Source organism: Henckelia pumila, chromosome 1 (assembly GCF_033568475.1).
Source record: "Henckelia pumila isolate YLH828 chromosome 1, ASM3356847v2, whole genome shotgun sequence".
NCBI classification, from domain to species: Eukaryota; Viridiplantae; Streptophyta; class Magnoliopsida; order Lamiales; family Gesneriaceae; genus Henckelia; species Henckelia pumila.
Window position 1 is genome coordinate 91,311,886 of NC_133120.1, and position 63,884 is coordinate 91,375,769.

At 34.8% G+C, this 63,884-nt stretch overlaps 9 protein-coding genes across 17 annotated transcripts; 5 read left to right on the forward strand and 4 right to left on the reverse strand.

The window, feature by feature from the left end:
* Nucleotides 1–8,295: 8,295 nt before the first annotated feature.
* LOC140876187 (uncharacterized) lies at nucleotides 8,296–9,793 on the reverse strand. Its single transcript, XM_073280075.1, has 4 exons — nucleotides 9,722–9,793; nucleotides 9,486–9,627; nucleotides 8,744–9,419; nucleotides 8,296–8,625 (listed from the first exon to the last, which is right to left on the reverse strand). The coding sequence occupies exons 2-4, from the start codon at nucleotides 9,585–9,587 to the stop codon at nucleotides 8,570–8,572; spliced, it is 834 nt and encodes a 277-aa protein (XP_073136176.1). The 5' UTR covers nucleotides 9,588–9,627; nucleotides 9,722–9,793; the 3' UTR covers nucleotides 8,296–8,569.
* A 527-nt stretch (nucleotides 9,794–10,320) lies between these two features.
* LOC140876107 (uncharacterized) lies at nucleotides 10,321–15,317 on the forward strand. The gene is made up of 2 exons (XM_073279977.1): nucleotides 10,321–10,649; nucleotides 12,471–15,317. The coding sequence occupies exon 2, from the start codon at nucleotides 12,492–12,494 to the stop codon at nucleotides 15,144–15,146; it is 2,655 nt and encodes an 884-aa protein (XP_073136078.1). The 5' UTR covers nucleotides 10,321–10,649; nucleotides 12,471–12,491; the 3' UTR covers nucleotides 15,147–15,317.
* A 1,035-nt stretch (nucleotides 15,318–16,352) lies between these two features.
* Nucleotides 16,353–21,971, forward strand: LOC140876115 (uncharacterized). 3 transcript variants are annotated; one of them, XM_073279986.1, is made up of 13 exons: nucleotides 16,353–16,555; nucleotides 16,658–16,776; nucleotides 16,849–16,908; nucleotides 17,961–17,990; nucleotides 18,096–18,232; nucleotides 19,037–19,216; nucleotides 19,306–19,369; nucleotides 19,493–19,600; nucleotides 19,898–20,051; nucleotides 20,792–20,881; nucleotides 21,250–21,305; nucleotides 21,456–21,513; nucleotides 21,592–21,971. In XM_073279986.1, the coding sequence occupies exons 1-13, from the start codon at nucleotides 16,474–16,476 to the stop codon at nucleotides 21,753–21,755; spliced, it is 1,302 nt and encodes a 433-aa protein (XP_073136087.1). In that variant the 5' UTR covers nucleotides 16,353–16,473; the 3' UTR covers nucleotides 21,756–21,971. The 3 variants fall into 3 exon arrangements, with proteins under 3 accessions (XP_073136087.1, XP_073136097.1, XP_073136104.1); XM_073279996.1 differs by lacking the exon at nucleotides 16,849–16,908 and having other exon boundaries at nucleotides 21,592–21,969; XM_073280003.1 differs by lacking the exon at nucleotides 16,353–16,555 and having other exon boundaries at nucleotides 16,660–16,776; nucleotides 16,849–16,912.
* Nucleotides 21,972–22,173: 202 nt separating this feature from the next.
* LOC140876133 (mitochondrial pyruvate carrier 1) lies at nucleotides 22,174–24,946 on the reverse strand. Its single transcript, XM_073280011.1, has 5 exons — nucleotides 24,799–24,946; nucleotides 23,645–23,761; nucleotides 23,505–23,559; nucleotides 23,298–23,433; nucleotides 22,174–22,461 (listed from the first exon to the last, which is right to left on the reverse strand). Exons 2-5 carry the CDS (start codon nucleotides 23,735–23,737, stop codon nucleotides 22,422–22,424), a joined length of 324 nt encoding a protein of 107 aa, XP_073136112.1. The 5' UTR covers nucleotides 23,738–23,761; nucleotides 24,799–24,946; the 3' UTR covers nucleotides 22,174–22,421.
* An 859-nt stretch (nucleotides 24,947–25,805) lies between these two features.
* Nucleotides 25,806–28,002, reverse strand: LOC140876022 (O-fucosyltransferase 37). Its single transcript, XM_073279864.1, has 6 exons — nucleotides 27,374–28,002; nucleotides 27,043–27,211; nucleotides 26,881–26,970; nucleotides 26,493–26,776; nucleotides 26,158–26,416; nucleotides 25,806–26,021 (listed from the first exon to the last, which is right to left on the reverse strand). Exons 1-6 carry the CDS (start codon nucleotides 28,000–28,002, stop codon nucleotides 25,806–25,808), a joined length of 1,647 nt encoding a protein of 548 aa, XP_073135965.1.
* A 581-nt stretch (nucleotides 28,003–28,583) lies between these two features.
* LOC140875408 (uncharacterized) lies at nucleotides 28,584–32,148 on the forward strand. Of its 4 annotated transcripts, none has more exons than XR_012148440.1 (6): nucleotides 28,584–28,845; nucleotides 29,295–29,465; nucleotides 29,594–29,683; nucleotides 29,755–29,874; nucleotides 29,955–30,034; nucleotides 31,964–32,148. XR_012148440.1 is itself a non-coding variant. In XM_073279084.1 (6 exons), the coding sequence occupies exons 1-5, from the start codon at nucleotides 28,663–28,665 to the stop codon at nucleotides 30,028–30,030; spliced, it is 627 nt and encodes a 208-aa protein (XP_073135185.1). In that variant the 5' UTR covers nucleotides 28,584–28,662; the 3' UTR covers nucleotides 30,031–30,034; nucleotides 31,964–32,148. The 4 variants fall into 4 exon arrangements, 2 of the variants coding, with proteins under 2 accessions (XP_073135185.1, XP_073135184.1); XR_012148439.1 differs by lacking the exon at nucleotides 31,964–32,148 and adding an exon at nucleotides 31,339–31,915; XM_073279084.1 differs by having other exon boundaries at nucleotides 29,968–30,034.
* A 5,277-nt stretch (nucleotides 32,149–37,425) lies between these two features.
* LOC140874720 (cytochrome P450 94B3-like) lies at nucleotides 37,426–39,147 on the forward strand. Its single transcript, XM_073278080.1, has one exon. The coding sequence runs from the start codon at nucleotides 37,490–37,492 to the stop codon at nucleotides 39,020–39,022; it is 1,533 nt and encodes a 510-aa protein (XP_073134181.1). The 5' UTR covers nucleotides 37,426–37,489; the 3' UTR covers nucleotides 39,023–39,147.
* Nucleotides 39,148–44,028: 4,881 nt separating this feature from the next.
* On the forward strand, nucleotides 44,029–45,752 carry LOC140875634 (agamous-like MADS-box protein AGL11). Of its 4 annotated transcripts, XM_073279366.1 has the most exons (8): nucleotides 44,029–44,319; nucleotides 44,459–44,537; nucleotides 44,640–44,701; nucleotides 44,838–44,937; nucleotides 45,032–45,073; nucleotides 45,187–45,228; nucleotides 45,355–45,431; nucleotides 45,521–45,752. In XM_073279366.1, exons 1-7 carry the CDS (start codon nucleotides 44,138–44,140, stop codon nucleotides 45,418–45,420), a joined length of 573 nt encoding a protein of 190 aa, XP_073135467.1. In that variant the 5' UTR covers nucleotides 44,029–44,137; the 3' UTR covers nucleotides 45,421–45,431; nucleotides 45,521–45,752. The 4 variants fall into 4 exon arrangements, with proteins under 4 accessions (XP_073135467.1, XP_073135468.1, XP_073135469.1 ...); XM_073279367.1 differs by lacking the exon at nucleotides 45,187–45,228; XM_073279368.1 differs by lacking the exon at nucleotides 45,187–45,228 and having other exon boundaries at nucleotides 45,364–45,431.
* Nucleotides 45,753–48,117: 2,365 nt separating this feature from the next.
* LOC140874561 (probable UDP-arabinopyranose mutase 1) lies at nucleotides 48,118–50,703 on the reverse strand. The gene is made up of 4 exons (XM_073277862.1): nucleotides 50,229–50,703; nucleotides 49,472–49,722; nucleotides 49,217–49,385; nucleotides 48,118–48,716 (listed from the first exon to the last, which is right to left on the reverse strand). The coding sequence occupies exons 1-4, from the start codon at nucleotides 50,550–50,552 to the stop codon at nucleotides 48,354–48,356; spliced, it is 1,107 nt and encodes a 368-aa protein (XP_073133963.1). The 5' UTR covers nucleotides 50,553–50,703; the 3' UTR covers nucleotides 48,118–48,353.
* Between the last annotated feature and the right edge of the window lie 13,181 nt (nucleotides 50,704–63,884).

Genomic DNA, 63,884 nt, shown 5'->3' on the forward strand with positions numbered 1-63,884 from the left:
TAAAATTTGCATATGTCCTGAATATATATTTAATTATTTTTATGCATTTAAGTTATTTTAATATTTATATGTTAGTAAGAAAATTAAATTAAATATATATGAAGGACACACATTTTTATTTAAGTACATGCATTCATGAAATAATATTTTATGCATGATTAAATGTTTAAGTTGAGCAATAAAATATTTTATGTTGGAAGTTGAAGTAGTGTGACAATTTAAGGGGGATTCGTCCCCATATGATTGAAGGGCAGTTTACTGCCAATTTAAGAGGTGATTCGTCACCGGCCACGTACGTAGGTTTCCACGCTGATCAGTATTTAATGTATGATTTAAGGTTACACTGCGGATACAACCATGCTATATTAGAAAATGAATTGCTCAATAATGTTATGTATTATGTTATTTATGTTTATTTAAGTAAGTTATGTTATGTAATTTTTAAGCATGCTCATTCATGTATATGTATGTATTAGTATTAAATTGAATTAAATTATTTTAAACCCTTGTTATGTTAGCATGTTGGGCCTCTAGGCTCACTACACTGGTATGGTGCAGGTGAGTACGTTGAGGATGATATTGTCCCCACCGGAGGCGAGGATGTATGAGCAGACATGCAGTGGCCCCGTGACCGTGATAGATTCTGAGTTACCATGCATGTTGTTTTGAATATTTAGTGTGATACATTTTTATTATTTTCAGTGGTTGAGGGTCTAGAATATTTATTTAATATTTTCAGTGCATGCAAACTTTTTATTCACTTATGCAGTATATTTTTAATTAAATGTTTGACTCAGATATCTATTATATTTTTAGGAATGCATTTTTATTTAAGCATTTAATTTTTTATTCATTTTAAATATTTTTATTCTGTGCATATATGTATGGGCATATATGTACATATTTTATTTAGTAAGTATATAAAAAAAAAAAAAAAATTTCTTTCCGCATATTTATTTATTATAGAGTTAGGGTCGTTTCATTTTTAGTCGGGACACTGAGTTGCATATTTTGGCTCGCTCGATCCGCAACATCTTGCGGATCGAGCGAGAGCACTTTTTCCTTAATAAACACGCCGACTCCCTTCCCCTTTCTTTCTTTCTTTCCTTCTTATTCTCTCTTTTCTCTCTTGTGTCTCCCTAAAACCCCACCTTTAATTTTTAGCTTATTTTCCTCCTTAATTTCATATTTCCATCTTTTAATTCGCAGGCAAATCTCTCGGAAGTTCCACCACAACTCTTCGGACGCCATTCTCTCCGATCATCTTCTCCGGCCTCTCTTACCTCGGACCTCACGTCCACCGCCGGTCACCATCCTCAATTTTTTTGTCGTCGTGGGTTATTTTCGTCGAGCTTTTCTCCTTAGGCATCTCCCAGACGTAGTTCTTCATTGTTGATCTTGTGCTCTTCAAGGGGTTGCCGGACTATTCTTCGCACGCAAGGTGTTCGACGAATTGCACCTACCACTTTTACTCTCATCTCCCTCCTATTCATGGGTCCCAAACGCACCCGATACCAAGGCGAATCCTCTTCTCAGGCTGCTGATCGGATTTATGCCGAGTTCGTCGGCCACTTTGTCAATGACGTCGCTCGTCATCGGTATTTCGACGCCAAGGTAAGTCGTTCACCCATTCCTGAACGTGGTTTTGAAGAACACTTGGCTTATCCAGATATTGTCCATATTATTCATGAGCGTGGGTGGACGAAATTCTGCGAGGATCCTCCGCCAGCTGTAGTGCCGCTTGTCCGCGAATTCTATGAAAATGCAGCTGAACGAACAGATAGCAAGGCATTTGTTTGGGGAAAACTAATCTCTTTTCTGCCCCATGAGCTGAATGCTTTATTGGAAATACCGGAGGTGGACAACTCGCTCTACCAAAGCTTGCAAAACGGCCCGCATTTGGATGAACTACTTGAACAACTAGCGTACCCCGGTGCTACATGGCTCAATCCAGCTTCTATTTTGAACTTCAAGGAGCGGTTCTTGCGTGTGATTCCTGCAACACGGTATGCTTTTGTGATTCGGCGTCTGATGCCGATCTTGCATTCCAGCGACGTCAGTCTCGAACGCGCCATCATTCTTTATGCGCTGGAAATAGGAACACCCATTAATGTGGGGCGGGTTCTTCATAGCGAGATCCAAAAGTCCATCCATAATGTCACCGTGTGTCTCTATTTCCCCATGATCATCTCCTGTTTATGCTTACGCGCCGGCATTTCAGTTCGGAATGATGAAGAGTGGTTGTCACCTCAGTGACCACTCGACTCCGCTTTCATCGAAGCAAAGAGGACGCACCGTGTCAAGCATTTTATGCAGGATGGTCACTTTCAACCACCACCGCAAGCCCAGCCAAGGCCACCTCATCCTCCTCGGCGATCTCAAGCTGATGCCATCCGCGAACTCACGGCTTTCGCCCAACATCAGAATGCATACAATACAGTGGCGGTGCATAATTCGCAGGCTTTGGATTCTTTGTTGCGCAATCTGACAATCCACCATGGTCTTGATCCAAATTTTGTGCCAGCCGCTCTGCCATATCCACCACCTTTCCCATTCCAATACGCCGCCCCTTTCCTTCCTCCGGAGGCTGAAGAGGAAGATGTCGCAGACCTGTGAACCAGGGGAGTCCCATTTTGTGTTCTTGCATTTCATTCTGTTTCGTTGTTTGGTTGTGTTTTTCTTTTGTTTTTGCATTGAGGAAAATGTGTTGTTTAAGTGTGGGGGGTTGCATTACATGCATTTTGTTTTGTTGTTACATTTTCTTGTGTTGTTTATGCATCGTATTGTTGTTATTTTCGTTTGTGTTATCCAACTGCATGAGTTGAGGATGAAATCATTAGCCTATGATGAGGTAGTTGAAAAATTATGAATTTTTGAAAAAATTTACTCTTGATTGGATATGAGAAACCGTAGGTTGTTTGTTGAATATTCTTAAGCACGCATGTTTGACCAGTGAAGTGTAGCGATGTATTAGATATCATGGATGTCTGTTGGACCATTGCATGACAATAGGTGTTTGTGAAACTTGATAGTGTTTGAATCTTGATGATTTTTTTTTATATGGCATAAACGATCTTGGGCGCACCTAGAAAAAAAAAGAATAAATTTTACAATTCCATCCGGGCCTGAAAAGGATTGAAATCCTAATCCTAAAAGATCAAATTCAAGGCTAAGTATGCGGATAAAATGGGGTTGATGCTCCATCCGGGCTATAGACGAGGGGATTAAAATTCTAATCCTGTCTTAGTTGTAGCTAAGTATGCGGGTAATTATTGGGGCTATTGCAATACCGGGTGTAAAATCCGGAGGTGCGTAATTATTCTCACGAAAGTTGTGTTGTGTTAAAGGATTGTTGGGAGGAGAGTTCTTGATGGTGTAGCTTACACTGAATTGTTATAGGTCGGCGAGAATTTTCAATGACGAATATTTAATAAGATTAATTATTTTAGAGAATCGATGATTGAATGAATGATATCAAGGGTGTAGTCGACCGATACCAAGTCTCGTCTCTTATTGAATTTCTCCAGTCTTTTATTGAAATTTTGCATGCTAGTGAATTTTGATTGTTTAAAGTTTTTAGTAGTTAATCCAAACTTGAAAACCCCCATTTATTTTATTTAGAACACATTGAATTTACCTTTCCTCGTGGGAACGATCCCTACTCACACTACTACATTTTCAGTGATTATCTGCTTGAGTTGGGTAATTTGGGCGTGACACGATAAGCGCTACCACCGCCCACAACAACCATACGATGAATGTTAGGATTCAAACCCTGAAGGAAATGATCAAACTTCGCCATAGAACTATCAGCAATATGAGGACAAAAGGGTAGCAGATCAAAGAACTTCTGCTGGTACTCCTCAATCGTCATCGTCCCCTGTCGCAAACTCAACAACTCACTGGCTTTCGCCTGACGAAGAGCTGGAGGAAAATAAAATCTCTGATAAGCAGTACGGAACTCCACCCAAGTAGCTGCACCTCTGGCTGCTATGAACGGTGCGGAAGTAGATCTCCACCACTTCCTCGCTCTGCCCTCAAGCATAAAGGCAAGGATCTCCATCCTATCCTCAGCCGTGCAACGGAACTCTTGGAAGCATTGCTCCATCCTCTCCATCCAATCCTCCGCCTCTTCAGCTGTCTCACCACCCGTCAAAGGCTTCGAGCTAACTTCTTTGAATCTACGCATGCTTACTCGCCTGCGCTCCTCGGGCTATCCCCGACGTCTACAATCATCTGGATCGCCCCAATGACCGCCGTCTATGCTACCGTGACTCTCGTCGTAATCTGCCATCTGTTACATAATAACAGATAATTACTTAATCCGCTTTACGATATTCCCAGTGCAATGCGTCGCTCTGATACCAAAAATATAGTGACCCAACCCAGATCCACTACCTAATCAGAGTTATAGTAAAAGCGCACGCAATAAAAGCTTAAAGCGTAAAGAGCGGATAATTAAAATACAACAAATCCAATCGGCAGAATACAATCGACGCTATCACAAGTGTATAAGTACTGTTATACAACCAAATCGAAGGTTCAGGGTAAATAAATCCCTACCCTCTACAACCTTGGACTCTCCAAAGCTCAATCCTGCTGGAAGCCGCCTGAACCGTCCAGCCTCAAACCTGCCCCATCACAAGGTACACAATACCCAAACACAGGGGCGTGAGCTAGAACGCTCAATACGAAGCAATGATATAAATACAAATATGCGCACACAGATGATTTAAAACTCAAGTGAAAACACTTTCTCATGGCGCCGGGAATATACAGTACCGGCTAGAGAGCTACTCCGCGGGGTACTCGTATATTCCATATCAGGGCTGAGCCAACCCCATCCTGACCCGAATCCAAAACATGATACAAGTCTCATATGAAAACTGTCATACCTGACTCGAGTCCAAAATAAGATCATTGTTCCCTATGAAGACTGTCAATGACTCACATCTCTCCGGATGCAGTCACACGTAAAATCATGTATGTGCTAAGACGGTAAAAACATGCTAAAACATGATAAAACATATAGCACATACTCATGCAACATATAAGCAAATATATCATGCCGGCTATCTCGGTCAGTACTTACGTACCTCTAACACTGCTGGTCAAACCTAGCTCCGCTGACCTAGACTCCAAGCCTACTAGTCCAGTCTACTGCTACTACAATGCAAATATCCATGCATCAATAATAAAGCTCTAAAAGCCTTAACTAAGCTATTGCATACTCCTAAATATTTTAGGATGTCAAAGCTATACCTGCGTCCATCGTTAGCCCTTTGCTGACGATAGCCTCAAAACTAGGCCGTAGCTCCGCGACGACGTCTAGATCACTAAGCCACTTCCGGATTCCCCGTAGGATGCCTAGATCTCCCTAGATCTGAGTTAGAAGGCTTAGGAATCAGAGAGAAGAGAGGAAATTGGTGCGAGAAAATGAATTCTCGGACCCTCTATTTATAGGCAACGTTCGGAGCCTCCGAACCCGGTTCGGACTGTCCGAACTCGATCGGAACCTCCGATCGCACCTTCGGAGCGTCCGATTGCTCAATATTACGTCAGCCATGATGTCACCTTGCTGACATAAGCAATGACGTGTGCCCTGGTCCAGATTGGAACGTCCGATCTTACCGACGGAGCTTCCGATCCACTTCGGAGCCTCCGATCCTGAGTTCGGATCCTCCGAACCCGTTCGAAGCCTCCTGACTTGGTTTGGAGCTTCCGATCCATCCGAACCCTTGGGACCTTTCCGGCTATTTTCGAGTGTTCTGAATCTATTTCTGAAGTCCATTACCCCAACAGGAACTTACTTAATCATGTTTTACTTAATCTAAACATGATCACGTGATTAATTACTCATTAATCACAAATTAAAAATGCGGGTTACTACAATATCCAACAAAGAGGCACTGGAATGGAATTAAACATATATTTTGTTATCTACGAGGAACGACAGATTTGGGACTTTTGTACTCAAAATACATCAATCAAAGTATCATTGGTTATGCCGATGTTGGATATTTATCTGATCCACATAAAGCACGTTCCCAAACCGGATATGTATTTACTCATGGAGGCACCGCAATTTCTTGGCATTCACAGAAACAAACACTCGTAACAACTTCATCAAATCACGCTGAGATTATTGCACTACATGAAGCAAGCCGTGAATGTGTTTGGCTAAAATCAATGACACAACATATCTAAACTTCTTGTGGATTATCAGTAGACAAGAAGCCTGTGACGTTGTATGAAGATAATGCTACATGTATTGCTCAAATGAAAGAAGGATACATCAAAAGTAACAGAACAAAACATATACCCCCAAAGTTCTTTGTCTACACTCAAGAGCTTGAGAAGAATAAAGATATTGATATCTGTTATATTCAATCAAGTGAGAACTCATCAGATCTCTTCACAAAGGCACTTCCCACGGCGATATTTAGAAAGCATATATACAACATTGGGATGCGCAATCTGCGGAATATGTGAAGAATCACTCATGTTAACATGAGGGGGAGTTTACGTGGCTGCACTCTTTTTTCCTTACTATGATTTTTATCCCACTGAGTTTTTCCTAGTAAGGTTTTTAACGAGGCAGTATAAAACACGTAATAAAGACAGTCATCATATCACGATCATCATCAGAAGGGGGAATGTTGAAAAATATATTATTATTATTAATATTATGTTGAATATTGAATGTTGAATGTTGAATATTGAGTTGTAAAATGTGGAAAATTAGTGTGTGATGATATAGATGATGATGTATTTATTTTGGACTAATCTCAAATGTGGATCTATAAATAGGTCTTCATTTGTGATGAAAAATACAATTGAGTTGAGAGAAAAATATTATAAATTGTAGAGTTTGATATATTTTGAGTTTTGGAGTTTTTAATTTTTACCATAAATTTTTACTTTTTCACAACATATTTGATGTTATTTAATGTAGAACAAGATTTGTTTTTATATAAAGAGAGATATTATAGGGTAATCATGTCTAATAATATATTATTTAAATAAAATTGAATGTTATTAATAATTTTTGGAGTGTAAATAACATTTTCCTAATTTTATCTATATTATATTGTAAGAAATGAAGATCTCAAAGTAATCACTTTTCGTATATCTACACAAGTAACGAAAATAACCATATCAAATAACAAAATACCAAATTATTATTCAATAAAAAATATCATCAGAACTTTAGTAAATTCATAATTTATCTAAATCTAACGTATACTTTATCTTATTTCAAAATCATTTAAATTTCTTTGGAAAAAAAATCATTTAAATTTTATAAAAAATTTATCTTTCTATCTACATTATTGAGTTTTTTTGGGTATTATTTCTAATAAAAAAATACATGAGAAAATCATTAATTAATTTGAAAGTAACAAAGTTATCAGATATATAAATTAAAAAAAATGTATAAAAATATAAAGCTTAACGCGTTGAACATATATAAAACTAGTACTCAAGGATTTGTTGGCATGATATATATAATTAAATATTTGATAGATTATATGATAAATATGTAATTTAATATATAAAATATGCAATCAAACATTATTTGATGTGATTTATTTATCACATTTCAATCATCCCAACAAAAAGCTTCCAAAGAGAAAAAAAAAACATCCCAACAAAATATAATATACTAGCGATCCACATGCGTACTAAAACTATAAATAATTTGTCAGATTTAGGATTATATTATTATTAATAATTATAAATCACACATTATTTGTACAATTTAACTACATTTACATCTTATCTATATCTATCATGTTTCAATAAAAATAATTCCTTATTTGTATCTATACTTTTGAATTTTAAATTAAGTAATCCTATCACTCATGGCATAAAAAGACATTTTTAAATTAAATAATAATATCACTCATGAAATATTTTATTTTTATTATCCAGATTGACTGGTTCGATCCAAGTATCTGCAGGGTAATCCAACCGCCCATTATTTTTTGTAAGCTAGATGTACTTGTAACGACCCACGTCCTTCCACCGCATAGGCTCGGACCACGTGGTTCGACGGGCATCGGACTCATGACCTCCCTACTTCTGGCAGTGGGTTTTTGCCCTCCCCAATGATTGCACCTTGCACCTTCAAGCTTAAGTACAAGTTCTTATCATCCCTGATACCATTGAGCTAGTGGAAGGATGGATCTCCTTGCATGAACTCATGAAAAAGGTATGATTGAACAATCCGGATTAGGGAAGCTTTTTAAAAAGAATTTACTAGTTAAGGGATTTGGCTAAAATAGTTTTTCTCCTAAAAACATTTAAAAGTAGCAACTTTTTACGGAACAACAAATAGCACAAGCGCAAATTGAGCAATACTGAATACAATTCTTCAAAGACTACAGCACATAACTGCATCGAGCATTTACATTTTTACTCGATAATAATCAAGATTCACTACTTCAAACATATAATCAAAGTTGAGGAACCCCATAATCTTGGTATTTCTCCGAGTTTCTGCCTTCTTTCCCACATCTACCAAGATTTCAAAGGCACGAATTTCCTCTGGAAACATATTCCGGCTCGATCAAGGAAATGTCCTTGTATCACCTTTTGTTCGCATTTGTGCGTTTTGCGCTGCAACTTCAGCATAAAAATGTGCCAGAATGTTTTAGTGATATCATTAAGTTGATGTTCAACATACTGGAATGCTTCACATGGAAATTAATTGGCAAGTAAAATGAAGATTCAGCTGTGGTACCTTGAAGTAATGATTTGCTACCTTCACCTCTCTGGAAGCCAGAGACCACCTTTGGCATCTCATCTCCAAGGTTTTCAAATGCTTTGGAAGTGCCCACATTCGAAAGATCGCCCCGATGACAATTTTCTGCATATGATATGGGAACATCTACCAGAACTTCATCTGGTGTAATTGTAGGAACAACACATGATTTCTCTGCTCCAGCTTTTTGTATAACTTGGGATTCATTTTTCTTCATGAGAATACTTGAACTCTTCTCATCTTTTCGAGCAGCATCTTTTTCACTAGAATCTTTCGGCCTTTTGCCATTGCCGAACCTATTTTTGAGTTTCGAATTCCGAACTTCATCAAACTTCTGAATTGGCTCGTCTCCTGTAGTTACTTTGTCAAAATTTTTTGCTGTTTTCAGTCCCCTGTTGAGGTTGATCCTCCTTTCGCATCCGCTTCTTCCATAAACCCGAACAAGAAAATGAGAGCCTTTGATGTAATGGAACTCCAGAAAGTGTCCCACAATCAGCGGCTGTTGTGTAAAGAACTCATTCCATCCCTTCTGGAATGCTAGGGAGCCATCCACCTTGGATATTTTTACAGCCCATCGCTTCCCGCCTGAATTCTCCAGATAAGTTTCTCGATCTACCAAATACTCTACCTTTCTAGCAAATGCAGGAGGCAAGTACTGCAAGAAAATCGAATCCATAAACACACAAAGCTACATTGTTGGGGTGGACTAGAAAAAAGTTACCAGAATCTGCGAATACTCTTCGTTCAGCAGAATCTTGAAAAAACGAAGGATAACCGGAGAAGGGTGTTCCGGCGCCGATGCACCAAGTATGCCTGCGGACATACTTGTTTGAAGCAAAGGCCCTTTGGCTTGTTTACAACTCCTGAATAGAATAGAAAATCACAGATGAAAAACAGAGAGCAAAAAAGGCAAAAACACAGTTGATTTAACCGAGAAAACAGCGAAAGTAAAGTTACCTCACAGAAAAAAATGCGAACTTTTCAAGAGAAGTTGTTCTTGTTTTGTTTCAAGCCCATTTAAAATGCCTGGTTGAGTGTACGTTTGGGTAGGTGATGAATTGTTTCCTATCTGGTGATTAATTATGATTACTTATTAATTACACGGATTACCATAATCTTTCAAATATTTGCATATTCACTCACATTATTATGTACTGCAGATTTTCATTAATTCCTCACATTATAAGGATCGTTATGTGCAGATAATGAAGACAGTAAGCTTCATTAATGTCATTCTAATCCACATTAGTCAAAAATAAATCTTGATTTAATGTGTGAGTTAATTTTCTACAACAGAGAGACATGAAATCACAAAAGATGGCAGCATTAATATTATTGATTAATCAGAAAAGAGAATTGAATTCAAGAAATTCAGATTACATTTTCAATATTTTTTATCTTTTAATAAAAAAAATTTGGGAAATCGGAAAAATAAATATTAACATAATGTAAAATGACACAAATAGAGAAAAGAATCCGAACAGAAATAGCAGAATTCATAAAATCCAAATGTTGAGTGAAATCCACTGTAAAATCACGTAATCCAAAATCCAGCAACTGCCAACCAACCATGGTTAGATTCCAACAATGGTTAGGGTTTAAACCCCGAATAGTACCAAACCTCCCCAAAACTAAGGTGGGCTGTGATTACGTTAGAAACCCAGAAATCCAACTTCATTCTCCCGTTCAACATTTCTATGATCAAATGTCTCCGAATTGTATTTGTGCTTGTTGAATGCACAGATTCATTTTGCTTCGGTTAACTCTTTTGTGAATCAGAGCGTTCAGAAAGTTTTGTTTTTTTCCCCTCCTTTTTAAGCTAAAAAAGAAAAAAAAAAAATCATTAAACAGGGCAACAAAAGAATCACATAAATTTTTTCTGGAGGTAATTTTGTATATTTGTCGCTAAAATTCTGCATGCATGCTTTGTTTTTGTGTTTGCAACCTCATTGATGCTTGATGTTTGATTGCTATTTTAATCTGTGCGAAGATCAACTGTTGGTATTGTTTTTTGAGTTCCTGTTGATTACTGAGTGTTGATTGATGATACGGATTTCGATAGCTACAATTATCTGACTTTGCATGCGAATGTTGTGAATGCGGCTAATTGATGCATGATGGATTTGCTTTGTATTTTTCTCACATGTTGATTGAGGCTGTCTGTGATTCTAAATCTCTCTGGTAAACTTATGTCCCTACACTTGAATTGATCACAGAATAATATATGCCTCTCTCTCTTTTTTCAGTTATTGGTGATGATGATAGGAACCTTTGATATTCAACAATTTCTCTGGTTTTTTTTTTTTCGGTTTGTCTTTTGGAGGGTTTTAAGATCTTTTCTATATGTTAACTTAAGAGATTCCAATCAGGGACTCTCATTCTTAGTAGAATTTGACTGATATAGATCGTATTACTCTAATCATTTTGAAGCTAGTGTGTCTTTGGTTCTGGAGAAGTGTGGCCCTCGAGGTCTGTGAATCTTCTATATTTGTTGCTGCTGGTGGTTTTGTTTTTAGTCTTGATTTGAATTTCTCTCTAAGCTAAATTTAGATTTAAAACCCGCTTTGATGTGTACCTTAACTAGGAGAACTGTTGTCGAACCAAAAATCTCTGAGGGAAAAAAAGAAGAAGAAATGAAGACAAGGAAGAAGAAGAAGATGAAAATATTATAATACCCTTTTTCCAATGTTAACTGAAGGCAGTTTGGAGTTATAAACGCACTCTTTCAATTCTAAAATGCACCGCATAAACAAGAATAATTTGAGTTCTTTGAATGATGGCGTTGATCATGCATGTTGTGTTTTCTTATATTCGTATGCATGCGAGTTTAAGGTTGCATGGAGTTTTCGCGCCAATTTCGTCGACAGATTTGTTAAGTTCGGTAATCTTGTTTGTCAACTTGTCATTTCGTCAATATTTTATTCTATTTTTCGTTACGTTGTTATGATGTTCTTGCATGAAAAAATAACGACATTCGTTACTGATTAAAAATTTTTAAGTTGATCGCTTGAACTAATTAAGAACACTGCTTTTATCTTGTTTGTCCCTACAGCCCCGCATTACAAAAATTGGTTGATTTATTATCAGGCTTTTATTCTCTTCACTGCTTTTTTACCGGTTTCTGTTTTATGTTCTTGGTATGTGCCTTATTATTAATTAAGGTGATTTATAGAACTAAAATGTCTGCATGATTTTGGGTAGATCTGTTAAAGGATTCTCTAACTTTTGTGGCATTTTGCCTCTGCCTGTTTGTGACAAGTTAAACGTTTCTGGTTTGCTTCTTTAGCTACCATTTCAGTAATATAGGAAGGTATGATGATATTATGGATGAAGAAGCTTGCATTAGTGTGAGTCATATAATCTGTCCTTGTATGATAACGAGTTTTAATTGCATGGATCAAATTGCATTGATATCAATTTTCTAGCCATTTGCACAGAGTTTGCACGGCATAAAAGGTACAGAGAATTGGATTGCAAAATCAATTTAAGTCGCGCTGAAATTGACACTTCATATTTGTTGACTAATTGATTTATGATTCAAGTAACTTTTGTGGGATACTTTCAATTTTTGGCTTTTGAAACCTACATGGACCTTGTTGTTGGAAAGATTATTTTATTTTGTATACTGCTTCTTTGTAAAATTTCTATATTTTTTCCATCAATATATCTGTTTGATATTATAATTCTGGTTTATTTGTGTAACTAGCGGGCCTGAAGACTTGCAAAAATGGAGAATAACAGAGATGAAGCTATCAGGGCAAAAGATATCGCGGAGAAGAAATTGTTAGAGAGGGACATCAAAGGTGCCAAGAAATTTGCTCTAAAGGCTCAAAGCATGTACTCTGAGCTTGATGGCCTTTCTCAGTTCTTGGAGGTCATTGACTTTTACGTTGCATTTGAAGAGAAAGTAAAGGGAGAAATGGACTGCTACAGAATTCTTGGCGTTGATCCTTCTTCTTCCGAAGAAGTATTGAAAAGGCAGTACAGGAAAGTGGCTTTTGCTATCCACCCAGATAAGAACAAATCAGTAGGGGCAGAGGGGGCATTCAAAATACTGTCACAAGTATGGGATGTTCTGTCGAATAAGGAAAAGAAGTTAGCATATGATTTGAAGATGAATTTAAGAGCTCAAAATCAATTGGGAAATGGATTGCACAATTTCAGCATTAGCTCATACTCATCAAGTGCAAGATGTACAGTTTTGGACACCAATCAGGGGCACATATCAACTCAGCTAAAGCCTCAAACGACTAGTCAACATTTCAGTACCATTCTACAGAACCCAAGAAGTCAGGCACCCGATATTGGTTCACAGTGTCATCCCACTCCAAGTCATTCAAGTCATCCGATACCCTGTACTGGTGCATGCATCCCTAGACATCAAAATGCTCCACTAAATGCTGATTGGTCACGATTCTATGCTGCTCCACCTGAACCCCATGATCCAACACTTGGAACCAGCAGCCATCACACACACACTCGACCCTGCCTGCTGAATCCAAACCCATCAACTCATTACCAATATGCATCATCCAGCAATCCCCACCCATCTCAAAATTATCAGAACAGTCCTGTAACCACCGTCTCCTCTCCGTACTATCCTACTCCTGAGCGGATATATCGTAATTATACTTCTGCCAGAAATGCCATGTCAGGATCCAGCCATCATTCATTGAAACCTGAAACATTTTGGACTGCATGCAACATGTGCAGGAGTCAGTATGAGTACCAGAAGATTTTTCTGAATCAAAAACTTCTGTGTCCGCGATGTCAGCAGCCTTTTTTGGCAAGAGAAATGCCCACTCCATCTGTAAAAGGCCGCAGTTCATGCCCTTGGCTCTTTTCCCATCAGCAGAGAGGTAATTTGGTAGCATTGAATGGTTCCATTGATATCCCAGCGGTCAAGAGAGACAATTTAAATAATATAAGAATTCAGCCATCTGGTCCAGCTCTCAACCGAGGGCCTGAAAAAGAAGTAAATTCTTCTACAGGTGATAAAACTCTGCACAGGAATGTCATTGACCGAGAAAATGTTGAAGCATCCAGAGATTCTAAAGCTAGCTCCAGTGGTCAAAGTGGAGAGAAGCTTAACAATAGGAGACACACGGATGGTCTGAACTGTAATGGTCCCAGACAGGTGAATAATGGGAGCAAATCAAGACTTAAGAGGAATTCAGAAAATCTCAAGGGAAGTTTTGGAGCTGGCCAAGCTTTTTCTCCTGGGTGTAACAAGCCACGGAAGGTGAAGGAATTGTCTCAGATGGAGATTCGTGATATGCTGATGGCAAAGGCAAAGTCAGAAATCCTTTGCAAACTTAAGGAATGGAAGATTGCTGAATCAAAATCTTCCCCTGTGAAGAAACCTAAGATTGAAAATTCAATGAGTATTTTGCAAGAAGATTTGATTAGTGAAGAGAAGGCAGATCAGAGCAGAGATCACCTGCTCATGAATAACAAGTGCATATCACAGGCTCAAGGGTCCCCTGCATTGAATGACAATGATGACGTGCGTGCAAATTCCGTGCAAACTGTATCAATGACTGTGCCTGATGCAGATTTCTACAATTTTGACCAGTGCCGAACTGAGGAGTCTTTCCGTGGAAACCAAGTGTGGGCAGCCTATGATGATGATGACGGCATGCCTCGTTACTATGCTGTGGTCCACCAAGTGATATCTGTGAAGCCCTTTAAGTTGCAAATCAGCTGGCTTAATTCCAAAACTACCTCTGAATTTGGATCCCTTGACTGGATAGGTTCTGGCTTTACCAAGACCAATGGGGATTTCAGGATTGGCAAGTATGAATTCAGCACTAGTTTGACTTCTTTTTCTCATCCAGTCAAGTGGAGAAAGGGGGCAAGGGGAGCAATTCAGGTCTTTCCAACAAAGGAGGATGTTTGGGCAATGTACACTAACTGGTCTCCTGATTGGGATGTGTTAACTGCTGATGAAACAGTGCATAAATATGATATGATGATGATTCTTGAAGATTACAATGAACATAGAGGTGTAGTTGTTGCTCCTCTAGTTAAAGTGGCTGGCTTCACATCGTTGTTTCGCCAGCATTTGGATCAAACCAAGATCCTGACAATTCCAAGAGAGGAAATCTTTCGATTCTCTCATCAGGTGCCTCACTACACCCTGAATGGGAAAGAATCTGAAAACTCCCCCTCTGGTTGCTATGAGCTGGATCCTGCTGCTCTCCCTCTGGAACTTCTCAAGGTGATCACAGAAGCCGAGGAAGCAGAGGCAGAAAAAATAGCCCAACGTCCAGTGAAATTAACAGAATCAGCAGTGGTGAGGGGCAGTGTTGAAAAAGACAAACCTATCATTACATACTCTAGAAAGAACAAAATGAAGAAGGTGACTGAGGAAGCTGAGTGATCTCAATTATATAGTTTATACTGCTAGAAGAAAGAAATTCTGAACAAATCAAAATTTAATTTCTGAGATCAAAATTTTTACCGAGTTCAGAAATTACGAGTATAGAATATTTTTTGGTTGACCTAATTCTTTCAATTTTTTCATTTATACAATTAACCATTTATTACTCTTGAAATTCACTTCTACAATTGGTTATGAGACAATTCACTGTCTGGTTATAAGTTTGTTTTTTCAGCACCATGATCATCAATTTATATTTAGGAATTAGCGTACACTAAAAGTTTGAAGATGCCATGTAGGACTTTTGTGCGTTTTCTGTGCACGGGTAGTGTATTTGCACTGTTTATGCACTTCGGCATTGCGTAACTTAAAATATACCAATCACTTAGTTGCATGCATTGCATGCTAATAATGTATTTTTTATAATAAATTTATATTTCAATTTAAACTGTCAAATAAAATAATTATATTATATATTAAATACAAAAATTGGTGAGAAAATAAAAAAATTGTTAAATGAAAAAAAAAGAATAAAAAAAATCATAATTGAGGGAAAAATAAATAAGGGATATTTAGGAAAATGGACTCGGTCAAACATTTTTTTAAAAAATTAACCTCCCCTAAGTGATTTGGATTACACTACAGAAGGTCATTTTTTTTTAAAAATGTTTGACCGAGGTTAAAAAACAAAATACCCCAAAAAATGAGATAGTGAAAAAAAGCAGTTGTGCGTGTTTTTTTTTAATTTATATATTATTTTAATAGGCACACCAAGATATGATCATTTATCCATATAGCCAAATAGATTACTTTTTTTTTCTGGGGCAAATTAATATTATAATTTTTTTGGATTAAATTTTTTGATAAATTATGTTCTTTATGAATACTGTTGATTAAAAAAAATTAAATTATGAACAATGAAAAAGCATCATAGTTAGGACTTTTTTTAGCAAACTACCCCTAAAAAAACTGGCATCTTTAATTTTATTCAGTTTTTAATTATTTTTTTTAAGAAAAATTAATTATTTCCTCTTTTTTCTTTGGGGAACTCGTGAACCAATTAAGAATTTTTTTTTTGAGGAAACGAATTAAGAATTTTGATTGTTAATTATAATACTTAATATCAACAAATAAATATAATTCTGCTCAAAAAAATATGTATTTAATTGGTTATGTGAAACATAATAGGCTACAGCGTCCAAAAAGCCCAATAAGGCCTTCAGCAATCAGCATTGCCTCCGCCGCCCCCTCTGTTCCTCACTTCTCCTCCTCCGACGGGGAGTGTACGAACGAAGACCAGAATACTTTCTGATACGGTCGACGGAATATGCCACGGACAACGACGGTGGAGAACCCCGGCTGCCCTCCACTTCGAGCCTTAACCTTCGACGTTCTTGGCCTTGTCAAAGGTAAAAAGAACGTATTTTTATTTTTAGTTTTCTTAAAAGTAGAATCTTGATGTACCAAGTTAAAGCTTTCCTCTCTGTTTTTTCGGATATATTTTCCAACAGTTATTGAGGCGCGTAAAAATGAGAACGGTGGTGCTGCCAAGATGGTGGAGCGTTGGGGAGACCCGGATTCATCTAAATGCGTGCTTGCTGCTTCGATTCTGGACAGAGAGTCTGACCCGGTACCTTATTTTGGATGTATATTTTTGTGGTGATTGTTATGAGCTTTTAGTGAAGAGGTATATTGTCTGCAGTTAATTGAGATTTATAAGTTTTACTGTTGGAATGCATCGAGGAGGCTTAAAATTCTCTTGGTCGGTAGGTTTTGCGAAATTCTGTAGTTTTTTCCTTTTTTTTATTACCAAAATTCTGTAGTTAGTGATATTTCATTGTAATTGTTGTAGCGATTTTGTTTTTCTAATTGAGGTAAGGTTTTAAAGGTAAGAGCATTTTGTAGCTCTTGTGAATTGGGCTGAGCATCAATTAAATATATTCTGTCAGTTAGGCAGTGTTGAGTGATTATTCCGAAGTCCGAACTACGTCTCTATGGAATGGATTCCATCTTGCTTTGACAATCTGCCAACTTAAATTTTTGTGATTGTGTTATGGTTATAACTCCAGATTGCAATGCTAAAATTTGAAGTCTATTTCATTGTACCTGTAGTAAAAAGTTTGAGAAGGCTACCAAAGTTGTTAGAATTACAAATGTGATGACATGATTAGCTTGGGAAATTTCTTGAACCACTACCACATTATAATATATCCATGTCCGAAGTTCTGGGCATTTTTAGAAGTTTGTCAGGAATATTGATGATTGATCAAAATAATAGTCATGAATTTTTTTTTTTTTATTTTATTTTTTATTGTTAGTGGGATTAATGATTCTCAAGGTATTGTGGCTATAATGTCGTTGACCCTAGAAATGTCTGTATGTTACAAGAGTTAAGGTCCTATTATGATGATTTTGTTCAAGTGGATGCTCGTCTTGGGATTGTGAAGTCTACTTATGAGAGACTTTTCCCTGACTATGTCCTAGTTAAAGCAAATTATGTTGAATTTCTGCAAGTCCTGCAATGCTGAAAACTTTCGGTTGGGTGCATCTTTGGTTATGAGGGATCGCAGGACTCGGATGTTCCTCATACAATGCATGGACAAATATGTAGATGGTGATAATGTAATAACTAATAACTAATAAATGTGGCATTGTTAAGATCTATGATAAGATCTTATTTAAGGTTGATATCCTATTCTTCAATTTCTGGGTTTTTGAATTGAATTACAATGATCTTGTTTTATGCAAATTGTTCTGTTCATTTTGGTTTGACACATTGTTGGGTATATTGCATGGAAATATATGATGTGGCAGCTGCTCGGTATTGCAAGAAAATGTGGTTCGGTAAGTTTTTTTTCTTGCTTCCTAATATCTAATGTTAGTATGCATCTCTTTGGTACTTTTGGTAAACCCTAGCAGACATGTAAGTGATGATAGTCTGTTGCACAGATCGAGGTGATTAGCGCTATTAATGGGAATCTTCGTGTTCACATTCCAAGTTTATATGAAACTGCAACCAGTCTACAAGATGATACCATCATGGGATTGCATTTGTTAAAAAAACACCGATCAGAGTCATCATCCAGGTATCATACTTCCCACCTTTTTTCCTTGTCTGTTTTGTTGTGATTAAATCTATCCAGATGTACCTTATGTTTCTCAAGGTGATTTGTTTAGGCATTTAGCTTTTCCTTCTGCGGGAACTCGGTAATTGATGTGAATAGACATATTGATTAGTAGTATTTTTGGCTTCTTTCTTCGACCCTGAAGAGGAGCATATAATGTAAACCGTCTTTACCATGTGACTGATGAACCGGGGATATGCTTTATTTTTTTTCGCGTTAGTTAATTTGTCGTGAACAATTATTTTTTCTTTGTTGGTGAAGGATACCGCGAATTACTGATTTTTTACGTATCAACTTTATTGTGCACCTCTAGTATCTTTGCAAATTTTGTTTCCCCCTTTTATGAACCATGTCGTGGGACATTGACATACTCGATTACAACATTTTATAGTGATGATAGTATATTATTTATAATCTGTAAAAGAGATCTGCCTATAATTTCATACGATAAAGTAATTTGGTTGCTGTGTAATAATTGAAATGGCCCATGAATTCATATAGAATGTGATGCCAAGATATGATTTAGCTGACAGTCAATTGATTAACCTTTTTCTTTATGGAAATTGAGCTATTTTTTTCAAAGTGGACCATTAATAAAACTTGTACTAGGGGACATTAATTGTATGATTTACGAGCTCTGATTTTAAAACTTGAAATGTAGTGGCAAGGTTGTTACTTGTTCACTTAAAGGTTTCGTTGGTTTAATTCTGCTGTGTTTACAATGTGCGACCCTATTACACATCAACTTTCTATATCTTGGTTTAGGTCATGTATGTTGCATGTCTGCACTAAAAAAGGCCACGCGATCTTGGAATCAATTGATGTGACCAAATCATCAGCAGAGTTCACGCGTGATCCTTCTACAACTACATGGAATATAAGTGGATCTGGGGAGATCTTGCTTTCTAGAGTAGATGACAGTGAGAACTATGCTCTATATGGAGGGTAAGCTTATTAGTCCATGCATTCACTTATAAACTAAATTGACTTTTCGAACTGTCCGAGAGATGGTGACCGATTTAAATAACTCTCAGGAAGGGTGTTGAAGTAAATGTATGGGATCTTAGCAATAATACAAAGATCTGGGCTGCAAAATCTGTAAGTTACTACTTTACCCTATGTATTTTGCAGTATTTTTTAGGTCTGGATGCTCGATACAGAAACGATAACTGTTCTTGTGACGGGTTTAGTGTTTGATATTGCTCAATCTATCTCGTGTAGCCCCCAAAAAACTCTCTTGGCATATTTACTCCAACTTGGTTTACATCTGCGACCTTCTTGAGTCAAGATGATCATCGTAAATTTGTGGCCGGCACCAATTCTCATCAGGTAACGTTCTACTCAATTTTCTATCTTAAATTTGCTGGGTGCTTAACTGCTTATGATAAAAGAGTGGCTTCATTCTAAGATAGTTGCAAGAAAAATGATCACTTTATTTTGGTATTATGGTATACTTGTGCTGTCCTTTTCTGATTGTTTAGTTGAGATTCTTAAATATTGAAAATTCAACTTGCTCCTGATAATATACGATGTAATTGTAACCCTGTAGAGAAGTTGAAAATAAAAAATTTATACAAATCTTTCTGTATTTTTTGTGCTTACTGAACCAACCACATGATATGGCAGGTTCGACTGTATGATATATCTTCCCAGAGAAGACCTATCATGTCAATTGAATTCCGGGAGACTCCTATTAAATCTGTTGCCGAAGATTTTGATGGACATACAATATATGTAGGAAATGGCTCAGGCGATCTTGGTTCCATTGATATACGCACAGGTATTTTTTTAACGCCTTTTCTTGTGCCATTTGATTATATGGCATTGAATATCTTTTTATTATTCTTCTGAATGAAATGGCACTGTACCATGTTATAATGTGTGGGCAACTCTTCTGTTGCTGTACGAAACTGTGTAAGGTGCTGCAACAGAGTTTCTGATCCTGAAACATTTATAACTTATGATTATCACCTTTACAATCCTCTAGTATGTAAATAATTTGGCTTCTCTCATAGTCCGTACAAAGAGCATTTTTCTTTTGACATGCATAATTCTTTTAATTTTATAACATCAAATTAATATAACACGTCTTTGGAACATCGATATTCCCGCCTGATATTGGCAGGAATTTTGCATCTTAGCAGTGGCAGTTGAGTTCAGCCACTTTTTTCGACCATATAGTTGTTTGTAATTTAAGCGTCGAAAGTTGATGACCATGTAACCATTCAAGTGTGAGCACATAGTTGTGTCCGATGCAGTGTCAGGTTTTGAGGTTTAGGCAAATTTCTTCTTCTTGATTCCTTTGCTTCCATCTGGTTGGCACACCTTTCTGTGCTGAAAGTCTTTTAATCTCTCATTTCACTTATTTTACTTATTATATAATTGCTTCTTTTTCTTCTCGTGTTAGTTTTCTTAGTTTTCAAGCCTCAACTTGCGAGTTATGCTGATTCGAGATTGCAATCTGTTGATTTTTTTGGGTACACAAGTTTCAATTATTTGTATATTGTTTGAAAACCGTAGGGAAACTCTTGGGATGCTTTATCGGAAAATGTTCTGGAAGTGTAAGATCCATAGCCAGGCACCCAGAACTTCCTGTACTTGCTTCATGTGGTGAGTACATTGCAATGAATTGGGATATCTTGATATATAGACAATGTTATGGTATAATATTTCTGGTTGAATTTAATCCTGATGTATAAATTATAAATAATAGACTGAAAATGTACATGGCTCTGATCAAAACTACTTCGGCTCTGTTCCCAGCTATAACATCTTATCATTTTGGTTCCGAAAATATTTGTTTCAAAGCATACCTTGTGACTCTGTCACTGTTCTAGTTCCAGATATCTTTCAATGGAGAGAACTACTATCACCATTATTAAAAAACACAAAAGATGTTTCATGTTTGGTTCCAGGACTAATTTTCTTTGTCCATGGTTGGAGTTATTTGCTGACTGGTTGATTCGGCTTTCTACTAGGGCTTGACAGCTATCTGCGCTTCTGGGACATTCATTCACGGCAACTTCTATCAGCGGTATGCCATGAAGTTTAATTTTAACAATACCTGTTAGTTCTCGAGGTTTATCGCATTCTGCAAAACTTTTCGCCAAGAACTGTAAAGGCGATCACCAACCATTCTTGTCCTTTGTCTGCTGATAAATATTTTTGCGTTGATTCGATACAGGTTTTCTTGAAGCAGCCGCTCACTAATGTCTTTTTCGATTCGCATTATCGCAGTGAAGGTATGTTTATTTAACTTGGTGCCCTTATGTTTGTGCTTCTACAAACCAAGCTCAATTCTATCTTACAATTTTGTGCAGAAATCAGTGTTTGTGCACCTGAGCCACAAGTTACACCGGCTCTCGGCATAGTTGAAGAGGAACCCCCGCGTGTCAAACGGAAAATGGGTTCTAAAGAGCACAAGGGATCCAAGAAAATGTACTCTAAAAAGAGTAGCAAGAGGTTAAAAGCTGAAGAACATTAACACCAAAACTAGCTTATTTTGCGTGGATTAAGTTGCGGGGTATGAGTCGAAACTGGTTGCTTTTGCCGAGATTTGTATTTATACAGAAGAAAAATTTTGAAATCTGGGTTGACCTTCCGAGAGAAAGTAGTGCCCGATTATGTTTCATTTTCATTCCTTGGATTGCATTGCAATATAGAAAAACAGTTGCAAAAGTATTTTAACAAAAGTATTTTAGAATAGAAACGGTGAAGTAATTGATATTTACGAATAAATATTTATCAAATATGATCAAAAAAATTAGATTTATCAAAAACATAATATTAAGCTTTTCTAAAGAGAGAAAATTATTTTTTAGCCTCTTGAATGGGAGTATTATTTGAGAAATGTGCAATTTTTGTATCAACAGTCAAGGTTATCAATGTCATGGATAAAACAATTGACACCCACAAGTTCCATGAAATTACAAAATGGATGCTGGCAGTGTAGAACAAAGCTGCAAATATCTGTCAACTAAAATGAGCCGACACAATGCTTTCACAATATAACAAATAGAAAGAAATGAAACATAATAAGATGAAACCATTAAAGAGTTCAGGTTTCTTTGTTTTCTTGGTGCTAGGTGGGGGAGAGGAGAGGGGGCACGGGCATTTGTTTGAATGCTGGAAGATAGAAGAGCGGAATGCTTCACTGAGAGGAAGGCTCAGCTTTCTTATTCTCCAGATACCTGGAAAAGTACTTGTTATTGCAAGTTGCTACAAAACAGGAAAACAATTCATTCTCATGTAAAATTATACACTCCGAAATGATAATTCATGAGAAACACACAACTTAGGATATCGCAAGGTTCGAATGTGGTTCAAACACCTAAAACATGTCCCTTAAACAAGACATACAACCAATACCAAATTTCAAGAGGAAAGGGCCAGTATCAATGAATTAATAGACCAATGGCCTTAATTTTAGATGCTGAATTCTCCGGTTTTCCACTCTTTTTTTAAGCTCACTATCTACCAGCCTTCCCACAACCCTGTGTCCCTGCACATGATACCCCACCAAACTTTCCCAAAAAAGAGAACCAACACAGAGAGAAGAACTGTTTTACAACTTGTCCTCGTCTCAACATCCAGATAAGTAAATGACAAAGAAGAGAAAATATACAGTCATGAGAATTTTGTTCAGTAAGAATCGCGATTGCGAGGAAAGGAGTTACCAATATGAAGGATCATATTCCTGGTTTCCCTTTATACTGCCTCTCTTACAATTATAACCTTCTTAATTAACTTTAGGTAGATAGAACAAGCACAGAGAGAGAATTTTAACCCTTGAGACTCATCATGCGGCCAATAATGAATGACCACAATTTTCTAAATGTTATGTATGATTTAAATTTGTATAAATGGTATAATATTTGACAAAAAATAAAAAAGATTAATTTCTCGGAAGAAGTGAAAATAACATTGCAAAAGGATGATGGCAGCAATAACATCGATCCATTTTGGCAGGATGAGAGATCAAGCCCAAGAGCCATAGGAATCAAACTGAAAGTGTTAAACCACATACCCTTGACCCTTGGCCCAGCGGGACAGTTGATAAAGCTGCACCGACTCATTTGAAGCATGACAAGCAAGCAACAGATAGTTACGAGGCTGTACCATCCACGCAAACCTCATGAACAATGCAGAATATATACACATGGCTGCATCAGGTAAATAATAGTTAGCATTCAAAAATGTAATCAGGGTAAGTATCAGAAGCCCATTATTTCACCTCCAGTCATGTTTCCAGATATCATTTCTGGAGGTTTTTTCATATCAACGAGCCCCTTGAAAACCAATAAGAAAATTTTTAGACAAAATTTCACCATCAAATTACTAACTTCGCATATCAACATAGTCATAGAATCATACAGCAATAACAAATCCCCAATTAGCTACGGGACCCCAAAAATGAGTAGTTTTGGGACCAACAGGACTGTTCAGAAATGCTTTGAAGGCTGCCATAAATAAGGGAAGAACTCAACAATTCTGCAGGACACAATCAAAAAGTCAGAATGAATCAGGATATGGCAAACCAAAAACAAGCTAAGTTGTTCACATAATCATGGTAGAACACACTTTAAGAACTGGGCGATGTTCCAAAACACCTGAAACTGTTGTTAGAAGAAACAAGTGCCAAGACATGAAAATCTGGGAAATATAATTCAATAAGTTATCTCGAGATTATAAAGTAACAGCCAAAGCGAAAATGGAATGTTAAAAATCTCTACTACATCCAATAAATTTGACAGCATCAAGACATGAACAGAAATGTCCGCGGTGCGTTTTGGATCCATAGAATTCATCAAGTTCATGGAATTGGAGATGAAAAATCTATTCAAATTTGGATAAAATTACTCCTTATTCTACGGTTCTACCTCCATGACTTTGAATCCTTAATACCAATTGCTAAGTCAACATAATATTCCCTCAGCTCCTTCGACAATAAGAGCCTGTTTGGATTTGATAGATTTTTTTTTTTAAAAGTGCTTTTTTAAGCTATAATTTTTAACTTTAGAAAAAGCTCTAATTTTGACCTAAAAAAAGTGTTTTTTTAAGCAATTAAATGGTCACCCAAACACTTTTTTAACCAAATAAGCACTTTTTTTGGCTTTTGAAACCAAACGTGCCTAAGATTCCAAACAGAAAACCAGATCAAGTAAAATTCCAGTAATTCATAAACACAAGAAAAATAATTCTAACACAGGGTAAAATCCAGAATTCCATTACAATTCTTAAAAGTTACATATAAGCTACTACGATCCCAATTTTCCACAGTCCACGCCAACTTCTACAGTCTATTTTTTTTAATAACAAAAGCTCGAATTTTTACGAATGCAACAATATGTTTTAGAAAAAAAATAAATTAAGAGTTCGTGATAAGCATACATCCTCTTACAATCAAAGCATACATCCACCTGGTTTCAAAACAAAAAATCACATACACGTAAACACACGCAAACATATGTATATCGATAATTACAAGTATCCTTTGTAGGAAAATAGATCCAGAGACGTAGGTTTACCGCAAAGAAGATAAATTTGATCGGAAATTCGTCAACAAATCGATAGATTATGATTTGGGGAAAGGCAATCGAAAGAACCTGAGTCCGATACCATAATTAATTCATTAATTTAACATAAATAATAAATAAAGAGAAATAAATATTGGGAAATATTCGTGTGCTACGACGTCTATTTGAAGCCGTGTGGTCGCGGCAGTCATATATGATATATAATTTACAATTGCTATTTTCTCAAATTTTGTGTTAGCTTATTTTAAGCTTAAATTATTGTGATTATTCATAATATATTATCAATTTAGTAAACAATTTGTAAAGCTCAATATATCTTGCTATTATTCTAAGAAAAAAAATGCATTCATTTGCTTTTCTAATGCTTGTTAATTAAATAATTTTAAATTAATATAGTAAATACAAATTACATTGAGGTTGATTTCATTTGAGATGTTAAATTAGTTTTCACTAATTACATATATTAAATCGCCTTAATATCATTTAGTGCTATTTAATGTATGTATAAAACATTTATAAATCGAGTAGGTTGCATATTGACGATCATTTTTATCATATCATACTAAAAAAATTATATATTTTTTTAAGCAAAAAAATATATATATATATATTTATATATATAATTGTTTATTTGAAATGAGTTAGGTTGCTTCCTTTAAAAAAATTGTCAATTAATTTAGTATTTTTCATGTAACTAACCTAGCTCGGATAAAATAGATTAAATTCTCATCACAAATCTAACTACCCTATAATAACTTAAACAATAAATTTTCACTTACAAGTCTATATCCTGAAAATTATAATTAGATTTGAACTTAATTACCATTGTGTGCTACTATTATTATTATTGTTATTAATTGTTGTTGTTATTATTATTATGTTTTTGTTTCACAATGATTTTTCGTTTAATTAAAATAAGTTGAACTTGTTTTAATAGAAGTTGTAATTGTACACAATGATCATGTATATTAGTTGATGAATCTTTTTTCTTGTTACATTCATCGCTTACACATACACTCAGGAACAGGATATGCTAAAACATCTCTGTCCATTTTCTTGGTCCTTAGCTCAGGTTGGCCCTTTGAATATTTATGCAACTTCTGTATATTCTTCCTGAATTCCTCCTCAGAAATCGATGTATCTTCAAACAAAGGAAGCATCATGCGCTTGTTTGGCTTTATGTATTTCCGGTGTCCTACGTACGCCCGGTGTCCCTTCAAATACATAACAAATAATCACTTCTCCAAACAACACAACAGAAGACAAGATAAAAAAGAACAATCAATCTTGGAAATGTGCATGTTCATTGATCAACTCTGCTAAAAAATGATGATCTCTTGGAGTTGGCACCTGCATAGCTCGTCCCATGTTGCCGCCATGGGATGGCAAAAATACGTCGCTGCTTAAAGAAACAATGTAATCAATGGCTGCCAAAATGGAAGGCCTATTCATGTAAGGAGCGAGCTCTCCTTCTCTAGTTAACATCTGCTTTGTTATGATATTTGGGAACTCTTCCACGAGTGGTTGTATTGCACGGTTTCCTCCAAACGGTTCTCCTCCGGCTATGTATATTCGAGCGTTGTTTGATACTCCTAAAGCCTTCAAAAATCTGCATTTTCCCACAAAAAAATATGACATCTCTCTACCTATGGTGCAAATAATCAAACACCATATATGCCATTCACCTTGCTACTTCTTGTGCGCTGAGAGGACACAATCCAGCAAGTAGTCGTGCGGATTGTGTCATATTCAGTTTATCAGTTAAGAAATCAGGATTAGACTCTCGATCCACGGCTATGATTTTGTCATATTGTGTTCCTAAACCTGTGAGACATCCGGTTCTGACCCACACGTCTTTTTCCAGCCTTAAATGGATAGCTATGTAAGGACCCTCTATCCACATTCTTCTGGCCATTTGATTACCAAGATCTTGGATTGGGTTGGCGAATCTTAGAGCATGAAACGCCACCTAAAAGAACAAGAAAAGAGATGAAATGGGCTCAATTCTAGAACTGATGATATATATCTTGATCTTTGCAACATAAAAGAATAGTATCTCGACTTCTTGGTTACCTTGCACCGTAGCTTTTGAAGATCGAGTGGGAGATTCTTCGACAGCTTCGAATCTAGCCCTTTCAATATGAGAAGTCCTTCTTCATTCAGCTGCATGGACAGGTGTAAAATTCTGTTTAAGAACAAGATTCTGCACATAGACTGAAGTTCTTGTTTTCTTACTTGTCGAAGGAACCTTGCGCGGATCCACAATGGAGATACATGACAGGGGATTTGATTTTCAATCGATTGCTTTGGAATTAGATGAGTAGAAGGAAGGGATGAAACGACACGAACATCGGTTTGTAGAGTTCTCTTGAAGTGTTCAACATCAAATATATCAGAAAATTCACTGCAAAATGAAAGTGTAGCTGGAGAGATAGCTATGCATGGGTCGTTCATTCAATCAACGCACAGATAAATTTGCATTCCAAAACACATGATACACAACTGGAATCAAGAAGTATACAAAATCTCTTGCAAAAAAATACTATGCATCTATAATTCCTTGTACCTTTCGTCTCCCCAGATGCGATTTACCTGCAAGACAGGCACAACCAATGCAGCATCAAGAATCCGTGCAAACACAACGGCATCAACGATTTGATTTCTCTGCTGGTTCAATCCTCCTGAAACAACCACAACCAAGAACTTCCTCTTCTGTTTAGCGATTCTACTTGACGCCTTTCGATACTCGAGACTGAAATGTAAACAGGGCTGAAACCCCATTCCTTCCGGCTGCTTCCAGAACTCCTCCTCCTCTGTTGAAAGATTGAGATTCGAGGCCGGTACCCCATGCGGAGGCAATGGCACCATTACATCGTTTTCTCCACTGCCCCAGTTGTGTTTCAGGACTGATGAAAGAGAGGTTGCTGAAAGTGAAGGAAATGGTGATAAAGGCCAGATTTCGGAGCATTCATTCGAGAAAATCGGACTGAAAGTCAGGAAGCAAACCCCCAAGAAAGTGCAGAGAATGAAGAGAGATGAGAAGAAGAGTAAAACGAGATTCGATGACGAACAGTAATGGGGGATTCTTGGATTTTTCTTGGGGGAGTAAAATGGAGAAACCGAGAGTAAATGAGTGAAAAATGATGGGTTGACAGTGATGAATGAATTCTTGAAGTTCCTGGTTGATTTTGCCATGAAAAACGGTCTGAATCTCACCGTTTTCTACTGCTCGGAGTAAGATTTTCCAAGAACGAACTGGGTTCTTCAAGTGTTCTTGAGATCTCGTGTGATTTCTTGCGCAGTTTGTTGAACGAGAGTTCAATCTAGAAATGTACGTGTGAGTTTGAGCTGAAAGGGTGAAGATAAACGACTGAGGGGGGAAGAGAGGGAAGAAAAACAGAATCAGTTATTGTTTGTTTCGAGTCTAATTTACCCGTCAATTTCATGAAAATTACGCGGCCATTGGTCTGTGTAAATGAATACTCAAGGGGTATAATTGGCAGTTAATTGTTGATTTAAAATTTAATCCATAACAAAAAAATTTATTGATTGGCTTCTATTTTTTTCACCTATATTAATTATCTTACAAGTTACAGACTCGAGACGTTTATTTAATTAAATTTATATGAAAATTTTTTAAAATAAGAAAATTCTAAATCTGATTTTTTAATTTTTCTGAATTTAATATCTATTTTTTTAATAAAAAATATATTGTAGAAGAAAAATAATTTCCTAAAATAAAATAATAAGCCTCTAGCAGCCGAGGCGAGCAACAACGGTTCTTCAAAAGAAAAAAAAAACCCAAAATTTCAATCGAAACTCCGGTGAAAAGCAGTGGAGCTCTGATTGAAGGCGATGGGAGATGGAAATCACAGCATGTGGGAGCATTTGCCACTTCTTGTAAGGGCCAATTCCAAAGACTCCGTCGAATACATACTTCAGGCACTCTGGCGCACTCGCCGTACCGGCCTTGACGCCGCCGACCGTCAGATCTTTCGCGACATCCTTCAACTCTCGGAAGACTCTGATCTCGACCCCGTATGTTTTCTTTTCTTTTCCTGGCGAACCATGATATTGTTTTTGCGATTCCGTAATGCATATAAAATGTTGTTTGTTGGTGTAATTTTTTTACGGAGGCTTGTTCTCCATTTAGCTTGAGCTTTTGAGGGTTTTTCCCCCTTTTTCCAGATGAGATTTGACCCTTCATTTTGGTTTCGCATTGAATTGTTAGGGAAAAACTGGTATCTTTTGATGCAAACACAGTATTTTTGTAAAGAAAAGCGTAGGAGAGTAAACTTATGCAGATACTCAGATAGCATATAGACTTGCTATGCTGGTGTGTGGCGTGATGATGCATGCTTAGCAATTTTTAAACTTTCACAGTGTAACACCCATCTTGGTATACTTCTACCCTCCCATCCTTCACATAAAAACTTCTCATGGCATAATTCTGTAGTGCTACTAACTGGCCTTGCACGTTTTTGCAGCTATTGGTGTGCCTTCGGGTATTGATTCGAAGGTGTGTTCATGAGAATGTTAATAAAGATGATATTCAAAAGTTGTTTCCTGTTGAAGTTCTGCCTGAATTGCAAAGATTGCTAACAATTTTGCTACAAAAGTTCCAGAAAGAGTGGCGTGAAGATATGTCAAAGGATCCGGTGAGATACTTGCTAAGTACATATCGAGAAAGAAAACTCGATTCTTATTAGGTTAACATGTTTTTGCTCTTTTAATATCAATATACTAATTTATTTTTTTCTTTGTTGGATGATTTATTGCTGCATAGGAAAGTGTCCCTCGTTTAAAGGCAATGACATGGAACATGGCAAATCAGAATGTGCAGCATTCAGAGCCTGTAGCTGTTATTAACTTGAGGGTATACTGGACTTTTGGTACAATGTGATGGATACCGTGTAGTTCTGATCTAAAACATTTAGTTTTTCACAGCTTCAGAGTGATGCTCAGTCAAACTTGGGTGATAAGAATGTGAAGTTTGAGTTGGCTAAAGATTCGATGGAAATGATGCTGAAATCCATGTATAGTGTAAAAGAACAGTTGTCTGATCCGGTAAGTTTAGTGTCTTTGTAACTTTTATCAATGTAAGTAGCTGAAATGACTTTTAACCAGTTCCCATTTTCTCATTATAGTCCATTGTGTCAGGGTGAAACACTGGAAAGGCGCATAGTTCATAAGTCAAATGTTGCTTCATCTTCACTCGGTTAGAAAGGTAAGCAAAATCCTTCTATTTGTTTCTGATTGTCTGCGCCTGTCTTGGAGCATTACAATTATGGATATTGTGTTTGCTTGGTTTCGCATTTTGCTGTGAAACTAAAATATCCTTTGTTTCATATTCATATCAGAATTTCCTGAAAGCGACATATCTGATAGCTCTTTGAAATTCAAGGCAGATTTGTCCTTATCTTATTGCATTAACTCTCCTCTTGCAAATCTAACTCATTTTTGCCAGTCTTGTGTGGAATATTATCTGAATCATGATCTACACACATGATCGTTGATAATAACACTATATTTAGGGCCCAAACTGATATTGTTTACAAGTTGTAAACTGTTTTAGAGGCTGTTGTCATAAAACGTGTTTCATTATTTGGAGTAGCGATTCCTCAAACCACACAATCCCAATATCCTAGACTAATAAGCCTCCACGTTTCAATCTGATAATTCCGTAACGAAAGGATGAACACGTAATACTAAAAACATTGGAAACTTGAAATGGACCCAATTGTGTTTTATACGCCGTGATGTCTGTGGGTTAGAAAAAGAATGTAATGCGGAGTTCAATTTTGGAACGCTCACAAGGCACTTCAGACCATATGTTTACAGTTTTTAGAATTCAAATTAACTAATGGCAATTAGCATCCAAAAACAAATCATCACTTCCAGAAAGAAGGCTTTGCGAGCAAGCACATGTGCTACTTGGTTGGCATTCTGAGGACAGTGCAACTTCAAAGCTCCCAGCGAGTTGGTGCAGACTGCAGAGTAGTTGAATAGCTTCAGCTATGTGTTCTTCCTCAGAGAAAGGAGCCTGGTTATGTATAGATTTGATAGCTTGCAGTGCATCCAACCCTACCAACCAATTCCTCCATCCTGATTTCATTGCCTTCAAATACCTTCCTTTTGCTGATAGTCAAATTATGGCAGGAAGATTCAGTCCACATCAAGCAGAATTGATAGCGTTGAGTTAAATCAAGAGTCCAACCATAACATCCCAACCATTGATGTATCAGATTGACCTATCTTGAATAGGTCTTGAATAGGTCCCTTATAACAAGGGCAAATTACCCTCTTTTCATTGAACTTTACTAAAAAAAAAAGATTAATCGAATTTATATGTATAATTTGCTTTTTCTGTGACTATTTTTACCCACAAAAATACAAGTAAAGATGAAGTTGGTTATGCCATGATCCCTGGATTTGCCTCATGATCTACCATTTTGTGCAATGCCCATCTTTTGCGACAGTTTTCTGCTCATCCTTCTGAGGATCTCCTTCCTTACCTGCTTCTCTTTGTAGATTTGGTGGCATGCAATGCATGCTTGACTTTGCTCGAAGGATTACAAGCCCACATGGTGAAATTTTTTGTGGTTTGGACTTCTCCAATGGTGTTCATTAGATATTAATGTTGTATGATATTATGATATGATCGTGTATGGCAACACACCTTTTTTCGAAGATCATGTGCCAATTCACCAAAGAGGCGCATGTTCTGCAAAATGTTGTCCTTGTTTCTTTTATCATAGCTCACTATTACATGTCAGCAGACTTATATTTATCGTTAATTGATTAACAAAGTTGGAATAGAGAGTCAAGAAGCGAATTTCAGGAAAAAATTAGGGAAGAATTCGAGTGAGATTGCTCTAACGTTCAGTGAAAAAGAATGGAAATATAATCCATATTTATAAGCTTAAACATTCATAAGCCGACCAAAATTCACATTTATTGTCACTGATAAAATACCCTCAAACTATGGGATATTAACAACTACTTCCTCTATTGCCATTAATTATTCAAATCGGCACGTGAATATATTCTTTAATCCAACTTTGAACTCTTTTTAGTTCATATATAGAATTCGAGCAGTAGTTTTCAATGCTTGTCAACAGTTTCTAATGGATTCTTGTGATTACCTTCAATTCAGTGTTCGAGACGGTAGACTTTGGAGGGTGCATGCTTGAATTGAATATTAATGATCATAATTGAAGGACCAGAATCTAGTCCCTCGTAGTTGGGACCTTTTTGCATCAATTGCATCTTTGGGATCGAATCTTGTAGAAAAGTCAAGAAATGTATGTATGTATGAATATTACTGTGGTAATTTCATTTTTTTTTTTTTTCATATTGATACGATTTTTGGTCATGTATTTTGCAATTTTAGTCTTTCGTTCATTGAGAGTGTTGTGATGTGATTTTACAAAAGTCAACAACGCATCGATGCAATGTCAATGTCACTATAGAAAACTGCAATTTTCTGTGATTTTTTAATTAAATTCGACGTTTTTTATTCCCTCTCTTATCATTTTCACAATCGAATATTATTTTAAACGGCACACAATGGTCAATGATTCAGAATGGACGGATGTCGACTCCCCAGCATTGAGTGCTGACCTGCAAAATCCTACTTCACTTGCTTGAGATCTCACAATGTTGACTTGTGCCGAATTAAATGTTGAAAACACAAACTGAAAAAAAGGCCGTGTGTGTGTGTGTGTAATATATGCATATATTATACGGCTATTTATAGAACGGCGCCGAAAAAGAAGTGGCGAGCAAGAGGAAATATTGTAAATTAAATAATGTGCAACTAGTAGCTACACGTGCTTTAAAAGAAGCATGAAATTGACATTAATCTAACCTGATTTAAATATTTCAATTGGTGACGACTAACTAAAAGCAGTGGCTATTCCTACGGGAGGGGAGAGTGAGAAGATGGATACATTGGTGGGGAATCCTTAATAGACTTGCCCCTTCCTACCTATATAGGGAAAACTATTGACTCTAGAGCCGGATGTTAAGAGTAACACTTTTGTGAGACGAGTCAATCCTACTTATATTTATAATGATAAGTAATACCTTTGGCATAAAATATAATATTTTTTAATGGATAACTCATATAAGAGACCCGTCTCAAAAAAATTACCCTTGAGACCGTTTCATATGAATTTTTGCCGGTTGTTAATGGGGCAAAACGGGGATAAAGAGATCTTGAATTCAAAACTTATTTTCATTATATATTTTTTATCCTTTTTTTTCTCTGATTGTTGATTATTGATTATTGATTATTGATCATCGTCATCTTACGAGTTATTTGCACCAAACACTCCTGTGAAATATTGAAAATGCACACTTCACTCCTGTGAAATTTTAATAAGCATCTTCAACTCTAACCTTTTAAAAAATTAGCACACTCGCCCCTTCAGATGAGTGATTGTTGCGCACGCGCCCCTCATGCGACTGGACAAAGATTTTGATATTTTTTTTGCACCAAATACCCCTGTGAAATATAAAAAAATGCATATTTGACTCCTGTGAAAATAATTTTTAAATCTATTCAACCCATAATACACAATTTTTATTAAAATCTAATTATAAAATATTTAGCAAACACTTTTCGTTTTATTGATTTTAATTTTAATTTTAAATTTAAATTTATTATGATTATATAATTATTTTCTAAAAAATATTATTATTTTATCTTTTTATCAATATTTTATTAAACTTTCTTCTTGTTTCTAACTTCTCAATTAAAAATGCATTCATAAACGAGATTTAAATACCTAAAAGTACCAAAATATTAAATCAAAATGATAATTTCATGCATATTACTTTTCAATTTACAATTATAGATTTTTGAACCAAAATCTAAATTTTTTAAAATGCATTGCGGAATTTGCATTAAATAATAATACACAATATTTATTAAGATCTAATTATAAAATATTTTTAAAACATTTTTAATTTTATTTATTTTTAATTTTTAATTTAAATTTTTAATTTTTAATTAATTTATTTCTAAAAAAATTATTACTTTATCTCGTTATCATTATTTTATCAAATCACCTCGTGTTTTCAATTTTTTCATTAAACATGATTCATAAATAATGATTTAAATATCTAAAAATACCAAAATATTGAACCAAATGATAAGTTCATGAATGTTATCTTTTTGATTTATAATTATATAAGCATGTTATTTTTTTATTATTTATTACAAATTGTGCAATGCATATTCTCGAAAAATTTAAATTTTGGTTCAATAATATATAGTCCTAAATCGAAAAAGCAATATGTTTAAAATTATCGGTTTAGTTCAATATTTTGGTACTTGAAATTATTTAAATACTTGTTTATGAATGCATGTTTAATGAAAAAGTTGGAAACAAGAAGAAAGTTTAATAAAATAATGATAACAAGATAAAATAATAATATTTTTTAGAAAATAATTATATAATAATAATAAATTTAAAATTAAAAATAAAATTAATAAAACAAAAAGTGTTTGCTAAATATTTTATAATTAGATTTTAATAAAAATTGTGTATTATGGGTTGAATAGATTTAAAAATTATTTTTACAGGGATCAAATATGCATTTTTTATATTTCACAGGGGTATTTGGTGCAAAAAAAAAAAAATATCAAAAACTTTGCTCAGTCGCATGAGGGGCGCGTGCGCAACAATCACTCATCTGAAGGGGCGAGTGTGCTAATTTTTTAAAATGTTAAGGTTAAAGATGCCTATTAAAATTTCACAGGGGAGAAGTGTGCATTTTCAATATTTCACAGGGGTGTTTGGTGCAAATAACTCTTCATACCCGAACTTTTCCTAGCAAAATCTCCTCTACAATAGAATTTATTTTTATTATTGTGATTTTTATTATTATTTATTATATTCAGAGTTTGGGGAAAAGGATCACAATCTCATCCCCCACCCATTATTATATTTGGTTAAAAATGAGCATATCTCTTTTCTGGTTAACAAGATTCTACCCATCCAATTTTATATTTCTCAACACATGGATATAAAATATTATAGGTTGAACTCTATCCTCATGAAGGGAAGTGTATGATTTCCAAAGATAATAAGAGAATCGAAGAGGCAGAAGGCGGTTTGGCTGTTTCTAGGGAAGTAAACAAACGTAACTCTTTTTGCATTGTATATACTATATATTAATTTTGGCAACTGAAGATTTATATGATTTTTTTTTTGTTAACTCTTATGTTGTCTTCAATAGATTTGTAACGAACTAGAAATAAAATATTACTTTTATATATGATTTTGAATAGATCCGCAACACAATCAACACCATCCGTACTTTAAGAAAAGAAAATTTCCACATAGAAACTCCTAACATGTAATACTACTACTTCAAGAAGTTTACCATTCGTTTGAAGGCGTGGTACTTTTTTAAATTCTGAATTGGATAAAACGTTTTACATATTATATATATTAAATCACATTTAATTAATTTTATACTCATGTAAATATAAAGGCGGGAGGAATTTAAGTGGCTCTTCATTTTGTATTTTAATTTTACATATATTAATGAATATTACACTGTATTATTAAGTTTTTGAAAAGCTTTAGAATATTAATTTTGATATTTGTTTGTTGGATGGGTCGATGCTATCTTCAGGGTAGCACCACCAAGTTGATCTGGACGACCCAGACTCAACAAATCAAATTATTTGATCCGCAAACTGATCTGCTCCGTCCAGATCTGTTTTTGGGTACTACCCTGATGGTAGCACATACTGAATCTTGTTGGAATGGTTATATTCTTACTACTCTTATTTATATGATAAAAATTGAAATGAAATATAATCGAATATCTTACTACAATACAATAGAGTCTCTTTAGTTAACGATTTTCAATTAATTGTTCGAGCTTCACATAAATTTACGATATAATCGTCACTTAATTCTCAATAAATACCAAAATTATTGAATAAATTAGTTATTTTATATGATTTTCTTCTTTTTAGCCCTTTGATAGCTTATTATTTACTTACTTTATGAAATCGATATATCTATTGCGTTTTATTAATCATTTATTTACAAAAACACGAAAATTTTAAATTTTAAAAGTTTATCATTTTTAATTTTCAATTTTCGTTAAAAAATGAAACGCACAAACACACGTGTACCAAAATACTAATTAAAAACTAAAGAAAGAAAGGATGCCACGTTCAAGTTGAGTCGGTGGGTTGGGCCAACTCTCAAGTGTCGACATGTAGCTAAATTTCTGGTTTGATTTTTTTGGGACAATCAATTAAGTACTGTGCCGACAAGTTAAACACCGTTAATTAAGCAAAATTAAAACACTGTTTAAGATGACTGAAACATATCAAACCATGCGTCTCCAGAGTTCCACACCTAGTACGAAAAGACACTATAAATGACAAGAATTTTTTTGTTTTGTTTTTTTTTTTTCGGAGATTGATTATCTCGATTCATCTTGCAATATTTCAAATTTATCTAACATTGTGTGGGATCGTGATATGATCTCGCGTAAAAAAAAAAACGCAATGTCGAGTGTTGTGTTTTCACACACGTACAGATGATCATAATCTGAAAGTGGATTTATGTTAATAAAGAGAATGAATTTGGACCTAACTCGTCCAAAAGCTAACTCGGGAAAGATTACTCAAGCCTATATATATATATATATATACATATATATATAATTCTCATGAATTATATTGAACCAATTTAGAAAACCTAAATTCTAGCTGAGATTTTCATTGTCTATATATTACATTATCATGAATTTTTATAATGGATGACACAAATATAAGTAGTTCAACACATAAACAATAGACATGAGCTCTGATATCATGTTAAAAAGAATGAACTTGAACTTAACTTAAACCAAAAGCTAATTCAATAAAAAGATTGCCCAAACCTATATATGAAATCCTCAAAAACTCTATCCAACCAACGTGACATCTCAGGATTTACTCATATATTCTCTATGAATTTGACTCGAACAATTAAATATAATTACGAAAGATAATGATTTTCGTAATAATTATCAAACATGACTAAATCATATTATATTTCTCATCACATAATTACTTGTACCGTTTTTTATTATCGATCAATCTATATATCTATGATCTTAATCTAATAATTTGTATTGTATACATTAAAAAAAAATTGGCCATTTTTTATTAGAGTGGTGATGTAATTAAAAATTCCTTACCATTTAACTTTTATTTGGATTATGTATGTACATAATCAAATCATCATAATTTAAAAAGTATATCAACGATTTCGTGACAGATTATCCTTCACTTGCACGTGTTTAAATAGAAAATTGAAATATGTTTATATTCTATTAATATTTTTTTCCTTTTCTTTCATACTGGAAGTCGACCCCGATCCGCTTGATATACTTATTATTATATATTTAATTAATAATAAATAATAAATTCATGTGGGCCCGCGCCGAAGCCCGCCCGCTTTCGCCCGTATTATCCGTCCACCTTTACAAGCTAAACTGATATATTCAGATTTAGGTCTTTATTATTACACATTTTGTCTTTCCGCACGTGACTGAATTCATTCCACTGCCTATAAATAAGACTGCAATTTCTCCAAACTCCAACCCAAATCAAATCAAATCAAATCAAATCCATCTTCTGAACTCCATTGTTTTGAAAAGCATGATTCTCTCTCTTCTTTCTTGTGTCACTCTAGGGTTTCTTCTGGTTTCTTGCATGATACGGTCCAGAAAACTTTACCTGAAATTCGAAAAATTCACCTTCTCTGTGATCAGTAATATTTTCGTGAAGATCCCATTACTCCCTCGCATTAAATGCCTCGTCTCATTCTACCAGAACCGCCGCCGTCTGTTGGATTGGTACACGCAGCTCTTGTCCCGATCCAAAACACAGACGATTGTGGTGCACCGCCTCGGTGCACCGAGAATAGTCGTTATAGCCAACCCGGAAAACGTCGAGTATATACTCAAAACCAACTTCGTCAACTTTCCAAAGGGGAAGCCTTTCACTGAGTTGCTTGGTGATTTTCTTGGGCTCGGGATCTTTAATGTGGATGGTGAAAAATGGAGCCTTCAGAGAAAGCTGGCTAGCCATGAGTTCAGTGCCAAATCTCTGAGAGAATTCGTGGTCAAAGTTCTTGAAGGCGAGGTGGAAACTAGGTTGATTCCTATTCTCGAAAATGCTGCGGAAAATGACGCGATCTTGGACATGCAAGAGGTTTTGAAGAGGTTTGGATTCGACACCATTTGTAAGGTTGCACTTGGGACGGACCCTTTTTGTTTGGACCTTTCTCGAGAAGCGCCGCCGCTGGCGGCGGCGTTCGATTCTGCTTCGGAGAATTCCGCCATGCGTGGGGTTGCGCCGGTTTCTGCCATGTGGAAATCGAAGAGAGCCTTGAATGTGGGAACGGAGAGGGATTTGAAAGAGGCTGTGGATATCGTGCATGGCTGCGTGGATGATATAATTGGAGCTAAGAAAGAGGAGATTAAAAAAGGCGGCGGAGGAGGCGGAGATCTTTTGTCGAGGTTTCTGGAAGCTGGTCTGGATGGTGAAATGGTAAGAGATATGGCTATAAGTTTTCTGATGGCTGGAAGAGACACCACTTCCGCCGCCTTGACGTGGCTGTTCTGGCTGTTGACGGGTCACCGGGAGATCGAAAAGAAGGCGGTGGAGGAGATTATTTCGTCCAGAATCTTCGAGAAGAAATTGGTATTTGAAGACTTGAAAGAAATGAACTTCATCAAAGCATGCTTGTGTGAATCCATGAGGCTTTACCCACCGGTGGCGTGGGACTCGAAACATGCAGCAAACGACGACGTTTTGCCCGATGGGACCCCGGTTTTCCGTGGGGACCGGGTTACTTATTTCCCTTATGGAATGGGGCGGATGGAGGAGTTGTGGGGTGAGGACCGGTTCGAGTTCAAGCCGGACCGGTGGATCCACGAGGATGGGGTTTTGAAAGCAGTGAACCCTTATAAGTTTCCCGTGTTTCAGGCCGGTCCAAGGGTGTGCCTAGGGAAAGAAATGGCTTTCATTCAAATGAAATATGTGGTTGCTTCGGTCTTGACCCGGTTCGAGTTTCTACCGGTTCGCCAGGAAAGGCCGGTCTTTGTTCCTCTGCTGACGGCTCACATGGCTGGAGGTTTCCATGTTAGGATTCGTCGGAGGGTACTGTGTGGTGATAAATTAAATTAAATTAAAGATCAATATTATATAAATTTAGCCGCTAAAATTAATTTATATTTTGTGTAGATGCAGTGCTAAAGGGTAAATGTTTAAGTCGAGCATATTATATAAATGGCCTCTTTTTCTCTTTTTTATTATCTATATGCATATGGATGTATATTAAAGTACAACCATAAATTTAAATAAAATTACGATGATATCTTTATCTATACATTTTTTAACGGTAAACTTGTAATATATTATTAATAAGAATGAGTGATAGAGTTAATTATCTATACGTATATTATTATATTTATAAAATTAAATAATTTAGAATAATTAACTTATTTATAATTTTATATAATTACAATATCTAATATATTTTTAAAAAATTAAAATAACTAAATGTTATTTTCTATTTATCTAAATTTATGAATATTTAATCATTATATTATCCTGAAATTAAACTGACGTATAAGTTACACAAAAAAAAATTCATGCATCACATTCCAAAAAAAAAAACACTAGTGGACGTGGATTGTGATAATCATGAATTACAATATTAATTTGGTCAATTGTCGCGACAAATATTTCTTTCAAATTAGTTTGCGTTCTTTCTTTTCTTTTCTCTTTTTTCACACCCCCGCCCCCCTCTTTTCACAGTACTGGTGGACTTCGCAAATATGTGATGTTGTTTTAATTGCAATAGTCAATATTCGTGCATAAGTGACGATATTCGAAATTGTTTGATTTCTAGGGATAATACATTGCATTTGATAATTGCTTCAGCTTTGTATCTCTTTCTCTTTCTCTTTCTCTTTCTCTCTTTTTTTTTTAATTATGCGAGAACCAGCACAATGGTGGAGCCAAAATTATCAATTTATCAGCCCCTTTTCGATGCGTACTGAGTAAATTCTCGAGCTAACGCAATAGTTTGCAAATTACATCATTCAAATAAATCACATTGAGCAAACTCTATACAACAGTCGAGAAAATGTTGATATAATGAGGAATCAAAGTACTTCTCTTTTTCTTGAAGACACAAAATCAGAATTTGCTTGCATTTCAAAGAATAATAACAAACAAACAAAAAAAAATCCAATGTTTTGGAATAATGCATGCAGAAAATAAAAGAAATGGGTTGTTGGGTGGCCCATAAAGACTGAACCAATTCAAATAATTCAAATGTTTATTTTTGAATTAGAAAAAAGAGTGATTTTTTTTTTATTAATAGCCTCCAACCTCCACTACACATTATGAGAATATATATATCACACATTGAAGTTTCAGAAGGGTGATGGCTGAAAGTTTTTGCTTTCATTCTTTCTGAAAGTTCCGTGACTCATTTCCCATTTTGAAAGCAAAATATACCACCATATTTAAGTATTTGGATTGTGCAAGATTCCTTTCCGTTTGTGATCTGTATATCGGACTATTGAGACATTACTATCGTTGAAAGCCTGAAAGACGTTAGTAAATCAATTATAAACGATGCTAAATCAAATCATGTTTTATTCAATTAATTATAAAATATTCAAGTAGATTTCCGTCAAATAATGAATAAACTTGATCACAGGATAAAAATTTTGAAATAAAAATAATATAATCACATTAATGTTTGGTTAACCTTGCACGAAAAGAATTTATTATTTTGTTTTAAGGATATCTAGTTTTTAGTGCTCTATAAATTCACCAAGATGTTTTGAATATCTAGATATAATAATGTGATACAATCCATCAAATCCAATATTAATTTAGTGACGGATTCATGTATCTTTCATTCACACATTTATATATACTATTAATAAAGGGAGAGAACCTTTTAATAGCTGTTTTTTGTGAAGCTTTTTTTTGTTTCAAAAATATCTTTAGCACTCTACTTTCAATTTTTTTAACCGGTCATCACTTTGCTTATATGTTTTATGCAGTTACATATTTTATTTTCTTAAATTGATATACTTGATTTTTATCTTCTAAAAAAAAAAAATTTATTTTCCATTTTTTTCACGAGCAGCGGTTTTTTATGCACACACATCGTGTGTGCCATTATTTTTAGTATTATATATATATATATATATATATTATTAAAGGGAGAGAGCCTTTTAATAACTGTTTTTTGTGAAGCTTTTTTTTGTTCCAAAAATACCCTTAGCACTCCACTTTTAACTTTTTTAACCGGTCATCACTTTGCTTATAAGTTTTATGCAGTTACATATTTTATTTTCTTAAATTGATAAACTTGCTTTTTATCTTCTAAAAAAAAAATGCATTCTTCATTTTTTTTTATGAGCAGCGATTTTTAATGCTTACACATCGTGTGTGCCATTATTGCTAGTATAATATATATATATATATATATATATATATATATATATATATATATATAAATTTAATTAATCTCTTAACTTGTATCTTTTAAATCAATAATAGGAAAATTGTTGTATCTTTTAAAGCAATAATAGGAAAATTTATATATATATATATATATATTTATTTATTTAAACAAAATAATAGATTTCATAAATATAAACATAGTTGCTATAGGAGTATATTAATAAATTAAAATGGCACTTTAGGAAGATAAAAAAGAGATTGGTTGGTTATGAAAATTTAGAGTCCGGAATGAATATAACATGTTATAAAAATATTAATGTGTATCTCTCTCTTTATATATATATATATATATATATATATATATATATATATATATATATATTGAGAATCGTACTATATATAGGAAGTGTTTGTAACCTCTAAAATTAAGTGATTATAAATTTTTTGTTAACAAATTTACTAAAATAATATTCATAATCACTTAATTTTAAAAATTACAAACACTGTCGTAGTTTGTTTCTGCATGTGGGCTAGCCGAGTTTGCTTAACTACTCAACCCAGCAATGAAATACGATCGTTATGGGCCTCCTTTGCAAGTTAAATGTTTATTAGCACAGATTGGGCCTACACACATATATACACATATATATGTATGTACATATGAATGCATATATATAACCTCCGGGATTTTGTCTTGAACAAATTAATATTACATGTTACGGGGTTAGTCTATACTAAACCAGTGGTGTTTTTTTCATATTTCAATACCATTAGATCATGCAGGTGTTAACGTTTTTAGGAAGTTGACACATGTGTTGCTATTCCAAGGAATAATATTGGATTACATCACAAAGGAAAAAATAGTCCAATTGTGTAACATAGAATATTTTGATATCATGAGATATTATGAGCTTCAAATAAAACTCTCAAATTTGAAGAAAAGAGTATATATTTTTTAGATAATAACATATACACTTTTCGCCCCTTCGTTATGGAGTTAAACAATAGTCTTTCGATTTCTTTTACATTTTGAAACCAAGAATCATGTTAATATATATTGAAAATTCAGAAGATATATCATATATATGTGGCTAAAAGGATTATTAATCTGATAAAAATAAATAGTTTGGTTAAAATGAATGAGCATGATTATTCCAGAGAGTAAAACTATATCGATCATAGTATATGATGTATGTTGTCTGCCGAAGCAAGGTTGAAAGAGATGAAGCACATCCCAACATTGTCGGCCAACCAATAAAGAAACAACTGAAAAGTTATTGTAATAGTAGTCAGTAGACCCTCATTAATTTCACGTTGTTCGTAGTAGGCACATCTCTCTCGGATTTGCATTCACGCGTTAGTATTTTTTGATATCAATATCAACGGGTATCAAGTTGATATATATTTTTTCGATATCACACCGTCATTTTCTAATGTGTTACGTAACACTCGGATATATAAAGACAGTAACGTACGTTTGTACTAGGTATTGAACCCAGACAGAGATGGGGAAATTCAAAAAGTGGGATGATTAATTGGTATTCATAGTATTCTTGGATTGGAACCCACAATGTATGTCCCATCAATCAACAAGCAAGAAAATAGAATCTGAAAACAGGTGTCGAATATCTGGTGAAGGGGTCTCATTTTCTCTATCAACTACGTTTCGTTTTCTTATTGAAGGTTTTTAAATGTCGATCTAAAAGGAGAAGTATGCTGATAATTACCTCTCTATTTATATTTCTATTTCTGTGGTTCTAACACACTTTATTATGCTCATTTATATATATAAAAATCCAGGAATCATCAATCCAACATTCCAATTGATGTGTTCGTTCTTGAGGTGATATATATATACATATATATATTTATATGGATATGAGAGATATAAATAAGTACATGTTATAATTGCCAATAATTCTAATAAAGGATACTCCAAACAAAAAGTTGTTATTTACACTCTACATTACCTATGTAATTATATATCTAATAGAAAATAATATTTTTTTAATTTTTTTTATAACATATTTTTTTTTGGAAACATAACATTTTGGTTTACATTAAAAAAAACTTAATTAAACACTGTGCCAATTAATCACTAATTTTAATATTTTATCATAATTTTTGTCATATAAAAAATTATAAAATAAAAAAATCTTAATTTACTCTTGAATATTATAACCCAAGTTTTAGTAGGAATATAAAAAAATATTAGAAGTTACTAAATTTTGGACTCGCAAAATATGTATTTGATATTCCACTCATCAATTTTTTTGAACGGAATCACACTTTTGAGTATACTGTATACTATGAAACTTCCAACCAATATTGATTTATGAATTATGATAATTAACTAAACACAATCATGATAAATTAATGATAGTCACGTTCCGAAGTGGGAATCATCCCTCATCCGATCCATGAACGAAGACTTGAAGATCACAATGTGTTATATATATGTTATTCTAAACATGACCTTTACGTATGCACCTATGTCAACGTGATAACATGTTCATACGAATATCTCACTAATACTTAAAATATCAAAATTACATAAATATATATAACTTTTGTGTCTTTAACTATTCTTACAAGAAATTCCAAAGCAATCCGGCCTATATATACATACATAGAACACGTACATACTCGTTGCACAATATATATAGGTGAAAACAAGAATAATATTGAGGACATGCTTTCTCTTTAATTTTTTAAAGATATCGATCCATGAAAAAGATGGTGCATATATATATAATCAAGAGTTATGATATATATCAGAGCTAGTGATAATTAATAACTGGGTAGGAATTTATGGGGAGAGGGAAAGTGGAACTGAAAAGAATAGAGAATCCCACAAACAGGCAAGTAACATTCTCAAAGAGAAGGAATGGTTTGCTAAAGAAAGCTTTTGAGCTATCAGTTCTTTGTGATGCTGAGGTTGCACTTCTCATTTTCTCTCCTTCTGCCAAAGCTTATCAGTTCTCTAGTCATGAGTATGTGATCTTTACTTTTTATATATATAACATTCCTTAATTTCTATAAATATATATCTTCTTCTTCTTCTTTTTTTATAATTATTATGAACTATATATTGTGATGAATATATATAAGTTTAAGGGTTTGTGAATGCAGCATTCATAGGACTATAGCTAGGTACAAAAGTGAAGTGGGAATTACTCAAACAAATGATCAAGGCTTCTCAACCATGGAGGTATATATATATATGTACTGTCGTAATTTATACAACTTTGAATTAATTGATGCACTAGTATAACTCTTTTTTTTTTTTTTTTTTTTTTTTTTGGGGACAAAGGTGTGGAGGAATGAAATTGATGATCTGAGGAGAACAGTAGCTGCTTTGGAAGCAAGAGATAAGTGTGTAATCTATTCCATATTAATAATTATTTCACCAAATCTCCATTTTTTTAATAATTAATTAATTAAGCAGCATATATTATCAAATTAGTAATGTGCACGTTCTTATTTGTATTTTGTACGTACTACTTAAAAGGCATTTTGCTGGAGAAAATCTAGCAGGGCTAGGTATGAAAGACTTGAAACAACTGGAACGCCAGTTGAGGATCGGTGTCGAACGTGTTCGATCTAAGAAGGTAAGTGGTATCTAACAACGTAACAGTATTAGGAATAAATTTACAAGTTTTTTTTGCTAAAACATTCGATGTACGAATATCTTAAATTTCACAGAGGCGTATCGTTTCGGAACACATAAACTACCTCAAGAGAAGGGTAAGAAGATTTCATATTTGATCCTAATTTTTTTAATTCAATAGCAATTACAAAATTGAAGGAACCATAATTAAAATTTTGGTATTTTATTATTATTATTATTTTTAATGCAGTATAGAGATCTTCAAGAAGAGAACAATCATCTCCAAAAGAAAGTGGGCATTTACAGTTAATTATGTGATTAAGTGTTTAGTTGTGTTTAATGGTGACCAAATTTTTTAAGGCATTTAGGTTTCTTTTTTTCTTTTTCTTTTTTTTTTTTCATTTCATTGTTTTTGAAGGTTAAGCAGAATGAGCTTCAAGAAAGCAACACAAGCTCAAGTGTTTTCGAAGCAAATGCAACTTGAGCATGGCAAAGGTGAATATCTAGCATTAATTTAATTTTACTATCCACAATTACACAAATAATTATATTGTATGAACATTTTTTCTTTGCTCGATTTGAAGGATCGAATCGAAGAATTCATAGTGGATGAAGGCTCGTTCTGCGGTTTCAGCTAAGCTTGGTGTTTGGGTTTTTTCCCCTTAATTTAATCTCTACAAATATTTGGCGTTCGTTTTAGTTTTGATTTTTCAGCTTCGTGGGTGGGTATTTAATGTTGAATTTTCGAACTTTAAAATATTTGCGTTATATATATGAGTATTGATCGATTTGTAATATGTTTGCATCGTAGTTACATTTATTAATGGAAGGAATTATAGAAATTGCTGGCATTAATTAATTTCACAAAGTGCTCATAACACAGTTATTATATACGCGTTAAATGACTAGCTACAAAAATTGCTGTCAAAGCTGCTTGAATAAAAAGAACTCTATACGCGTAAAGATATTTAATGTGTGTGGAAAAATCGTATTTTTGGTATTTGTTTATTTACAATTTTGATTATCTATATTATAAAGTTTATATATAATCAAGTTTGTATTTTTCTATTATTGTGAAAAAAAAAAGTTTGTATTTTTCTATTTTTGTTAATTTTAGTCATTTTTAATAATGATATATTTATACATGTCAACGTCACATGACACTGCATTAGTAAGTGTTACATTAAAAAAAAAGATTAAAATTTTAAAACAAAACAAAAATAAAAAAAAGTATTGAAATTCAACTTCTATATAGATGATTAAAATGGCCAAAAAAAACCAATGAAAATGGCAATTTTCCTTTAATATATTATACGAACTGGAATAAATTGTTTTCTCATATATATTTGAACATAGAAGATCAGACAATTCAATTATATTTGGAAAAATAAAAATCAATTCAGCGTTTGTTTCCATCTGAATGGCCTTGTTTGGTGTATCTCGGTCAATGAACTTTCCAAGAACCAACTATATATGAAAATTATTCATTACTTTTATCATTTGTAAATGAAAACAACATTTTATTCGTTATTTTAATAATCTTAATAGTCAACTTAATTTATAGTTATCAGTGATACAAACTGGGTTGGTTAATAATTCAGCAGGTTGAGTGTTTTACTAGAAAAGTACTTCACTAGCTACTCTATTTTTAATTTCCTGAAACTTCTAGTCCAAATCTTTGAATTTCGAGAAGAATACATCAAATGAAGTAGATGTTAATTTAATATTGGACCATATTCAATAAATTAAGCTTTTTAAAAAAATGATTGAATTAGTAAGATGACAAAATTAAAGACAGTAATATTCATCGATCTCAACTCTTAATTATTCATCATATTTATGATATGTCAAAACATATATAGGTTCTTGATATAATTTTTAAAAATTGGAGGTCAAGATTATTAAACAACTAATCATCGAACTCGACGCTTCGTCTCAAATTTGAGACCTTAATGTCAAATGGACTAAAATCATTGGTTGTTCTTGATTTTTCAGAAGTGCACAACATGCGAATTTTATATTTGAAGAAAACATTTTTTTTAGCCGGCAAAACACTTTGAAACCCTTTTATATTAAATTTTTTTAGAAAGGGACATCCTAATGTCGTTGCATTATGTGGGAATATATTTTTCAATCTATATAAATGAAACCTTTTGAATGAGAGCGGAGACTTGAACATTTCAATTGCAATTTTTTTTTCTTTATTTTCCCTATTTAGCACTCTCTCTTCTGTGATTATTTTCTCCTTCATGCTTTGTAAAGCTTGTGAATCCAATTATGGCATGAATATAAATGAAAACAGAGCAATCACTGGTATAGCGCGAAAATTTCTTGATCCTAATCTCCACTTTCATTCGTAGAAAATACAGGTAATTTATGGGTAATGTTAGTTCTTGTGGTTACATAGTTTAAATTTATTCCTTGTGGGGTAATGTTTTTTCTTTGCAATGGAATGAATGCATGTAATTTATCAGTTTCTTCGTCGTTTTTAGAGAACTTATTTGTTGATCAAGTTACTCATATGAAGTTCTATGATGTTGGAATGGTTCAATCAAATCAAATATCCCAAGAATCACTTGGCTTCTATGTTTTGATTGAGCCGTGCCAATATCATATCATTATTACATGATGTTATTTTCTAAAAGTGAATATTATAAACTTCACCACAATTGATATAGAAATTGCATGACATAATGCATAGTGGACTTCAAATCTACTTGGATTTCGTCCGTGTTGGCATATCAAGTCAATGTATTTGAAATCAATCAATTCAAGTACAATTTGAAGGATTTGTTTTTTTTAAAAGAAGAAAATGAATAGAAACATAATTGAAAACAGAGTTTTATATAAAGTATTAGCGTGAACATCTAAATTTAAAACCAAAAAAACATTGATGATATGTTCACGCAAATATCTGGAATAAAAATATAGCAAGAGTGCTAGTTTTGATATATCATAGAACGAGCCCAAAGAGCATATTTCCTAGTATTATAGTGCTGGCCAGATAAGTGCAGCCGCTGTTACATTATTACCAGTGTATATTGGATCGGGCCAAAAAGGAACATCTGTTACAGAGTAGCACATGCTATTAGTGCAATGCTCATAATAAAAACATCCTTGCCCAGCTTGTCCAGAATCTTTTAGATATAAAAAAAAAAAGCCATAATCAATTGAGAGAAAGTGAACAAACTAAAATCAAATTCATTCAACTTATACTATAACATTCAGTTATGTAATAATAAATCCTTGTATCATAATTGTTGTACCCACCAGATTTAAATATCAAAATGACTTAAAAATCGGATTAGATAACTCATTGTTGCAATACTATAATTGAAAGACGAGCACGGAATCTCTAGATTCGGTGAACTATGAAAAAGTTTGAGAAAATATAGAACCAATCCAAGACAGTGAAGTCTACTTCTTCTTAGAAGCCGAAGCATCCTTCTTGCCATCGAGTGACAGAGCCCCCAACTGACTAGTCGAGTTGATTTCATCCCACGCCTCGATCCATGTCACCATGGCATCGGCAAGCTTCTGGAAGTAGGGGTCAATTGTGCCGAGCTTCTCCTTGACAAGCTTGGAAAGCTCGATGTAACACTTTTGCACGGTGGTGCTGTCCTTGGGAAGGGTAACGGATTGGAAGAATGGAATGATATCTTCTTGCCAGTATATTCCCTTGTATTCCTTCTTCAGATTGACAAATGGGTTGCTAGCTTTGCTGTGCCAGATATATGGGAGACCAGTCTTCACTCCTAGACCCAAGTGGTCGCAAATAACCTGCATTTTATTGTCAACTCTTTTGAGTTCTAAGAAATAAATCTTCAATTTGACCCTGTTTTTGCATGCCAAAAAGCACGATTTTTTCTTTGTTTGAACTACATTTGCGAAGATAAGCAGGATGAGAAAATGTCTTCATTGTCAGAAACATGGCATCACATATATACATGTATATACATATGCAAGGGGAGCTCAATGTGTAGGCCAAAAACTCCAACATCTAGGCACTCCATTTTCGATAAGATTTAACATTAAACGGGTGTATAAGAATAAGGGCAAAACTTGAAAATTTTGGAGAAATATAATTTTATCCTTTGGAAGGAGGGAGGGTCACCATGCTCACTTGCTCAGTCCACCTATATATTCGCCCACACACAAATGGCAATGAGAATCATTAAAGTAAGCAACCTAAATCTCTGATCATGAAGCCGACACTTCGTCAAAGTGAGAACATGTAAACTGTGGGCAAAGAGTGAAAGGAGATCATGTGAAGAGGCTACCTTAGTACACCAGCCAGCCCACATGTCGTCGTATCTCCCAATAGGCTGGCCATCACCCATGAGCCCGAAATACATTGCAGGGCCAATAAGATCTCTATTGAATCCAAGATTCATACCGCACATGGGGAACAAAGTGCCCTTAGGAATAGTCAAAACAGCATCAACATACCTACGTTTACAAACCAACATCAGCCCACATGTACTACTATCTTGCAGTATCTAGAGACAATATATGATACAAAAATGCGAAACAACCTCGTGTTGCGTTCCCGAGGTTTAACAAGCTGAGTCGGGGCATCATAATCAGGAATGTTGAGCCAGAGTCCATGAGAAACCGCAGTTGGCACACCTTCCCGCATGCTAAAAGGGTATCCACGCACGAAATCCGCTCCTTCTCGGAATGGATCATACAGTGTGTTGAAAAACAAAGGAGTGGATGGAGTGAGCAGATTGTGAATGTGTTGAGCCAATGCATTGATGTCTTCACCAGTTGGATCTTTGGCCACCTTTTTACATTTCATGAAACATTGCAGAAATTTATCATCATTTTAATAACAATTAGCGAATATAACTACTGAAGGGTTGAATACATTACTACGCAGAATGAATTAGAGAACGTTCAAGATCCACGTTTGTCCATGTCAGAAATATTGGTGAAAACAGATACCAAGCTTTATATAATATATTGGAGAATCGAACGAATTACATGATAAACAATATACAAAAATTGGAAAACAATACACATACGAATTAAAAGATCATACATGTACGTACAATTCTGGTATACTTTGTTCAGCATATTCTACGCCAGACATAATATAAGCATGTTCAAACGTATAATACATGGAGAGTTCCCTCTAAAACAAATCTAAAAGGAATATCTTTCATTTTTCAAAGCACATACTGAATGACCGTTGACTTCCCAGATCCCTAAAACCCGAAAAGGAATAGAAAAAAAAAAAAGGGAATTCACAAATTAAAAATCCAAGAATCAGAAAAACAAAGAACTTACAAAGCAATCATCATCAATGGTGAAGATATACTTCTTCTTGGACACCATGAATCCGAAGCACCTGCAAGCAGAATCCTTGAAGGAGATGCAAGACGCCTTAGGGCCAAGAATCCTGTTGATATCATTCCGATTGTAGAGCTCATAGTCAAATCCCTCGGGAACCTTGATGACCTTGGTGGGATCTCCATCTTGGACAATGATTAAGTGGTAGTGCTGAAAGAAGGGCCTCCACATTTCCAAGAAATCGAGGTTTCTGATGGTGGGTATGACTATATCCAACTCATCCTTGAGCGGCGGCACCACCGGCGTTGCTGGCTTGGACATGGTGGATGATCTGTGAGCCTTTTTCCGAATCAGATCTTGGAGTGGTGATGGCGAAGTGGTGGGAGAGAATTTATAGGGGTGAAAATGGTAACGAGGAAGGAGTGACTAAAGACAGCATCAGATTATACATACATTAACAGGGTGGAACACATTCAACGTCCACTTAATACCATAAAAGCAAATAAATAAAAAATCCCTTAAATTAAATTATTTACCACCAAAATATTATATCAAAGTTTTAAGTTTGGGTATCAAATCAGATAAAAAGAACGAATCTTTTTCTATGAACTGAAGAACCTGATTTATACTAAAATAATCAAATCAATTCAATTGGAGTATATAGATTGGTAAAAAAAAAAAAAAAAGGTGTAATCTTTTTCTTCGGCTTGGTCTATTATCGATTTATTTTTAAAGTATATACAAATTAATTAAGTTATGGATTTTATTCAACTTATAACGAGGATTTTGTAAATTAGATCATATATGTAAAACCACTGTCCTAAAAAATTAATAAAGGATTTTCAATGAACTTCACGTATATTTATAAATTTCTACACATACACTACATGTAGTATCTATAAAATAAATAAAGGATTTTCAATAGACTTCACGTATATTTATAAATTTCTACACATACACTACATGTAATATCTATACAGGTAAAGTGAAACTTTTCAGCTCTTTTTTAGGATTTAGTTCAACCTATCTAATAAAAAATCTAACCACTCATGATTTATCATGTCAACAGTATAATATTTATTATGTATATAAGTTGAAATATAGACACTCAGTATAAATAATTTGGATACTACTGTATCTCGTTCACATTTGGAGAGGGGGTGGGTTTTGAAACGTTTTTAGATTGACTTTTAGGTGTTAATTTCACATGGGGCTGCCTGTCTTCTCACGTTTCTACGCCGATTATTGAAGTTGAAGTTTTGCTTGTACATTATCATATAAAATATTCTGATTGTTTATTATTATTATACACGTAAAATGGGGGTAACAATGTAATTCCGCAAAAGATTGAGGCCGATGTCCGTAACATAGGGGGTAATATTGTAATCCGGAAAAGATTGAGGTTATTATATCATTTTCAAACTGTGTAAATACTAAATAGGATATATATATATAAATATATATATATTTTTTAATCTATATAAAAAATCTGACTTTTAGATACTATTTTTTATTTTATCAAAATTATTCGGATGTGATATATATTACACTTTTTTTGTTTTTTTTTAATTTCAAAATTTTAAATTACAGTTTAATTCATTCATAATTTTTGAAACTATTATATTATTCTTATTTGAATATAAATCAAATTAATTAAAAAAATATTATACAAACACACAACGCGTGCATCAATACATTAATATATATAAAAGATCAGCTAATCAGATTCATAAGTTAATTAAGATTGTTGTCGAGAAGACCGAGCTATTTTTTCTTCTTTAATCTTTGTTGTAATTGTAATTCTAATTTTTAGTCATGCATGGTTTGTTTTACGTACGTTGGAAAAAAATATAATCGGTCCCGATTTAAAATTTTCTGGGTCATATTATTAATTAACTACATATTAATATCAATGATTATATTTTATTCCCGTAAAATATGAATTTCGATATTTAAATTTTGAGTTTCAGGCGAGTTGGTAAGACCTGAGCTGACGTAAGAAGAGATTCTCGAGCATTGTGAGTTCGATCCTCGTGTGGAGCATATTTTCTACTGAAATATTGTGGGGGTATGTTCTGGGGGTTGGGTCATGTTGCTTCCTCCTTCAGGCCTCTATCGCTCGTGCATATTTCTCGATTTAACCTTTGCATGATTCAATGGGTCTCTAACTCATGTGAAATGAGGTCCCTTTCAGGTCAATCCTGTTTTAAGAGGAATGATTTTAATAATCTAATTCAGATAATAACAACACAACTTGCATCGGTGATTAGGAAGAAATATATATAATTTTTTAGCACCACGTTAAGAAAAATGGTGGGAATATTATGTCGGTTGATTTTAATGATTTTATTTTTATTTTTTTTATGACAATGAAACTAGCTCGTAACTATATATAAATAAATAGCTAGAAAGAAGAAAGTATATTATCATTATGTTAATTAACAGTGTAACGAAACTGTTGACCTACGACTGGATGGATTAAAAGCGAGCGTTTTCCATTAAATACAACGTGGTGATCGATAACTTTAATTTTGTACCTTTAAGTTAGGCATAATCTAAATTAAATGACAAATTGAAATTAATATTTCCCCAAGAAAGTTGTGCATTAATTGAATATTGAAGTAAATTTTGGTCAGAATTCTTCAAATTAACTCAAAGGACGCACAACGTGCATTTTCCTTCAATTTGAAGGGGAAAAAAAGCATGAGCGAATTAAAATATGATTCTTATTCTCATCACAAAAGTTAATAATCTCACGAGTCAATTTTGTGAAGTCAATTTAATAGTTGAATTATCCATTAATTACAATTTATTTCTCTCAATTTATTCATATGAGACGGTTTGATGGATCTTTATATGTGAGATGTATTGATTATGTCTATTTACAGTTTTTAAAAAAGTAATTATTTGGTATAAAAAGTAATATATATTTTCGTGAATGATCTAATTATAAGATCCATCTCATAAATTCTAATCCATTAAATTGTCTCATACAAATTTTTAGTAAAAAATGAATATTTATTATGAAAGAGTGGGTGCCCGATGAGCCAACTTGTGGCTAAGGGCTTTGATAACTCTATGTATAAACAATTTTTTGTTTAATATAATTTACACTTTTATAATGGCGTTTACTTTATCTTTTATCATATTATTATGTTGTGACATACTATAAGATGTTTAGATGAAGACCTTGAATATACTATAGTGTATGTAAGATGTGGTGGCACATGGGGATGGCTATCATGAAACACATCTTATAGTCACTGTATATTCTAAACAGTTCCTAGTCGATTGAGCCGTCCGTTAATAAGGATAAGGATCGCTCGAGATTGAGACTAGCATTTGCGATGCCGAGTACCACGTTTCATTGGTATGGAACATAGAGATGTTCAAAGCATGCAAATGGATATTCATACGATGAATGATCGAACTACCCTATCCGGACTTTCCAAGTGGTTATCACTTATCGAGTGGATAAAGTCCGCGGTTTTGGTTGTACACCATTAGTCCTTACTACTTGAAACATCATTGAGACTCTATATGCTAGTACTGTACTTTGACTCGTTTACCGACTCTATTGGGGTCATCAGGTGTCGGGATTGGGTACAGTTACGACACATATAGGAGTCGATGCTTTGTTGTCAAGGATTCACCACATACTTGCTAGTGTGGATATCCTATGGAATCTGAGGAGATATTAGTGTGACGAATCTCTGTCCAGAGTACATGATGTGTTTTAAGAAATGGTTTCTTAGTAGCACATGCGATGTCACTATTTGATCTTCAAGATGTATTGCATAGTTATCGAATCTCGAACGACTCTCGATTTACCAATGGTTGTTGATTCGATCGGGATATATGGATGAAGGGACCGTACTGTACGCTAACCAAAATCTATTGGTTCTTGCAGGCACTATCAGTGATACCTAGGGAGTCATGGGGCGATGTTGCTAGGCGCTCTTACCATGATTCGATGGGCAAATCGGAAATTGTTGTTCCGAGTCACAAGGAGTTGTGAGCCCACGGCTTGCTGTATCCCTGAACCATTGAGGGTCACACAAGTAATGGATTTTTAATCCACGTTGAGATAATTAAATTTAAAGAGTTAAATTTAGTGAATGAAGAAGTGGGACTTCTTATATCAGAGTAGAGGAGTAAGATTTCCTAAAATGACATAGTGATGGACATTTTTGGAAACCACTGAATTCGGATTCAGAAAATTTATCTTGACTTTAAAAGATGCAGAAATGGTTTCTGTGCACATTGGTGAAATTGGTTTATCAATCTGAGCCACGATAAATTTTATATTAATTTCTGAACATGCGGGCTTTGCTTGTCGGGCTTGAACTTATGACTAATGGGCCCTAAGCTGTTAGCAGCCCACATTATAAATAAGTTATTGCAGTACATAAATTACATAACAGAGGTCACAAAATATTTTCGAAAACCCTAATTTTTCCCTCCTATGGCCGCCGCCCCCTCCCTCTCTGCTCGGAAAATTCCAGCCTGTGAATTTTGAATTTGCAGTCTGGTTTAACGGATCAAATTCGTTAATTCTCTTCGTAGAAAACTTCTGATAGATTTTCTAGTGCAATCTATCAGAGGGATTAAACCTCTGTTCGTGGACCTGATTGAAGAATTGTTCGTCCATCAGTTCCTGGGATATACAACAAGAGCAGAGTAATCTGTTGGTGTCCATAATCTCGTTTCGAGATTCAAGGTAAAAATTTATAATTGTTATTTAATTTTTACACGCACAATTTAATCGTAAAATTTTGATACCCATGATATGGAATTGTTCCATATAAAATTTTCAAACTTTCGCTGTACCGGGTATCAATTCTGATTGATCTGATCAACGTTCTCCAACAGTGGTATCAGAGCCAGGTTGCTCAGATCAAGCGATTAAATTAATCGATTGTACAAAAATTTTTTAAGCCTCGGTTTTTGAAACAAAATAAATTTTTAAAATAAAATTTTTTTTCCCGGGCAAAACACGGGCATCGATTGGATCGCTGCTCGAGGCAGCGATGGCAGCGACCGGCTGCCCGGGATCGTCCCGGGCGGCCCGGGAAAAATTAATTTTTATTTTAAATTAAAATTTTAATATGTTAAAATTCTATTTTTGGTCCGATCGAAAATTGTTTTTGATTGGTCCACGAGGCGTCGGATCGAATTTTTCGAGTCCGAAAATTTTAAAATTGATTTTTGGATAAATTTGAATTTTTAGAAAATTTAAAGATTTTATCCGTTAAATCAGATTTTATGAAATTAATTATTTTTGGTACAATTGATGATAAGATATGATCTTATGGAAATATTGAGTAAAATATGATTTTATGTATAAAATTGGATTTTATATGTAAAATATGATTTTATTTGATAAAAAGATAAAATATGATTTTGTATGTAAAATAAGATTTTATATATGGAATATGATTTTATCCTTTTAAATTTAATTGCCATTGCATGTTATCCAATAAATTAATTTTGAATTAAATATTATTGGATAAGGATGATCGATTGCCATGACCAATTTTGTAGGTGTATGTTAGGGAATTTACATTTGTTTTTATTGTTGTTGGATTTATTAATGGGCCTGGTTTATGGCCCAATATGAATTGTCATATGTAATAAAAGTGGGTCTGGTTTATGGCCCGTTCCCACCCCTTAAAATGTATCCCCTACTTGTCATAGTTATTTATTGTAAATACATTAGACTTAGTGGGAGATGAAGATTTGAAGACGGAGGTGGGCCCAGCAGACAATAAAGACTGAAAAAATGTAAATTGGAAGCTCAATGTAATAGGATTGCATTGCATACCTGCATATTACCTAGGATTGGACTTAGACTCGTGATTGGCAACCACGGGTCGATTAGAAATGGAATCGATCATCCTATATAATATATGATATTATCGTTGTATGCATGTTTTAGACTAAATTGTATGAATCCCGCAAGCATACAAATTTTAAATGATGAGACAAATTTTCAAAATTAAAATCCCTCATTTTAAATATGATTTAAAATTGATATCAAGATTAAAAGGAAATTTAAATATTGTTTAAATGTTCCTACCTTCCATCAACGATCAATGTATGAGATGCTACCCGCGGATACGGTCTGGCTAATATTATTGGGGGGGCCCGTTCGTCGGAAAGCTGTACATTAGATCGAAACATGTTGTAAGTTGGGTGGAACTCCCATGGGATCGGCTCATATTATTGGGGGATCCACATGGCGACCGTCCATCACAACTTAATATTGATGGGTCATCTTGACATGTCACAATAAACGGCGTCATATTATTGGGCTCTTATCGGACATGAGGTAAAAACGTGGAGGTTACTTTGGAAGCAATTGGGCTCTACCTTTTGAAAATTATGATTGGCTGATATTATTCGGGACCATAGTTTGTCAATTGGACTCCATGTTCCCACTAAGAAAAACAGTTTCCCGTTTTCACTAGAGGGTAGTGAAATCGTTAAAATAGTGGGAGTGAGATTCATAAAATAAATTTCGCCTATTTTATGTCTTAGTAAATTAATTAAACAATCACTGATAATTGTCTGTTTCTTTTCAGTATTTCATAAAGATGAATTCGCGCAATCCACTATTCTCTATTCTCGAACAAAATAAACTGACTGGCGCAAATTATACGGAATGGTTCCGTAAGTTGAAGATTGTCTTGACCTCGGAGAAGATGTTCTACGTGTTAGAAAAATCTCCTCCGAAGGAAGCACCAGCTGACATAAGTCCGGAAGAGTTGGCCAAACTTGATACATGGTGGGACCATGATATCAAGGCCAAATTCTATATGAAAGCTTCGATGTCTGATGAACTCCAGAGGCGATTTGAGGATACTGTGAATGCTGCTGACATTCACTACAACTCAAGGAACTTTTTGGGGCTCAATCGAGAGCTGAAAGGTTCGCTATTGTAAAAGAGTTAATGACGTGTCACATGCGTGAAGGGACTTCGGTCCGTGATCATGGGGTACGCGTGATTTGGCTCATTCAAAAGTTGGTAACGCTTGATTTGGTATTGGAGCATGAACTCAATGTGGACTTATTACTTCTCTCTCTTCCTTCATCGTATGACGGTTTTGTGGTGAACTTCAACATGAACAAGATAGAGGCCACCCTTGAAGAGATGGTCAATATGCTTTTCACATATGAAGCCACACTAAAGAAGGATAAACCGGTTCTCTTGGTGGGCTCCTCTTCTTCGGCTAAGAAGGGGCCAAGTACAAAGGGTAAGAAATGTTCTGCCCCATCCAAGAAAACCGGACCCGAGAAGAAGAACAAGACAAAGGCTTCAAACATGGAAAAGTCCAAGGATGTTTGCCATCACTGCAAGAAACCCGGTCATTGGAAACGTAACTGCAAGGAATATCTAGAGTAGTTGCGAACTGCGAAGGGTATGTTTTATATTGAAATAAATGTTTCACTTAATAATACTTCTTGGGTATTGGATACCGGATGTGGATCTCACATTTGCAATGATTTGAAGGTGATGACAAGAAGTCGCAAGCTTAGAATGGGTGAGACCTAGCTGAGGCTCGAAAATAGTTCTAGAGTTGAAGCCAAAGCTGTGGGAGACGTTTATTTAATTTTGCAGAACGATTTTAAGTTACTTTTGAGAGATGTTTTATTTGTTCCAGATTTGATTAAAAACATTATTTCTGTTTCTATGCTTGATAGAGATGGTTTTTCTTGCAATTTTGTGAATGAGATTTGCAATATTTACAAGAATGAATGTTTGATTGGAAATGGACAACTTGAAAACGATCTATATAACTTAAAATTAAAAGACGTTCCAATAAATTATGTTGATAAACCGGTAACAACGAACAAAAGGAAAATCGATAGTCAAAACCCGGCAAACCTTTGGCATGCTAGGCTAGGTCATATTTCATCAAAGAGGATGAACAAGCTAGTGGGAGAGGACATGTTTGATATGTCTGATATTAACTCTCTACCTACTTGTGAGTCCTGCCTGAAAGGAAAAATGACTAAATCTCCATTCAAGGGGAAACCTGAGCGTAGTCAAAATCTGTTGGATTTGATCCATACAGATGTTTGTGGTCCATTTAGAATTGGTACTCAATTTGGCCACACCTACTTCATTACCTTTACTGATGATTATTCAAGATATGAGTATTTATATTTAATGAAATATAAGTCTGAAGCATTTGAAAAGTTCAAAGAATTCAAGGCTGAAGTAGAAAACAAGCTAGGTAAAAGTATTAAAGCACTTCGATCGGATCGAGGTGGAGAATACTTAAGTACCGAGTTTTTGGACTATCTGAAAGAGAATGAGATTCTCTCTCAGTGGACTCCTCCTATGACACCTCAGCTGAATGGTGTATCGGAGCGTCGTAATCGAACTTTGTTGGACATGGTTCGATCCATGATGAGCTTCACTGAGCTTCCACCTTCGTTTTGGGGCTACGCGCTTGAAACGGCGGTGTTGTTGTTGAACAACGTCCACACCAAAGCAGTGGATAAAACACCATACGAGTTATGGAATGGCAAAACTCCTAAGTATTCGTACTTGAGGATTTGGGGATGTCCAGCTTACGTAAAGCAGACAGTGGGAGATAAGTTGGATAGTCGATCCACCTTATGTTATTTTGTAGGGTATCCGAAGAATTCAATCGGATATTATTTCTATCATCCTACTGAAACAAAAGTGTTTGTTTCAAGGAATGCCACCTTCTTGGAGAAGAAGTTCTTATTGGATAAGAAAGGCGAGATGATGGAACTCGAAGAAATTCGAGAAGAACCCGAAATACAAAATAATGATCCCATACCTCAAGAATCTTCAGAGGACACGCCTATACCTAGAAGATCCGAGAGGACTTCTAGACCTCCCATTCGATATGGTCTTCTTCTTGAAGGGGATCAAGATGAACCCGATGTTGGATGTGATCCAAGAAACTTCAAGGAAGCAATTTCTGATGCGGATTCAAATTTATGGCTTGAAGCTATGCAGTCGGAAATAGATTCGATGCATACAAACCAAGTTTGGTCTTTAGTAGATCCTCCCGATGGAATTGTTCCAATAGGGTGTAAATGGATCTACAAGAGAAAGCTTGGGCCTGATGGTAAGGTATTGACCTACAAGGCACGATTGATGGCGAAAGGTTATACTCAAAGACAAGGAGTTGACTATGATGAAACCTTTTCACCAGTTGCAATGTTCAAGTCCATAAGAATCCTTATTGCCATAGCTGCTTGGTATGATTATGAGATATGGCAAATGGATGTGAAGACTGCATTTCTTAATGGAAACATTAAGGAAGAGATCTATATGACGCAGCCTGAGGGATACACATCCATGGGAAGCGAGCATAAGGTATGCAAGCTTCAGAGATCGATCTATGGTCTCAAACAAGCATCAAGAAGTTGGAACCAGAAATTCTATGAAATAATAAAGGATTTTGGTTTCATCAAGAACCCGGAGGAACCATGCGTGTACAAGAAAGTAGTTAAGGATGCTGTGACATTCTTAGTACTTTATATTGATGACATCTTACTCATTGGGAATGATGTAGGGATGTTGCAGTCAACAAAGATATGGTTATCAGGTAGATTCTCGATGAAGGATTTGGGTGAGACATCCTATATTCTAGGGATACAGATCTATAGAGATAGATCTAAGAGAATGATAGGACTCACTCAATCAACTTACATCGAAACCATATTGAAAAGGTTTTCAATGGATGGGTCCAAGAGAGGACATCTACCTATGTGTCATGGAGTTTCTCTATCCAAGTCCATGTGTCCCAAGACTGATGAAGAGATAGAGAAAATGACACATGTACCATATGCGTCAGCCATAGGTAGTATCATGTATGGGATGATATCTACCAGACCGGATGTAGCATTTGCTCTGAGTGTCACGAGCAGATATCAAGCTAATCCCGGTCAAATGCATGGAAAGCCGTGAAGGATATTCTTAAGTACTTACGAAGGACTAAGAATATGTTCATGGTATATGGAGGAAGAGAACTGAAATTGGAAGGCTATACCGACTCTAGCTTCCAAAGTGACGTGGATGACTCGAAGTCAACCTCTGGATTTGTGTTCATGCTCAATGGCGGTGCTGTCTCTTGGAAGAGTTCCAAGCAGGACACCACAGCGGATTCCACCACTGAGGCAGAATACATTGCGGCATCAGCTGCTGCTAAAGAGGCCGTTTGGATGAGAAATTTCGTCCAAGAGTTGGGCGTTATTCTTGAAGTTGTTGGTCCAGTCCCGGTGTACTGTGACAACACGGGTGCCGTTGCTCAGGCAAAGGAACCAAGGTCTCATCAAAGATCCAAACACGTACTGAGGAAATACCACATCATCCGGGAGATCGTGGACATCACTGTCGAGAGAGTGGCCTCTGCAGACAATATCGCTGATCCACTTACTAAGCCCTTGCCAGGACCATTATTTGACAAACATCGCGAAGCAATGGGACTGCGTAGTATGACTAGTTGGCTTTAGGGCAAGTGGGAGATTGAAAGAGTGGGTGCCCAGTGAGCCAACTTGTGGATAAGGGCTTTGATGACTCTATGTATAAACAATCTTTTGTTTAATATAATTTACACTTTTATAATGGCGTTTACTTTATCTTTTATCATATTATTATGTTGTGACATACTATAAGATGTTTAGATGAAGACCTTGAATATACTATAGTGTATGTAAGATATGGTGACACATGGGGATGGCTATCATGAAACACATCTTATAGTCACTGTATATTCTAAACAGTTCCTAGTCGATTGAGCCATCCGTTAATAAGGATAAGGATCGCTCGAGATTGAGACTAGCATTTGCGATGCCGAGTACCACGTTTCATTGGTATGGAACATAGAGATGTTCAAAGCATGCAAATGGATATTCATACGATGAATGATCGAACTACCCTATCCGGACTTTCCAAGTGGTTATATTTTATCGAGTGGATAAAGTCCGCGGTTTTGGTTGTACACCATTAGTCCTTTTACTACTTGAAACATCATTGAGACTCTATATGCTAGTACTGTACTTTGACTCGTTTACCGACTCTATTGGGGTCATCAGGTGTCGGGATTGGGTACAGTTACGACACATATAGGAGTCGATGCTTTGTTGTCAAGGATTCACCACATACTTGCTAGTGTGGATATCCTATGCAATCTGAGGAGATATTAGTGTGACGAATCTCTGTCCAGAGTACATGATGTTTTAAGAAATGGTTTCTTAGTAGCACATGCGATGTCACTATTTGATCTTCAAGATGTATTGCATAGTTATCGAATCTCGAACGACTCTCAATTTACCAATGGTTGTTGATTCGATCGGGATATATGGATGAAGGGACCGTACTGTACGCTAACCAAAATCTATTGGTTCTTGCAGGCACTATCAGTAATACCTAGGGAGTCATGGGGCGATGTTGCTAGGCGCTCTTACCATGATTCGATGGGCAAGTCGGAAATTGTTGTTCCGAGTCACAAGGAGTTGTGAGCCCACGGCTAGCTGTATCCCTGAACCATTGAGGGTCACACAAGTAATGGATTTTTAATCCCCGTTGAGATAATTAAATTTAAAGAGTTAAATTTAGTGAATGAAGAAGTGGGACTTCTTATATCAGAGTAGAGGAGTAAGATTTCCTAAAATGACATAGTGATGGACATTTTTGGAAACCACTGAATTCGGATTCAAAAAATTTATCTTGACTTTAAAAGATGCAGAAATGGTTTCTGTGCACATTGGTGAAATTGGTTTATCAATCTGAGTCACGATGAATTTTATATTAATTTTTAAACATGCGGGCTTTGCTTGTCAGGCTTGAACTTATGACTAATGGGCCCTAAGCTGTTAGCAACCCACATTATAAATAAGTTATTGCAGTACAGAAATTACATAACAGAGGTCACAAAATATTTTCGAAAACCCTAGTTTTTCCCTACTGTGGCCGCCGCCCCCTCCCTCTCTGCTCGGAAAATTCCAGCCTGTGAATTTTGAATTTGCAGTCTGGTTTAACGGATCAAATTCGTTAATTCTCTTCGTAGAAAATTTCTGATAGATTTTCTAGTGCAATCTATCAGAGGGATTAAACCTCTGTTCGTGGACCTGATTGAAGAATTGTTCGTCCACCAGTTCCTGGGATATACAACAAGAGCAGAGTAATCTGTTGGTGTCCATAATCTCGTTTCGAGATTCAAGGTAAAAATTTATAATTGTTATTTAATTTTTACACGCACAATTTAATCGTAAAGTTTTGATACCCATGATATGGAATTGTTTCATATAAAATTTTTAAACTTTCGCTGCACCGGGTATCAATTCTGATTGATCTGATCACCGTTCTCCAACATATTATTCCCCATTTAAAACGATATATACTGCTTTGAATCCAACTTTGCATACATGGGGAAAGTCTTGAGATAAGGTCATATGTACAAAGCTAGGCCACTAAATTCAATTCTCAGCGTATTGAAAACTAAACAAGTAAGTCAACTAAAAAAATTAATTTTATGGAATCCACCTAAATTTGACCTCAAATTTCTGAACCAAATTGGAGGAGTACTTAATTAGGCCTATACAAGGACCCATCTGAGATTATTATGAACTTCAATAATTTCGGTTGACAAATTCCTTTTTAATTAAAGTTGTAGTTTTATTTTCTTGGTCAACCAGTAAATCTTCATGTAATTAACTTATAAACTATTGAAAACAGTTTATAAACGATTTCAAAGATTATAAGCTCTTTAAATTTGTTTGATATTTTTTTTCAAACAATTTATAAATTATTAAAATAAACTGTTTTTAAAAAAATTGAGTCACTCATTATTTTAATATTTTACTTCTCAATATTATACTTATATATTTTATTAATTACCCAGCATGCCCTCTACGCATCTTTTTACATAATTTGTTATTTTTTTAAAATTAAAATATAAAGAGTTTTATTTTTTAAATATATTTTAACATTTATGATAAAAACTTAAAAAAATTTGTGTGCATATATATATATATATATACATATGTGTGTGTGTGTGTGTGGTTATGTGTGTGTGTGACTATTAATATGATTTTCATACTATTATATTTTTTTTTTGGTAATTTTCACAATAAAAAGAACTTATTGTTTAAAACAAGCTCATCCAAACACTTAACAATTTATAAGTTACTTTTAATAAACTTGGTCAAAAATATATCCGATGCAATTAAGTTCTTAATTTTGTTTTTGTTTTGTTTTTTGTTTTTTAGTTTTTTGTTTTTTTTTAAAATAAAGAATTGGGTTTTCTTTAAAGATTGTGGATTTGTGGTTATGTTTCGAATGTTTCGAAATATATATATATATATTTGGAACTATATATTGCATAATAGGATTTAAGTTTTGTTATGTTCTATAAAAACAATATTTTTGACATAAAGAAATCGGTTGTGTTTACAATATATATCATATTTTTGCGAAAATTAAATTTACAGCTACAGATACATGCCAAAGCGATTATTTAGATTTTAGTGCATAAAAAGCTATATTTAAAAAGAAAAAATAGTTACGAAAAATATAAATAGAGTTTTTTTTGAGCATGAAAAATATAAATAATTTTCTCAACATCATCCGATGAAAACCGAAATTACGGATGTCAGATTATGCTA

Coding starts and splice junctions, on each gene's coding strand:
- LOC140875408 (XM_073279084.1), top strand. CDS start 28,663: ATGGGAGATGGAAATCACAGCATGTGGGAGCATTTGCCACTTCTTGTA. Junction 29,466..29,593: donor AAGATATGTCAAAGGATCCG/GTGAGATACTTG, acceptor ATTGCTGCATAG/GAAAGTGTCCCTCGTTTAAA. Junction 29,684..29,754: donor TAGCTGTTATTAACTTGAGG/GTATACTGGACT, acceptor AGTTTTTCACAG/CTTCAGAGTGATGCTCAGTC.
- LOC140875634 (XM_073279366.1), top strand. CDS start 44,138: ATGGGGAGAGGGAAAGTGGAACTGAAAAGAATAGAGAATCCCACAAAC. Junction 44,938..45,031: donor AACGTGTTCGATCTAAGAAG/GTAAGTGGTATC, acceptor TAAATTTCACAG/AGGCGTATCGTTTCGGAACA. Junction 45,074..45,186: donor TAAACTACCTCAAGAGAAGG/GTAAGAAGATTT, acceptor TTTTTAATGCAG/TATAGAGATCTTCAAGAAGA.
- LOC140876133 (XM_073280011.1), bottom strand. CDS start 23,737: ATGGCAGCCTTCAAAGCATTTCTGAACAGTCCTGTTGGTCCCAAAACT. Junction 23,560..23,644: donor ATTGGGGATTTGTTATTGCT/GTATGATTCTAT, acceptor TTGGTTTTCAAG/GGGCTCGTTGATATGAAAAA. Junction 23,434..23,504: donor ATCTGGAAACATGACTGGAG/GTGAAATAATGG, acceptor TACCTGATGCAG/CCATGTGTATATATTCTGCA.
- LOC140876107 (XM_073279977.1), top strand. CDS start 12,492: ATGGAGAATAACAGAGATGAAGCTATCAGGGCAAAAGATATCGCGGAG.
- LOC140876022 (XM_073279864.1), bottom strand. CDS start 28,002: ATGGCAAAATCAACCAGGAACTTCAAGAATTCATTCATCACTGTCAAC. Junction 27,212..27,373: donor CGCATCTGGGGAGACGAAAG/GTACAAGGAATT, acceptor TTCATTTTGCAG/TGAATTTTCTGATATATTTG. Junction 26,971..27,042: donor GCGCAAGGTTCCTTCGACAA/GTAAGAAAACAA, acceptor CTGTCCATGCAG/CTGAATGAAGAAGGACTTCT.
- LOC140874720 (XM_073278080.1), top strand. CDS start 37,490: ATGATTCTCTCTCTTCTTTCTTGTGTCACTCTAGGGTTTCTTCTGGTT.
- LOC140876115 (XM_073279986.1), top strand. CDS start 16,474: ATGCCACGGACAACGACGGTGGAGAACCCCGGCTGCCCTCCACTTCGA. Junction 19,370..19,492: donor AGATCTGGGCTGCAAAATCT/GTAAGTTACTAC, acceptor TATCTCGTGTAG/CCCCCAAAAAACTCTCTTGG. Junction 20,882..21,249: donor TCCTGTACTTGCTTCATGTG/GTGAGTACATTG, acceptor GCTTTCTACTAG/GGCTTGACAGCTATCTGCGC.
- LOC140874561 (XM_073277862.1), bottom strand. CDS start 50,552: ATGTCCAAGCCAGCAACGCCGGTGGTGCCGCCGCTCAAGGATGAGTTG. Junction 49,723..50,228: donor CCATTGATGATGATTGCTTT/GTAAGTTCTTTG, acceptor AAATGTAAAAAG/GTGGCCAAAGATCCAACTGG. Junction 49,386..49,471: donor CCTCGGGAACGCAACACGAG/GTTGTTTCGCAT, acceptor TTGTAAACGTAG/GTATGTTGATGCTGTTTTGA.
- LOC140876187 (XM_073280075.1), bottom strand. CDS start 9,587: ATGTCCGCAGGCATACTTGGTGCATCGGCGCCGGAACACCCTTCTCCG. Junction 9,420..9,485: donor AAGAGTATTCGCAGATTCTG/GTAACTTTTTTC, acceptor ATTTTCTTGCAG/TACTTGCCTCCTGCATTTGC. Junction 8,626..8,743: donor TAGCAAATCATTACTTCAAG/GTACCACAGCTG, acceptor TTTATGCTGAAG/TTGCAGCGCAAAACGCACAA.